Raw genomic sequence first — 72,089 nt, 5'->3', positions numbered from 1 at the left:
GATCAAACATGGCCTTAAGAGCTTCTACAAACCCATCGTAGTCATCCAGGAGGGCATCGCCAGCATTGACTAAAGGGGTGGCCCAGGATAAGGCATTGCCCATGAGATGAGATATCATGAAGCCGACCTTAGCTCGTGGAGTGGAAAAATAGTACGGTTTGAAGGTGAAGTGTACCAAACAGGAATCTAGGAAGGCCCGTAGAGTTTTGGATGATCCATCGAATTTATCAACTACACCGCCTAACAGAACGCTTTCCTTTGCAGCAGAATCCCTGGACAAAACCAGCTGCTTTAATGCAGCATTCTCTGCCTTTAGATTCTGAACTTCAGTGGTTAATTCTTGCATGCCTCGCATAAGGTCCTGTACAGCGGCTTCCATTTCTGTCTTTGTTTCAGGTGTTAGGCGTCTCAATCTGTCACAAGTTTCACCCCTTCTCACCTGTCTTTCATTCCTTGTGACGTTCTTGGAGGTAGGTTCTTTCTTCCTAACTGTCCGGGACTTGTACATGTCTGGACGCGGGTCTTCAGAGTCCAGCGTGAAGTTGCAGCCTTCCGACGGAAGGGTACCGCTTCCGAGCGAGGAACCAGGAAGCAGCCGAAGGACCGAAGGAACGGGTAAATTCCAGGAATAGTCCACGAATTTTGGGGTAAGAGGAGGGTGAGTTGGATACCAGGGAAGGAGGAGGAAAAAGGAATATCCGGCAGAGCGAAGCGAACTTCGGAACGCACGTTTAGCTACACCAAGCAGTAGCGTTGAGACGCGCGGCGCCACTTAGGCATGGCCTTTTTCTAGGAAGCCGAATGGAGCAAGAGAGGAATGGTGCGGCGCGCTTCAGAACCGTCGGACATGTTGGTAGGACCACGGAGTAGACACCGTGGCGCATCATGGACCACGAAGTCCAAAAGGGGCGAACACAGTGGTTCATGACACACAAAGGGTGGAGGCGAGCAGAAGTACAGATTACGTGCAGCGGAAATCTGTGTGTCAAAAAGAAGTCCAACCGAGGAGGAGACATATTCCCAGCTCAGAATACAATGCGTCAGTGAGAGAGAAGCCACAGAAGATCAACGGAGCTGCAAGAGCTCATGGAGACCAATGCGAAACTCACGGAAGGTACGCGAAAGCAGGAGAGAGGGCGGGCCGGAGACCGAAGACCTGCTGCAACACCTGACTGTGAGACGGAGCTGCAGAAGAAAGCTGGTGAGTTGGCTGGCTGTCAATCCTGACCTCATGGCACTACGCATAAGAAAGGCATTGAAGGTTAAGGATTTTGAATACTGAAAAGTTAATTAAAGAAAGCAGAAACCACAACATTTTTAATACTGAATAAATCATGAAAGAAAGCTGAATTCACGTAATTTTCAATACCGAACAATTAAATGAAAGAAAGCACAAACTTCATAACTGTAACTAGCACACAATTAAAGATGGGGAGCAGAATTGTATTGGCAAGAATATGGGTTCCCTCATATGGGACTACAATTGGGGAAAGCCTACTCACATAATTTTTCATACCGAATAATTCATGAAAGAAAGCTGAATTCACGTAATTTTGAATACCGAACAATTAAATGAAAGAAAGCAGAAACCACAGAATTTGTAATACCGAATAAATTATTAAAGAAAGCTGAATTCACGTAATTTTGATACCAAACAATTAAATGAAAGAAAGCACAAACTTCATAACTGTAAACAACACACAATTAAAGAACTGGAGCAGATTGGCTAGAATGTGGATTCCCTCATAGGGGACTACAATTGGGGAAAGTTTAGACCCAGCATTGCCAATAGCCAAGAGGCTGTGAGAAAATTTAAATAAACCAACTAAGGCATAAATCACCTTTTAGGAGCCACATATTGGAGAAAGCTTATATCCCACATTGACAACAACCAAGAGATTGTGAAACTATACAGAGGTGACAAAGGCGTAACTCTCTCTTTTTGGGATATCAACTGGGGGGAGCTTTTAGCCCCAACTGCCAACAGTCAAAAGGTTGTGAATAAGCATTTAAGAGACACTTTGAAAAAGACTCTTCTATATTAAGTTATCAGTTTATAGAAAACTGGAACACATATAAACAAGAGTCGAGTACATCTAAGAAAAGGCTGTTATTTTACAGCCCTCCTCCCAAGAGAGTATGTGGGGAGAATCCTAGAATCAATATTGCAAACAAAGTTGAAAGTAGTTGTAAGAGTTTTCTTTCTGGCAGGCGAGTATACCAGGAAAGGGATTATAGTAGTTAGTCTTGACAGGTGAGTATACCTGCAAACAAGAAGGTGGTTTGATGAAATATATCTGTGGTGAAAAGGTATGATGGAAAGACCTTTGTTGAAAGCAAAGAACCATTAAATTTATTATTTGTTTTACAAACTGCGCTATCCTGAGAAAAGTAGTTTATTTGAAGAAGGTGTGCCAAGAGAAGTTATTGTGCTATCCTGACAAAAGTGGTTCAATTGAATTGTGCCATCCTGAAAAACGTGATTCACTTGAAGAAGGTATAATCAGCTAACACTTGTTGAACATTTTGTAAAGAACAATTGCTTTGGCTTTTATCTAGTGTTATGGAAGGAAGACATTTACCTTTCAAAGAAGGATATTGTGGAAAACATCTGTAGGTTTGAATTCTGAACAAACATTTGTGGAAAAGACATTTGCTGTCTCGCAGGGAAAGACAAAGTGGTTGGATGAGACTTTTTGTGTTACCTTAAACATAAGTTTGTTAAAACGGAACTGTGCTCAAAGTACTCCTGAATTGATCCATGGGAAAGAAGTCCAACCCTGGTCACAAGGAGTGCTTTCAAGGACCTTTAAGTTTGCATTGATCAATTGTTTTGCTGAAGTAAAGTTAGCCATATTTTCCTTCTATGAATTTGTTGTGTGTATTAGTGTGAGGGTCAGAGACATTTTGGACATTAGATCATTATTCTTTAGGCTTCATTTGTTAGGCAGGGCCATTCATGTTAGGTTAGGGAAAGATAGGCGTTTATCTCACCCCTTTTTATTTAACGACTAGCAGTTGTACCTGTGCTTCTCACAGTGATTCCTACAAAAAGAAAATAGACAAAGGTGTATATATATATATATGTTACACTATTTATATTGTCTACACCATGGAACCTACCCACATTCCAAATCCCAGGTTTGTAGCATGTTGGGAAGTATGCTGCATATTTCAAACAGACACACACACAAATATTGAAGCATTGCAGGGCGCTTGAGAAAATGCTTGAAAAAACCAAAATCAGAAAAATTTGTGATATGTACTTTTTACATTGTGTACACAATTGAACCTACCCACATGCCAAATTTCAGGTGTGTGGCATGTTGGGAATTATGATTAACATTTCAAACAGACACATATCCAAGCACTGCAGACCACTTTAAAAAATGCATTGTCTACACCATGAAACCTACCCAAATGCCAATTTTTAGATTTGTAGGATTTTGGGAAGTATCCTGAACATTTCGAACAGGCACACACACATAGCCACAAATGTGCCTTTTATATAAGAAAATAAAAACTTTTGAGCAAACCATATGTTTGTGTCCGTCTCGCATTTCTGATCCCTTAGAGCATGCACATGTTTTCTTATAGTTTCAATACTGGCATAATGCACAAAGCCAACCTGAGTATGTTATGATATGGGAACGCTTGCAGATATTGTTGCAGCTAGCATAGAAATGTATGGGCACAACTAACATGAAAATGTGTTTTATACTGTGAAAGGGTGTGGAAGAAGGAGATCGACACACCGGTGGCATTGTTGTTGTTATAGAGTTTTATTTGGGTCAAAATAAAATAGGAAAACACTAACTGTCCCTAACACTAAGAGGGGTTTCCCTGCCTGTCTTGGTTGTATATCTTTAGTAGTCTGACAGTTTTAGTTTGTATGTGAATTATATGATTTTTATGAACTCCAGAAGATAATATTGCTACTAGGTTAAATCGTTTTAATTGTTTTAAAAAATATGTTGTGCTCCTTTAGAAATTAAGAATGACGGATTTTAGCCCTGAATTAATTCCTGCAAAGTGTGTAGCTCATCAATATCTAAATTGACATACTGCTCTGCACGAACGGTGTAGAGCCGCATTCTGTGCTCGTTCGACGTTTGAACAACAAATCCCTTCTGGACTGTAATTCCTGTTGTGCATTTATTTGCATAACAGGTGCAAGAGCGCTGTCGAGAGAGGGATAAGCCGGTCTGTGGTGGTCCCAGAAAAAGAAGCTTTTCTCTTCACTTGGCTTCTGTCTTGCTTGTATATCTTTAGTATTCTGACAGTGTTTAGTTTGTATGTGAATTAGATGATTTTTATGTGCTCCTGAAGATAATATTGCTGCTTGGTTCAATCGTTTTAATTGTTGAAAAAAAATATTTTGTGCTCCTTTAGAAATTATTAATTACTAATTTTAGCCCTGAATTAATTCCTGCAAAGTGTGTAGCTCATCAATATCTAAATTGACATACTGCTCTGCACGAACGGTGTAGAGCTGCATTCAGTAATTGTCCCGACGTTTGAACTACCAATCCCTTCAGGGCTGTAGTTCCTGCTGTAGCTGTGCATTTATTTGCATAACCGGCGCGAGAGCGCTGGCGCAAGAGTGACAAGCTGGTCTGTGGCGGTCCGTTGCGCTTTGGTGTGCTAGGGGTTTGCAGAAAGTTCTGAAGATGAGTGCATTGTATGTACTATCATTAATTGCAGATGCAAAAACAAAGTCAGACCTAAGGGCCACACTGTAGGACGTAATAGCCCATCGCACTCGCACTCGCGGGACCCGGTAAGCACGCATGGTTTTCCCAGGTGTGCTTACCGTGTCCCGTGAGGGGAACTCGTAATGCGGCGATACGGAGTGAACGGCGCCGGCACCTTTTACGGTGCCGTTCACGCCGTACCATCAGGGTCGTAATGAGGGCCATGGGGTCATGCAGCTGCAGGCCCTTCATTAGCTCTTGCCACTCCCCATGGCTACAATATCCTCTATCAGGATAGACTAGATGGAAAAGGGGGAGGAGTTGCAACTATTTTCAAAGCAATTCTTGACATCTGGAGAATTGATAACTCAGATCTCGATGGATGTGAAATGTTACATATCAAAATTAGAACAGATGTGGAATCCACATTTAATATGGTTCTTATATATAGGCCTCATCACCTATGACAGAGTTTGCAAATCAATTATGTAACTCTCTACTTTCATTCTTAAAAGCTAATACTAAAGCATTGGTCCTGGGGGACTTTAATTACTGGCTGGGTGATAGAAGTGACACACACGCTAAGTCTCTTGAGAATGCTCTAGGGGATTTGGGGTTTGAACAATTTGTGAAAACTACAACCCATAACAAAGGGAATATATTAGAATGGGTAGTTGCTCACAACATGACCCTTTCTAGTCAAGAGATCTCCCCTTCCCCTTGGTCAGACCATTATTTTATCCACTTTACATTTGTATGTGAAAATGTGGGTGCACAGAGGAAAGTACGTAAAGTCACCGTGGCATCTAGGAGCTGTAAGAATCACACACTGGATGCCTTACAACCTTGGCTTCTACCTTTAGCCCAGGAAGTGAATGATCCAGTCACAGTGGAGGATATTGTTGATAGGTACCAGAATACCCTTCAAGAGGCAACTAATGATATAGCGCCTTTAAGAAGATGCCTTGATGTGCCTTGACAAGATGCCTTGTGGCGGTAGTGCACTCTATATATCCTTATAACATAACAAGAATAAAAAAGGTCATCCAGAGGCAGGCTAACACTTGGTTCAACCCAGACATGCAAATCCTTAAGAATGCCAAGATTAAAAGTCTTTACAGATGGAAATCCGCTATGAATGAGTCGGATAAAGAGGGTTATAGTTGTGCGGCCAAACGATTCAAAGAAGCCATCATACTAGCAAAAAGTCCTCTCTTGACGCCAGAATTGACAAAGCGCAATCACAGTACAGAGAACTGTTTAAAATCCTTAAGGAATTAGAACACCTGGCCCACGGTAAACCAGAGACTATTGTTAGGGATAGTGATTGATGTACATCCATCCAGGAAGCCATTTTTGTCAAACTGAATACAATCAAATTTAATATTGAATCTGCCAAAATATCCATGGTGCCTTGTGCTGAGATAACTGACAATACTACCCATAAATTGTGGGGGCAAGATGAATAGTTCTACTTTAAACCAGTATCACATTCAGAACTGCCACCATTAATTGAACATTTTAAGCCAACATCCTGCAAGGGCAATGTGTGCCCTCCTATGATCATAGAAACATCTTCCCCCATGCTAATTAGTATCCTGTTTAAGTTTGTCAATTCCTCATTTAGTGAAAGCCATGCTCCGGTGGGCATTAAGAACACATGGATCACACCTCTGCTTAAGAAGGCAGGGCTATGCCCTCTAAATTCTCTGAACTATAGGCCAGTCTCTAATTCATCTTTCTTGTTGAAGATTCTAGATCCTGTAGCATACACACAAGTTATGATGCACCTCAAGAACAACAAGATCCTGAATAAATGTCAATCAGGATTCAGGGAAAACCATGGTACGGAGACTGCCATTCGGTATCTGAAGTCCAGACATCTCTGTATTATGGACAATGAACGGACAGCCCTGTTGATGTTGCTGGACCTCTCCACTGCCTTCGACCTGGGAGAGCACTCATTGCTGATCTCCAAGTTGAAGGAGGTGGTAGGGTTTTCGGGGTCAGATGCCCGCGGGTGTGAATCATTTCTAAGTAATCGATGGTGCAGAGTTAGAAGTGCATCTGCAGATGCAGAACCTATTCTGCTAACTCATAGGGTACCCCAACGGGCATCTATGTCTCCCTTATTTTACAACATTTTTACTGTCCCATTCCTCAACATTCTAGAAGAAAATAAGATTGATTTGATTAATTACACAGACGACACATAATTTGTTATTCCTTTGTCTGATAATTATGTCGAGGATAAGAAAACCATCAACTGCATCTATGGACTAATCCAATGGTGGATGAGCAACAATGAATTATCCCTGAACACTGGAAAAACAGAACTGATGATGGTGGGCACTGAGGCTAAAATCCGAAAGATGGAACGGAGTACTGTAACTTTTAAATTAATGGCCGTGACATAAAAACTAAAAATAAAGTGGAAACTCCAGTGGTCCTTTTGATTGTAATCTTAACATGAAGGCGCAGGTTGGCAGTTAGGTGTCCCCAGCTTCATACTATATCCAACTGCTGACGCAACTACGCCATTTTATATCTAGAGCAAACTGTGAGACATTAGTTTTTTTTTTTAAATATATTTTATTTTATATATATAAACCACACAACATCACAACTTGAACATAGATAAACACGTTTAACAACAAACAACACTGCAATCCCCATCCCTCCCCCCTATGAGCCTGTATGGTGTTCGCCATTGGTGTCCGCTGTGGGCGAGGGGGCGTCAGCACTCTCAGAGTCAATTGAAGCTGACCCCGTTCCAAACAGTTCAGCTATCAACAGTTTCCATGCCGCAAGAGAGCACATTTCCTCGTCCTCCCCTGCGATACTGGCATCTCGCCACACAGCCGTCTCGGCCTCCGCCCATTTTTGGAGATCCCTCCACCAGACCTCCGTTCGTGGTTTATGACACTCCTTCCAACCCATGGCAATCCTACGTTTAGCAAGCACATAAGCCAGATCTTTCAATTTATCGACATGTCTAAGTTTACGCGCTCTGGGATATCCCCCCAGTAAGCAGGCCCAAGCTGAATCCACTTTGAGTGTGACACCCTTTCCTGCCAGCTTCTGCGCCACTTCGCCCCAATAGCTTGCAATTACTGGGCACGCCCAAAACATGTGTATCATGTCTGCATTCTCCTCGTCGCACTTGGGGCACGCCTGGCGTCCAACACCCCGAAATTTGGATATTCTCAAAGGGGTCAGGTATGCTCTGTGTGTTATATAAAGCTGTATTTGCTTGAACCTGGCATTTCTCGATACTTTTTTATGATACCCAAGGGCTCGCTCCCACAACCCATCTGTCATCGGGGCCCCCATCTCCGTTTCCCATTCCAGTCTCAAGTGCCCTAAATCGCTCCCAGCCTTCATCATCAACATCTCATACAACCTAGAGACCTCGTGCCCGCCCTCCGATGTGTCATATAGTATCTCCGCCGGGGCATCCGGTTCATCGGCCAGGGTAGTTTCGGGCCACCTATTCCGGATCTCCTGCACTATCCTGTGATATGCCATATATTGACCCCTGTGCAGTCCCGACCCTGCCTCTAATTCTTCGAACTCCAAGATGGTCCCATCCTGCCAAATATCTCCCATGGTGACCAACCCCACTGACTCCCAGTATATCCGAATGGTTGCCCTGAGCTGCCCATCTCCCCTCGCCAGTGCGACCAATGGGAACTGCAATACACACGGCAGAGGGTTGCCCATCATCCGGCAGGCCCGTTTCCACATGTTCCGTCCCAAAGCTAGCATACTAGGCCGCTCCCTCATGCATGCATTAGCCACCCAGATCACCTCTCGCAAGTAAAAAGGGGAGCAATCCCTTCCAAACAGCCTGTGTTCAGGGGTCTCTTCATCAGAGAGCCACCTGGACACATATTGTAGCTGCGCTGCTACATAATATGCCTCAAAGTTCGGCAGCTTGATTCCGCCCTTCTCATAGAAGTTCTGCAGCTTCCACAGTGCGACTCTGTTGCGCATGCCGTGCCACAGGAATTCTCTGCAAACACTGTGTAGCCTCACAAAAAACTTCTTAGGAATCATGTAGGGGATGTTGTTAAAATAATGCAGAAGCCTGGGCAGCACCACCATTTTAAGCATGGCTCCTCGGCCCATCATCGCTAGTGGCAATCTTTCCCAGAACCTCATACATTTCTCGATCTTCCCCACAGCAAGTTCAGTGTTATACTTGTGCTCTTCCACGGTCGTATGATACACATCAATCCCCAAGTATCTAAAGGATCTCGTCGCCCACGGGATCTGCAACACTGGCAACCTCTCCACTGGAGTCCCCACATAGCCCCCCAGCGGAAATAGAGTGGATTTCTGAGGGTTTACCGCTATACCGGACAACCAGGCGTACCTCCCCATCACCTCTAAGACATACTGCAAATTTTCTTCTGGGTATCTTAGGTATAACAGCATATCATCCACATACAGGGATATAAGGTGACACTCTCCTCCCACCTCGATGCCGACCGGGTCATATTGCTGCCGGAGGTAAATCGCCAAGGGTTCTAGGGCCAGGATGTACAACATAGGGGACCAAGGACACCCTTGCCTAGTGCCTCTGCCCAACTGCCATCTCTCTGACACCACTGCGCCCGTACGGACCCTGGCCAGTGGTGCACTGTATAACATCTCGGCCCACCTAACATAACCTGGTCCCATCCCGTACCCTTTCTGAGCCGCTAGCAGCCAAGGCCATCGAACAGAGTCGAACGCCTTAACCGCGTCCAATGCTACTATCGCCATTTCGCCGTCCTCACCACCACCCCACTCGACCACCCTGTGGAGGCGCCTGTGGTTGTGAGTGATGTTCCTATTAGGAACATAGCCCGTCTGGTCAGGGTGGATCAACTTGCCGATCACTCTACGCATTCTAGTAGCCAGGACAGCTGTCAGGATCTTACTATCTTGGTTCAACATCGACAGGGGCCTGTAGGAGCCACAATCATGTCCCGGTTTATTTGGCTTGGGGAGCGGTATTATAATCGCCTCCCTAAGTGACTCCGGCAACCATCCCATCTCGTACGCTTCGTTGAGCATTTCCAACATGGGCGGGAGCACTTCCTCTGCATAAACTTTATAAAATTCACTGGGGAACCCATCTGCCCCTGGGGTCTTACTAGTGGGCAACTGTCTCACAATCTCCTTCAGCTCTTCCAGGGTGATCGGAGCATCCAGCTCCTCTCGCTCCTCGTCGCTGACCTTGGGCAAGCCTACATCTTCCAGCACTTCGTCTATCTCCTCCTGGCTGCCCCCCTCGCAATCTTCGTATAGGACCTTATAGTATTCCACGAATGCCCTGTTCACGCCTTCTTGGGTGTCTACCTCCTCCCCCTTTTCATTGGTTACCATTCTGATCGGGGATCGTGGGGTCTCACTCTTGTACAGCCAAGCTAAGAGTCGGCCCGTTTTATCTCCCCCCGCATGCAGTCTCTCAGTATACTTTCTATAATTCAAATTACAGAGCCTGTCCCAATGTTCCGCACACTCTTGTTGCAATTTAGAGACCGCCTCTGCATCTGTCCCACCACCTTTCAGCTCCTCCTCCAGCGCGGTCTCAGCTCTATGCAAATCCGCCAGGACTCCCCCCATCAATCCCTTAGACTTCGCAATGGCGATCCCCCGCATTACGACCTTAAAGGCCTCCCATAAGGTGCCAGCCGACTTAACGCTCCCTTTATTCACCTCAAAATAAGCAATTATCTCTTCCCTGATATCCTCTCTGAAGGCGGGGTCTTTGAGCGCCTCCGCCCTTAGGCGCCATGTTGGTATACGCGCTCGTGGGGGATACAGTTGCCATCGCATGACCAGGGGTGAGTGGTCAGAGAGGACCCTCGCCCTGTATTCTATATGGTCGCACTCCGCGACTATGTCTGGCGTGGTGAAAAAGTAGTCAAGCCTCGTGTGCAGTAGATGCGGAGCCGAATAGTGCGAGTATTGTCTCGCGCTCGGGTGTTTCGCTCTCCACACATCAACTAGGCCAAAATCCGCCAGCAGCGTCTGCAATACCCTAGCCGCCGGACCGGGCCCAGCCATCTTGTCATCCGACCTATCCTCCTTGGGGTTCAACACGCAATTAAAGTCACCACCCCATATCACCGTGCCCCCCATCCCAACGCTGAGCTTGGTGCACAGCGTCCTAAAATATGTCGCCGTTTCCTGGTTAGGCGCGTATGTATTTACAATGCACACTACTTTGTTCTCTACCAGCCCCCTCACCATAACCAACCTCCCATCCTCCTCCACAACCTCCTCAATTAGCTTGAATGGGACGTGTGGCGCCACCCACACCAGCACTCCTCTGGCATAGGCGGAGTACGTTGATCCTACCACTGTTCCCTTCCACTTCCTCCCTACCAGCTCCAGTTTCTCTCGCTTTAGATGTGTCTCCTGTAGCAGGGCTACGTCTATCTTCTGCCTCTTGAGATACAACATGACTTTATTTCGCTTGAGGTAACTGTTAAGCCCTCTAACGTTCCACGTTAGTATCCTGAGGTCTCCCATGGCCTATCAGTAGTTTCCTCCCCCCATCCAAGGCAATCCCTCCCCACTTTGCGAACACCCACTCCCGGTTCCACCCTCAGGCTCATACAAAAACTAAAACTCCCTCCCAAACCCCTACCCCCAACCACTGCCCAGCTCCATCCCTGGATCTCAGGCATCCCTGTGTTCGGTCCTCCTTGGAAACCCAAATAGAGAACCCGACAGGGTGTCACCCTACTAACAGTGACTAAACTAAACACAAAAAGGGGGTGTGAAGGGTGGCTTCAGGTGGCTCCACAACTTCTCAACCATGTCCGCGCAAGGACCACGTTTCATAACCCCTGACGCGCGCATGTTCTCAAGCGAGTTCAGTGACTATAATCTAGTCCCAATGTTCATGGCCCGACCGGGCCTACAGCGTTACTTATCTCGTCCTTTATTTTCCACCGGCCGTCTGAACATCTGACTCCTGAGGGCAGTTGTGTGCATCCAACCACTCCATAGCATCCTCCGGGGTGACAAAGAACAGTAGCTTGCTCTGCAGGGTGTAGTCGGGATAGGCCGTTATATTCGCCGCTCCTCGTTGTATTGTGCCTCCCTTGCGGAAGTGTTCAAGGATCCTTTCTCGGTCCCGGTAATTAAGGATCTTAGCTATCACTGGCCTGGGCGGGTTTCCCGGTGGTGGCTTCCTAGTTAAGGCCCTGTGCGCTCTCTCAACCGCAAAACCCTGCGACAGGGTGCCTCCCGTGATCTCCTGCAGTAGCATGTTTTCAATAAATTCCGTAGGATTGTGGCCCTCAGTTCCCTCCGGCAGGCCTACGATGCGAATGTTATTCCTCCGGGCGCGCCCTTCTGCCTCCTCCGCCCTACTCTCCAAGTTGCCCACGCGTTGCACCAGGGCATGGAGTTCACGCTTATGCACAGCGCAGTCCGCCGCGGTAGGGCCCAATTCTTTCTCCAAAGTCTCTGTACGCTCTGCCAGGGTACGCACGTCCTGCCTTAGGAGGTTCACGTCCTCCTGTACTGCCCCGACCTGGAGTTCCATTGCGGTCTTCAGTTCAGCCACAGCGAGCTGGAGCTTGGTCTCCCAGGTCGCTTTCAGGTCTGCGATCGCAGCGAGGACCTCGTGGTTCGCACCCCCGGCGGCCATTTCCTTGGCTTGCGTTTTGTCCTTGCTTTTGGCTCCGTCTGGGCCGGGAGGCGTTTTAGCGTATTCGTCGAGCGTGTGCTGTTTGGTCTTCGCTCTCAGGGGCTTGTTAGACATGTCTCACGTCCTTCAATCCCCGCTCGGATCTGGGGCAGAGTTTCACAGTGCGCCCTGCGGGTGCCCCGTTGTTATCACCACTTCTCTGACACTAAGTTCCTCTGTCCTCCGGCACCCCCGGCCATCTTGTCTGTTTACCTAGCTAGGCCAGGTCGCGTCTCACCCTCTGAGGTCCACTTTAGGCCACAAAGGGCCCGGGGCACAGTTCCCGGTCACACCACACGATCCGGGTATAAAGTATCTTCGATCAGGCCCTGCTCCCTTCCCAGGTCCACGCCGTCGGCCTCGCAGGACTGGGTGTCCTTAATGACCTCGATGCACCCGCGTCATGCACCTACACCATCACCATGCTCCAGTGCGACCGACAGGCGCCCAGATCAAGCACCCCTTTGTTCCTTCGTTCGGCGGCGGCGGCGGCCATTTTCTCGTTCAGCGCACTCTCGCCTCCAGATCTTCTTTTAACTTTTTGTTGCGCTCTCACGGTGCAGGCCCGTGTCGAAACATAACCTCACGTTCACCTGAGATTCATGCGCGCAGTCATATCGGTCTCAGCAAAATTGCATCGGTCCTTGCACTGTTTTCAGTCGGATAATGTGCGGATCTTCGGGATCCCCCGTACAGACACGTCCTTTCACATGGCTTCCTAGCCACGCCCCCCTGTGAGACATTAGTTAGGGCCATAATTGGTTCTAGGATCGACTATTGCAGCAGTCTGCTTGCGGCCCTATCTAAGTCTGACTCCGGTCGGCTTCAGGTCATGCAGAAGGATGCAGTAAGAGTTATTATGAATCTCAAAAGAAGGGATCATGTATCAGAGGCAAGAAGGAATCTGAATTGGCTCCCAATGGAAGCCAGCATTGACTTTCGCCTTCCCCTAATAAAACATAAGTGCCTGAAGGGATCATCCCCAGTATACCGGAGTGAAGTGCTGGAAATGAAATGGCGTGTATGAAATCTTAGATCCAATAACACCAATCAACTCAGAGTCCCAGCCTATAGGATGACCCAGATGAAGAAAGGAGCATTCTTTGTAGCAGCCCCCACCGTTTGGAACAGTATTCCACCAGACATCAGGGAAGAAAAAAAGACTTTTCTGTTCAAATAGTCACCCTGCGAATGACAACTGTATTGACCTATGACCAACCAGTCTATTGAAAGTGTATCTGTATCATCTCCGGATGTGTTGCTGTGTTCATTCTTTTCTGTTTGTCCATTGTGTTTTGCCCCTTAACCTTCCGGGTCAGTGGTGCATGGTACAAATATAATAAAAATAAAGTAAACTGAGGATTCAGTCAGGATGTCCCTCTAAAGCAAATAATCCACCGTCCTGTGTCAAAATGTATTTCCGTCCTTTACACTCTTAGCTAACTAAGGAAGGATCTTCTTAGTCCAGAAGAGTGACTCCATTCGTCTGGACTGGGACTTTGTGCTCACCTCCTGGTGATGATACGTGTTCTCCATACATACATACATACATAAACAAAATGTTCTAACAGTTCTCTTGGAGGATTTCTCCATCAATGGCAAGCTCAGAAAAGAAATTCTCTTCAAATGACTTATTCTATTCGCAATACCAGGGAGTGGAGCATTCTCTTCTGGCTCTTCTTGGACTCACTGGGACAACTCAACAAGTGATAAGGGAATATCTCCCTTCCCCGGGTAATTTCTTAGACTTTGTAGATAGTTCAACAAGCAGTGGGGGAATATCTCTCTCCCCCGGGTATTTCCAGACCTTTCAGCCAGTTCAACAAATGGTGGGGGAAGGTCTCTCTTCTTCTGGTCCTTCTAAGACTTTCAGGCAGTTCAGCAAATGGTGGGGGAGTCTCTCCCTTTACCTCTGGCTCCTTTGCATCTTCTCGTATCCCCAGGGGGAATTACTTCCCCTGGTTGGTTTCCAGCTTCTCTGCTATTTGCAAGGTAAACCTGGTACTATGATCGTTCAGATGATGGTCTCTTTAGTTAATATAGCAGGCCTGGTTCACTAGCCTGCCATGCAATGCTATTGTTTATTTAATGGGTGTAATAACTTCTCTGAATTTGGGGTTCCCAGACCCTTGTTTCATCTGTAATTATTGCTTCATACTCGTTCTTGTACTTAGGGTCCCGACTCCTACTTTATATGCAGTTGTTCCTTTAAAGTCTCTCTCACAGGCTTTTCTCCCAGCCTTGAACTCCAGGCTACTCTTACCATTCTTAAGGGGATGCCAGATTTGTCCACTGTTCCCAACAGCTAGTCCTGGAAAGCCCCTACCTTCGGGAAGCTTTCATTTGGGCTCTGGCCGGCGCCAGGTGTCGATCTCTTCTGCACCATGCTATCCGCATCATCCGCCCCAGCCATGGCATGTCAGTAGCTGCTGCTTTCTGCTACTCTGCTTTGCCGGTGTGCGCAGCGCAAGTACCTTCTCGTAAGCAGATCTCTGTGGTCTACTTCCAACAGGGTGAAGGGTCCTTCTTCCTCTGAGCCTTTTTGGAGGCTTCAGCTTCTTGCCTCATGTCTTGGTTCCCCTGATCTCCCTTCTCTGCTCCATCAACCTGCTTGTGGCTCCTCGAGGGAGGGTTTTTATACATTGGCAGGTTACTGATTGTGCACAATGACTAGACTGCTGGAGTTGGTCCCACTGTGCGCTCTCCATTACTCGGTGCCTCTTTTTCATCCCAGTGCTGATGTTATTCATCTCAACTGGGTTGCTTGGAAACTTCTTTGTCTCAGTACTTTTGCAGGATTGATACAGGGAGTCCCTACTCTTCCTCGTCTTAGTACTTTAGAAAAGGTTTGGATGCTCTACGTTACAAAGGTACATGGAAGAGTGTGTAATCGTGTTACCCTGTATAGGGTAGGGAGATGAGGGAGGGTTTGGGGTATACTGCATTCTTCCCGGATAATGGTCCCCAGACCCACAGGGGGCATTCCCTCTTCTGAGGTTGACCTGCTGAGTACCACCCCTGGGGGGACTATCTGGTAGCGGTCCCACCGCTTTGGCCTCATGGGAAGTGGTGCCCCATAGGGAAGCAGGGACGATGTCCTGGGATTCGTCACAACTGGCATATATTGTGTGAAAAGGCATCATGAAAATGCTTTGTAAATGCTTCATTGCACTGCATTGCTACATTCTAAGCTTTTTTCTTGAGTTATGCTACTAAACCTGAAGTCATTAATAGTATATCATACAAGAAACCAACACATACAAATTTCAACAGGAGCAAATTGGCCCTCGTGAAGTCCCCCTATTCTGACCAAACAATCACGATATGCCTGCCGATAAGGGGTGCGGCAGGGGGCGCTCTTGTGATCCAAAATACTAAAGACTATGAAAGGGAGTGCGACAGACAGAATATATATTTTAAGTTGTCTTCAGACCCTTCACGTATTATACAGAACAATTTAGATACAATCCTGAAAGAAGTGGAAGAAAGACTGGATTAATGACAAGACCAAGGGGTTTTGATATAGTAGGTTTCCTAGAATGCCACACTTCTATCTATTGCCCAAAACACACAAAGATCCTGTTAAACCAGCTGGAAAACCTATAGTATCAGTGGTAGATGGTGTCTTACAGCCACTTGGAAGATGCATTCATTTTTTTTTGTCAACCTCTTTTCAAAATACCTCTACTTACATCAAAAATACCACCCACTTTCTCAATAAACTCAAAGAAATCAAAATAAGTGACACTGACATTATTTTCATCATAGATGTCAAAAGCCTCTACACTTCCATACCTCACTACATTGAAGCCACCACATTATTGTTATTACAACAAGGAGAGATTGGAGCTTCTAAAGACTTTATAATGCTCCTAATTATGTTTATATCAGAGAATTCTTACTTCAGACGTAAGGACCAGTTCTATTTACACATGTCTGGTACATCCAGGGGAGCCAGCATGGCCCCTCATATGCCAATGGTTTCACGTATAAATTCGAAATGGACCACATTTTGACCCACCCAGTTTGGAATAAGTACAACCTCTTTTGGGGACGTTACATAGATGATGTCTTTGGCGTGTGAAGAGGCACCAAGGAAACACTTGAAGATTTATTTGGATACCTTAATCAATAGATGAACGTATCAATTTCGCCATTGTGATAGGTGACCATGGCATCCACTATTTAGACATTCATGTCATGCCTTGTCAGAACAGTTTTACAACTAATGTGTTCCGCAAACAAACGAATAGTAACAACGTATGGCATAATCTAAGCTTTCATTTCACTATTACATTGAAAAGTCTACCCTTCAATCAACTTCTCGGATTAAATTGCATAGTTAGCGATACTGAAAAGGGCAAGGATCAAATGGTCAAAATCCTGGACAGATTCTCTGCCAGGGTTTCCCTCAAAAGAACTCAAGGAAGCACTTACATGCACAATTTGAAAAGATAGAGACACCCTGCTAGAGACAACCACCAAAAGAACATCCCACCACTTGTATGTATCTCTAAATACTCCATACAGAGTAATAGAATGAAGAAGGCAGTATTTAATCACTGGGAAATAATTAGGAAGGATAATAAACTGGGGGAATGTTTTACAGAACATCCTGTGTTTACCTACCAATGCAGTCAGAACCTTAGAGACCGATTGGTAAGGAAAGATGCAGGGGAAATAGAAAACACCAAACCCGGGCATTAAACAGGCACTTTTCCATGTTTCAACATGTGTCAACTGCAACAATTTGATGAGCATTTTCCATCTCAGAATGGGCAAAAAGGTCTTTCGGAAACGTTTTTAACATGCCACTCTAAAAATGTAATATATAGCATAAAATGCTCTTGTGCGATCTACTTTGTTGGCTATACCACAAGAAAAGTCAAGATAAGATGGAACGAACATGGCTCTAATGTACACACCAACAACCAGAGGACATCAGTGGCAAAGCTCTTTAATGAAGCAGGGCACAGCATCAGCCACATTAGGTTTCAGGTTCTGCAGGCGATTGAAGAAAGAAAGAACATTGTTGACATTGAACGCATGCTAAAACAGAAAGAAACATGGTGGACAAATTGGTTGGACTCTTTATACCCTTCAGGCATGAATGAGGAACAAGACCTTTATTGTTTTATCTGATTTTCAAGACAGCTGGAATATGAACTATTGCCAGGGCACCTAATAATTGTTTTGCTTTACAAGATTGGCACACACTGTTACCTCGTACTCCTTCTCCTTTGGTTCTAATCAGCCCCAATGGATAGTAATTATATATATTTGTTAAGGTTCTCCTGAGCTCCTGTATGAGACCAGGTACATAGTGTCAGATTTCTTACAGTCAAGTCGTATGGTCCACTGAGATTTTTGTGTATTCTGCATGAGATTTTTGTATGGATTCTCACACTCTTTCCTCACACTTTTTGTTCTCTCTTACTGGCAGACTACATTTATTTTTGTTTTTATGGTAATTTCAAATTACCTTGTTTACATTTTAAATGTGTGTGCCTGGCACGGCATTCGCCGCATGTGACGTCAACATGCTCCCGTGATTACGTCGCAGTATTACATGTCATCCGCACATGACTTCATATGGACGTGACACAGTCAATCCTGGGATTGCAACGGCGAACTTGCTACTCCGTCAGTTCACAAGTAAGTCTTTATGTGCCTTATGCAATACTGTAGCAATAAGACCCGAGGCGGCGGGCCAATACTGCCCCAGGTAATGCCCCCGGGCCGTAGTTACAGGCCCGTGGGCGGTATTGGCCCACCGCGGGTCTTATTGCCATTAGTACTCCGGCCTGTTAGACTGGGATACTAATGGAATTTTTTTTCTGTTTTGCGCGTTTTGAAACAGAAAAAAAAAAATATATGAAAAATAATGGCCACCGGGAAAGGGAAAACGTAGTCCGTTTTCCCTTTCCATGGCGGCCATCAGGAGCGGACGCGCTGGGAACAGAAGTGTTTCCAGAGCATTCGCTCCCCCAAGAAAAGAAGAAAAAAGAAGGTAAGTGGGGTTGGTTGGGCGGAAGGGAGGGGAATGAGAAGGAAGAAAAAAAAAACGTACCGCGGCCTCCGGCGGGGGACGATGGAAGCCTCCAGCCGTGTGGAGGCTTGGAGCGGGGATGGCCCCGCTCGGAGTCTCCACACGGCTGGAGGTTTCCATCGTCCCCCGCCGGAGACCGCGGGATAGAAGGTAAGTGGGGTGGGGTGGGAGGAGGGAGGAAAGGGGGAAAAAAAAAGTCTTACCTGAGTCCCCGGCGGGGGACGAAGGAAGCCTCCAGCCATGGGGAGGCTCGGAGTGGGGATTGAGGGGCTGCCACGCCCCTCGCCGGGAACAGAGTACCCGACACGGACGGCATACAAGGGAATACCGTGTGGTATGTCTTGCAAATGAGCCAATCACCATGCTGTATTCCCGTTGCGACACATTAGTACGTGGGTACTAATGTGTTTTATTTTTTTGAGATTAAGAACGTAACAACTTTGTCAGTGTGGTTGTTACTTCATTAGCTCCAAATTAAGACTTCATTCGCGATTGGAGCAGTTATTTATTACAGGTAGTGACATGGCCACACGTGCATACCTGCCTCTCAGCTTTTGCCGGTGGTGGTTATCTATATACAGTAATCTATCGCAGACTGCTCACGCGGGGAGCCCCATAGCTGTGCAATGATCGTGAATCTTTTTGGCACATCTTTTTCGAGATTAATTTTTTCACTATTGTGTATACTACTTTTTCACTATTGCATTTCTACTACTTTGTACATAAGATCTGTTCCCATTATGTTTATACATTTCTCTGAACAGAGATGGATGTTCTTCTCCCCATTTCTGCAATTTACGATTAAGAAAAAAATGGGTAATGTACCTCCTTTTGTTTTGCCTATACCTAGATTTGACTGCATTCATTGATGTAGCATCCTAATTTATTCTTTTTCTTTTTGTTTCCTTCTCCTTTATCTTATACTTTGGGTAAAAATTATGTTGTCTACAGATGTAGTCCCTGGAGAGGGACCTTTGTTCCGAAATGCATTGGACATCTCACTTTTCGTCTCTTTCTTAATATATATATATATATTTTACATAGACAGAATGTTGTAGACATTGGTTTTCTGTGAATAGAAGTATTGAACTAACCTAACTGAATGATTCATAAGTGACAACATTATTTGCAAGGGATCAGACGGCACCGAAGGGTTTTGGCCCTAGGTCTTCTTGCATTTATTTACCCCTCAGTGTCTGCAACAGCCGTTAACCTTGTGCTCTAAATACTGTAAACATATTATTGCATTGAAGAAACTCTGAGTTTGAGGTGTTGCCCGATTCCATTGGATTTTTTATTAAGAGCAATGAAAACTTAAGTGTTATTACATGGCAAGACTTTGATATAGTGCTCTTACTGTGACATGGCATGTTTAAATGAGCATAAAGGGTTAAGCAAGCACGATAAGTGTTATTACGTGGATATACTGGCCTACTTCGGTAGTATCATTCTGGCCATATGCTCTCATGGTGGCGTGGCATTTGTTACTCAGATTCAAGTGTAAAGCAACCATGATAAGTGTTAGCAACACTTATCATGGTTGCTTTACACTTTACTACATTGCTAGACTGGCCCACCTTGGTGACACCAGTCTGAAAAAAATGATGATGTTGAATTGCATTTTTTACTGGCATTAAGGGTGGAGCCAGTATGATGAGTGTTCGAATGTGGATAGACTGACCTATATTGGTTCCGCCAGTCTAAACCTGTTTTCTTTTTGTGGCATTGCATTTTTGCTGAGAAAGCCAAAAGACATATGTTCTTACGTGGGGGTGCTGGCCTATATTGGCAGAGCCATCATGGACATGTTTTCTTATAGTGTGTGTGTATGAATGAAAGAATCCAAGTGAGGGTGTGTATGTACTTATGTGAATGTGAACAAGAGTGCAGTGTACATGTTGTGTTTGAGTGGGCATGTGGATGAAAGGGAAGTGTGAATGTTTTGTGGGTGGATGTGTTTGTGAATGGGAATGCATGTATGCATGTGCGTGTGTGTGTGTTGTGTGTGTGTGTGTTCTTACATGGGCATAATGATATACATTGGTGCCCTGGCACAGTCAGCATGAAAATGATTTTATATGCTGGCATATATTGCTGGCAAACAAATTATGAAAATGTTTCTGTTCACTGTTGGTGGACTGTCTTTCATTGTATTTTTTCATGCTCCGCCCTACAAACCTGATTGTAAACTGTGGGGCTTTCAACGACATTTTTCTATGAAAATGTGCTTTAAAAAGAATTAATTATAAAAGACATGGGGCCTCATTACGAGTCACCCGGTATGGAAATAACGGTGGCGTTAAACCCGTCGCCACTGTTGTTTCCATTCCGAGTGATCTCGAGTAATGCAGACAGAGGTGTCATTCCCGCCAGGTCTGACCTGGCGGGTTTAACACCGCCCGCCTGCAGGGCGAGATGGTGCCGGTGTTTCCATGGTCCTCATTCTCATTGAGTCCTGCGGGACTCAATGGGAATGGGGTTTTACTGAATTCCGCCTCCAGAATTCCCGGGTCACCAGGGTTGTAATGCCCCGGTAAATCCGGGAATCACAGAGGTACAATCGTAATATGAGTCCGGCGGTAACCGAGCCGGAAAAACCGGCAGGTTACCACCGGACTCGTAATGAGGCCCAAGATCTCACTGGAGAACTAAAATACATTCCCCTATACCTGAAGCTGCAATCAGCAGCACTGAGACAACTCGATGCAATTCGAACTGACCCGGCATGGGTCATTCGTAGGCGCATAATCACTAGATTGACGGGATGAGTCAGGCTCATTTGCGAGTCCTCGCACATATTATTCAATGGTCTGCTTGATTGCGTACTTCAGTGCTGGTCCAGTCTGCTCAGCTCTTCCAGGCCACACCACTGACTGTTAAGCATTTACAATTGCCACACAACATAACTCTCCTCCTCCTATGGAAGCATATTCATTTGTATTTTTAAAATCTAATTCTGCCTGTGAGTTTTAGTGTTTTGAATTGTTCTAAAGTCTACCCTCCAAATCCCCATTGCCCTCTACTTCTTGCAAAGTGACCATTATGTAGCAAATGTATATGTGCTGTGTTCACGTTTTAATACAGCGCCACCTGTGTTGTTAAAGGATTTGTGAAGGGTTTCCTCAGACTCTGGTCTGGATTCCCCTGGTGGGGGCGCAATTCATCAACCCCCCCCCCCCCCAGACAAGCCTCGGGAGACATCTCCAGTGACACCTGGCGCGGTATAAAAGACGACTAAATGACATTACATGTCCAAATTAGATGCGTTTAGACATCGTCTGCTCGACTATGTACATTTAATTTTTACCTGCGTGGCCAAAAAACGGAGCTAAAACAGGATGCAAGACGCAAAACAGATTGTTAAGTGGGGAATAATTATGCTCTCCACAATTTTCCATTAAGAGCTTCATGAGTCAAGCATTTCGAACTGTTCTCATCACAACATCACAGTCACCACAGCGAGGGGGCTGTAAGTGGCAGATGCATTACGGGCTCATCATAAAGGATGCGTGCAGTGAACAGAATATAAATGCTCTCTGGTTAAGCACACAGATACGCCTCGATTCTAACACCCAGGGCTGGCTCATATCATTAAGCAATGTAGGCAACCCAGTAGAGGGGCTGGGGGGCCAAATGTAGGAATGCCGAATGTGGCAGAGAGCCTGGCCCCAGCATTGCTCACATCTCTGTCCCTCAGACTCTCCGTCAATAAGGACAGGGGTTGCAGTCATACTGAGGGAAGCTTTCACCCTCAGAGGCCAAAGGAACCCTGTTTCCAAATCTCAATTGTATTGTAATTGGACAGTTTATTTAATTGTCCAAAAGGAAACATAAACTAATTATTAAACCAGGATGTTACTTAGAGGTACACACATTAAACACTCTTTTGATTCATTTAAAAGGAAAATAACTTTGGTTAAAGGGATGTTATGGGTGCAGGAAATGCCCATTGGGCACACTGTACCGGGGCCTTGGCCTTAAGCCATTGTCTTGGCTTCTCCAAGAGAAGAAATGCAGCCATTAGCCGTGTCCTGAGGCCATGACCACTCGACCCTTTCGATAGGGCATGGACTTTTCTGTGCCCAGGCACCCAGAAGCCATGCAGTGTGGACACTGGGCATATGTCGTGGTCGTGGGTGGCCATTCACCACTTTGACAGGGGCACCCCCAAGCTACCCCTAGCAACCAATGGGCATAGACTGAAGCCACGTGGAGTGGCCACTTTAATCGGGGCATGCATTTGGGTATGCCCCATGCACCCCAAGACAGCCAGAGGGACCATAGGCCATGGCCAGAGCCCTCCCAGGCCACCCACAATCGCCATGGATATCAAGCCCAGTCTTGGAGTATAACCGGGGCGCAGGGAAGGTTGGCAGAGGCAAAGTTATGGTTACTTTAGGATAACAATTGCCGAGCTTCGGAGCTCTAACACCAACTGACACAAGCAAACCCCCGGACAACTTATTATGCACATATTCGGATTCACAGTAAGCAGAAGGGGTCAGAACACTTCCGCAAAGATCAAGATGGGATCTCCACAATGTTTGGCTATAAGAATGATGCTGAAAATATTTGCTGTTATATAGCTGATGCATCCCCAGGAGAATAAGCTCCTGGAACGCATCCCAGTCTGAACACAGCATGAGGTAGCTAAACACACAGGACTCCATCTATTGGAGGACGCTCCAATTGTTTCCAGTCCTGATGAAGGCCGACATAGTGAAAGATAGTTCACATGAGTAGCTCGGGCCGAAAAACTGCGTGTCGACATCTTGCTTTTGCAATGTGAAATAATATATCGTAAAATAGGTAATTTACTGTGTGAAGATTCAGGGTACACTCCTAAGGGTAGGATGCTGAAAGGGAGATGACAATGATACAATCATCCTTTAATTATTTAAGCGTATATATGTGAAAGAAGAATCACTTGATTGCTTTTGTTTAGAATGCCAAGTGCAACTCTTGTTATGACTCAGACCTCGTCACCCTTAAACGCAAGTGCAGGGTGGCTCAATGGATGTGGCTGGCATCTTGTGCATCCTCTGACAAACTTGTCTGCCATCTGCTCCAAAGGCAATGCCGACTCTCTGTCCTCAATAAGAAGAGAGCTCACATCCAAGCCAGCGTCTCTGTGGCATCTAAAAGCTTAAGTGAACTCTTTAAAATCTGAAGGGAGCTAGCCAAGCCTGCTGCAGTCCCTACCTCTCCTTTCCCCCAGCAGACTCTCTGCATGGCCTTGGCTTCACAGTTCATCTCTAAAACCCAGGACATCCTGTCCACCCTTTCGTCCTCTCCCCCTCCTCCCTCTACTTTCTCCTCTACCTCTGTCCTCCCTGCGGCCACTTCTCCTCCTTCCTTCTCTGCCTTTCCTCTGTTCACCCCTGACGAGTTTTCTAAACAAGTCTGATCTATGAAAGTCTCATAAAAACAGGTTTTCCCTGTTCATCCAAAACCATCAAGGACTACATTGACACCCTCGCTCCAGCCTTGGTGGACTTCTGCAATCACTACTTTGCCACTGGAATCGTCCCCTCTCTCCTGAAGCACTCTCTTGTGCACCCTCTTCTTAAGAACCCTCAGCCGATCCCTCCTGTCTGGCTAACTATCTCTTGATCTCCATTACGTCTTTCCTGGGCAAACACCTGGAAAGGGTGGCCCTCTCCCTGCCTAATCTCCATACTGAATCTGTTAGTTGTCTCCACGACCATCAGTCTGGCTGCAAAGCAGCCAGAAGCATGGGAACTGCTCTCCTGAACATCCGTGAAGACCTACTCTCTAATCTCGATGCCAATTACCCCTCTGTTCTCATCTTACTCAATCTCTCTTCTGCTTTTGACATGGTCAACCATGCCATCCTACTCAACCGGCTCTGTGATAACCTGGGTATCACTGATCAGGCTCTGGCCTTACTGACCTCTTTCCTCTCTGACTGACACTCCCAGGTCTACCTTGAGTCCTTCCTCTCCCCTATCTGACTCTCTACCTGTGGTGTTCCCCGGGGGTATAACCTTTCTCCGAGCTGTTCAACCAATACCTGGCACCTCTCGCCCACTGCATTGCTGCACTCAGCTCCAACTTTTAGTGCTATCCGGATGGCACTCAGCTCACTTTCCGGCTCCCCTCAGCTGCCTCTTCTCCCTCCCTCATCCCAAATTGTCTGTCTGCAATCCAGGAGTGGTGTGGAGCTAATGATGTCTGCCTTAATGTCAGTAAGATGGGGATCCTCCTCATTGCACACCTGCATCCTCCTTTCCTGTCACTCTCTGGACGACCACTCTGGGCCCTCTTCCTGCTCCCATTTGTGAGGCTAAGAACCTTGGGTCATCTTCGACTCCACACTCTCCTCACATCTCTGACATCTCTAAGAAGTCAAACTACCAGCTGCACCTCCTCAGAGGTATTCTTCCTTTCCTCACCTTCCCCCAGAAGCTCAATGTCTCCAGAGCTCTGGTTCTCTATAGGCTGGACTACTGCAACAGCATCTTTCTAAATCTGCCTGCCTCTACTCTCTGTCTTCTACAACTCATCCATAAAAGGACTGCAAGACTTGTCCTTGGACTCAAGCCCAGGGATCGTATCTCTCCAGCCCTGAAATATCTACATTGGCTCCCAGTGGCAGCAAGGATCAAGTTCAAGGCCCTCTGCATTGACCACAAGTTCTTCTGGGGCCTGGGACCACAATACCTCCTACTCTCTCTTCGGAAATATCTTCTGACTCAAGCTCTTCGCTCCTCCACCTCCAACTCCTTGAGGGTCAGTCGCTTCTCCAAGCAACGAGTTGGGGACAGATCTCTTTCTTTGGCTGGCACCTCCCTCTAGAACACCCTCACTGCCTCTCTGAAATTGAGCAGAAACATCTACATTTCCGGAAGCACCTCAAGACCTTCATCTTTAATTCTGCCTCGTCTCTTCCTCTCCCCTTCTGATCTCTTCTCTGTTACTGCACTGGTCAACTGGTCACCCTTTGAACTGATTCCAGGTCGCTGCCTGCCCAGTTGCACTCCCCCACTGCCTCCTTGCACCCCCTGCACTTGTGGTCTGTATCTGCAACCCTACAGTCTCCTTGCCTGCACTTATTGACTCCTGATGTCTACACCTTAACTCTCGCACTTGCCACCTGTTGGCTGCACTACTTATTTGTAATCCCATGTACAGCACTTGCCCATCCCCCGCCCCAGCACCTCCCCCCTCTCTCCTTCACTTGCGCAATCTCAATGTCACTAGGCCTAGTAAGATTGTTGTTTTTGACCTCCCTCTGTATCCCTTCCCTTGCCTTGTTGTGCCTTGAAACACTTCTGTATAGGTGTGTTTTAAATGCCATATCATATCATAGCAATGTACTGTGTTCATTTTTATGCTAGTCATTTCAGATTACTGTTTTTCATTTGTTGAGGTTTTAGCATTTATGTCAACTGTGTATGTGTTGAGTTGTCCAGGTTCTTCTACATGTATATTTGTTCACAAATTCATGTTATAGACAGTTGTCGATAGTATGAGGATTTTAATAAGACTATGATCAACTAATAAAATGTTTTTGATAGAAAATGTAAAGTAAAGGCATGTGATTGTATGGTCTAGACAGAAAATTGACCCTGATCATTGGTGTATATTGTTGAGATCACCTGGGAAGTCAGTAGCAGTCCAGTACCTGGACGACTTGCTTATTTGGTCACCTTCTTATGAAGCCTGTAAACAAGATACTCAGGCTTTGCTGACATCCCTGGGTGAGAAAATGACACAAGGCCTCTAAACAGAAAATGCAAATGTGGACACAGAGAGTACATTATATTGGATATGACATAATGGAAGGCTAATGGTTGATATCCTCATCTAGGAAAGATCCCTAAAACCACAGACTGTTACACAAATCAGAGTATTGTTAGGGCTAGTCGGTTACTGCCTACAGTCAACTCGAGTCAATGCGATGGATCCCTTGCAATGGACTCCTGAATCTAAGGAAGCTTTCACCAAGTTCAAATCATGCTTAACTAAGGCACCTGCTTTAGTGCTACCGGATTACATGAATGATTTACTTTATACTGTCATGAGATGTATGGGTTCGTCCCAGCTGTGCCTACACTTGGTATTCATTATAGACCTATTGCATATTACAGTAAAGAGCTTCTGGAATGCTGCCTTGATTGAGATCTGTGGCTGCAGCTGTGTTAGCAGTGGAGTAAAGTTAAAATATTGTGTTAGGGTCTCCCTCGCAAGTAGCAGTACCTCGTGCTGTTGTTTCTATGGTATTGAAAATAGAGACATAACACATGTCTGTATTGAGGGCAAGCACATATGAGATCCTTCTTCTGAATTCCTCCAATATCACTCTGAACAGATGCCTAGTGTTACATCCAGCTTTCCTGTTTCCTTCTGCCCAGAATTGGGAGCTAGATGATAGTACCCCATATGAGTACGTAGCTATCACTGATGGTTTTCTAATGCCGTGCACTAACCATACTGATGTACCTTTGTCTGAACCAGATCTGGTATACTTTGTTGACAGATTGTGTTATAGGGATCAAAATGTGAAATTGGTTATGGGTTAAGCAATGTGTGCCCCAAGATAGGGAGTAGAGAGTAGAAGGCTACCTCGGGTAAGCTCTGCTCAAGTGGCAGAATTGGTAGCTCATACCTGAGCTTGTCGTCTAGCCACACAGCAGTTGATCAATTTCTATACCGATTTGCGGTATGCCTTTGGTGTAGCCCACAACTTTGGTCAACTGTGAAAGCAACATGGCTTCTTGATATCAACAGGAACCCCTACAAAAAGGGGCAATATGTAAAGGCATTGCTAGTGTCATGGCCACTGGTCAAGGGCCACTACCAATACACTCCAAAGGGTCCAAATGGACCCAGTCCTGGTAACGTCTGCGCCAGGCTCATAGGAAAGTGTGCTCTGCACACTTTATGGCTAAGGCACATGCTTCCAGGCCAGGCGTGGTCATTGGAAAGCATTGGAAGGCACATGCAGAGGTCTGTGGGAGTGGCAAGGTGGAGCTACAAGGCGGGGCTAAAGGGGAGTGGCTGGGGCCAGGCTATTTAAGCCAGCCCCACCCGCATGCAGGCGCTTCGCGTTAGTCTGTTGTGTTCAGTGTAACGCTTACAGCCGTCTGAAGCGCTTACCTGTTTCCAGCTCAGCACACTCCTCATCAGGTTCTGGAACATCATCTTCAGCGCGCATCTTACCTGACTCCAGCCATACCATTCCTCAAAGTGCAGCTTACCTGATTCCAACTCAGCATCTTCAGCACACATCTTACCTGACTCCAGTGACACCATCGCTCAAAGCGCAGCTTACCTGATTCTAACTCTGCATCTCCAGCACGCATCTTACCTGACTCTAGCCATACCATTTCTCGAGTGCAGCTTACCTGATACCAACTCTGCATCTTCAGCGCGCACCTTACCTGACTCTGCAAACCCATCGCCTGCAGCTTGTAGCTTCTTACCCGATTCCCGGAACCATCGGAGTCAGGCCGCATCCTCACTTGTTCCAGCATCCTCACGGATCCATCAATCTTGCACCCGCCAACAGGTGTTCGGATCACCGCTCTCCATCAGACGCCGCCAGGTCATCCCTGCAAGAGAAAATGCACTATCAGGTTAGAAACTGCATAAACATCTTACGCTTGGCCGCGCAACACGTAAGCCTTGCGTGAAACCATAAAACCCTACTTACCTTTGAGTAGGGACCACTCAATTCTTCTCTGGCACCATTTGGACTTGCTTCCAACATCGCAACACTGAGTGGCCATCTTTACACCTATTGGGGAGAGAAAAGACATTACAAGAATTACGGACAATAATCATTGGGAAAAGACATTGCAAAGGATACGGACAATAATCATAGTTACAAACACTTACCTACAAAGTGGATTGGTCACAGCCGGACTGGGCCGCCACGCACACGGTCCAGTGAAGCAACTAAGTCCTCAATGGCGCCCCTGCTGATGAGATGCAGGACGGAGAGCTCATCCTTACAAAACAACAGGTGAGACCATATGGGAAAAAGCATGCTCATCTCACTCTGGAACAAAGGGTCCGAGGGGGATCGCAATTCACCCACAGCATTCTCACTGCCTCTTACTTTCTCCCAAGGGCATTGCCAGCAACCAGAGCAGTCCACACTACAGCAGCTGGGGCTAAAGGCTGATCCAGGGGAGCCAAGTCCAGGGAGGGCTCCAACCGTGCCCCAACGTCCCCGCAGAGATGAGGTGAGCGTAACAGCTAGACGCTATAATGTTGTCTGAGAAAATAGACATCATCAAATGTCCTGCCTATTAGTCAACACAATCATTGTGGCAATGATTTTGCAGACCGAAATACTACGTTGACTGCCACATTAGACACCTCAGATGCCTATGTTCTGTCTGTTAAAGCTAGCCCTTACGATTCCACTTATACGATTCTGGAAGAGTTGGCCTCGATACAAGGGTATGCCCCCTCTAGTGAGAAATATAATTGGGTACGAAAGGAGTGTAGATTGGATGACGACTCTTTGTGGAGAGATGGCAAAGGTCAACTAGTGGCTCCCAAAATATTTGCATTTCATCTTGTTAGACTGTGGCATTCTCATGTAAATGTTGAACAAGATGGAATTTGAACCATTTATGGTTTGCTCTTGATTTTTCCAGCATAGCTCAAGAATGTTGTCAATGATGGATTATTTGTTTACTGAATAACGTGGGCAAGACTGTACCTTCAACCCACTGAGCACATCCACCAACTTATGGCCCCATTGTGGGTCTTCAAATTGATTTCCTACAGCTTCTGTGCTGTAATAATTGGCAGCATATTCTTGTCATTTTGGATGTGTTCTCGAGATGGGTGGAGACTTGACCATGTAGGATAGCAGATGCAATCACAGCCATGAAGCCACTCAGTCCAAACCCTCGGAGTCTATCTGGACTCTAACCTGTCCATGAATAGACAAGTCAGTGCCATCTCCTCCTCTGCAGCCTACCATGCCAAACTAATTAACGCAGCCAGGCCATTTCTCGCAAAAAGAAAACTGCACCAACATAGCCAGAGCCATCACCGGCTCAAGGCTAGACTTCTACAATGTACTCTTCCTTGGAACCTCCACAAAAATCCTGGATAGACTACAAGTCATCCAGAACAACGCACTCCGCACAGCCCAAGGCATCTCCAAAAGACAGCACTTTACGGCCGCCAGGAAAAACAGCCCACTGGCTCCCAATAAAAGAGAGGATCATGTTCAAAACCTTGACACTGACCCACAAGTGCATCCACCTCTCCGCACCTGATTACCTTTACAAAGGATCTACCCTTCCACATCTGCAAGACCAACCAGAACACCCTACACCAACATGCTTTTTGTGCCCATAGTAAGGAGATCCAAAGCAGGTAGTGCCAGTTTCCCCTACCTCGCACCCTTCCACTGGAATGCCCTACCTCCCACCCTCCGAGGCGAGACATCTCTCATGGCATTCCGTAAAGCCATGAAAACAGTGCTCTTCACTTGACATACGCAATGACCACCAGCTAACCGATAAACCTCACAAATGTACCATGTATGTGTGCACACTAATGTATAATTGTATGCAAATATGTACCCTAATGTATAACTGTACAACTTGTAACCACCCCTCTCTGCTGCTCCCACCCTGTAACTAAGATCCTTACAAGTAACAGCGCCTCGATGCCCAAGGGCTGATGTGCGCTATACAAATGTAATAAATAAATAAATAAATAATGAAGGTTTTAGTGAAAGATTTTGTACCGAAGTTTGGAGTGCCCCTTAGTATAAACAGTGATCAGGGCACCCACGTCATGAATAGTGTTATAAAGTCACTCTCATCCATTCTAAAAGTTCATCTCAATTTGCACTGTCCTCCAGACGCGTAGACAGGGTAGGGCCTGAGCAGGCAAGGACCACCCAAAATCTATAAATGCCCACTCCGCAGTGCTGTGTGGGCGCTTCTAGATGCTAATGTCCTGGCGATCGGCCCAACTACATTAGTTTCAGGCCGGCCCCACTTGTCAGACAATCCTGGCTACTCCTCTGCTGTCCTCACCACCATCAATCAGCAGGAGCAGTTGAGAGTAGAAATGGGATACTGAAAAATAAGTTAGGCAAATTGTGTCAGAAATCGGTTTTGAAAGTGCATGAAGCACTACAACTGGTGTTGTTCATTATGATAAGTACTCTGAGCAGAAAAAGAGGACTCAGTCCTTATATAGTCTATAAAGACGCCCAATCCGATTCCCTGTATCGCCTACTGTAAAATCGGCATCTAATGATTTGTACTTGGCTGATGATACACTGTTAGAGTATCTAAAGTCCTTCATTTTCTCTGTCATTCTCACCAATGATCAGGTTAAAGCGACTTTGCCAAGAGAACGACTTATCCCCAGCCATTCCTTACAACCTAGAGGCCCCAAACTCATGAAGGTGCCTCAGTGAAAGTCTGCCCTGACCTCCAGGTGAAAGGAGCCCTGGTGCTCTTGACTTTGAACTCTGCTGTCGAATTACAGGGAAACCTGACATGAGTTCATGTTTCCAATTGTATAAGCGTGGTAGCCCAGGCAGACTGAAGTATCAAATATTTGCATTCTGTCTCCTTGTCTTGGTTTATTGTATTTTGGCTTCCTCTGTGTCCAACGCTTCTACTGTAGAGCCTGCAAAAAGATACAATCTTACTAACATAGTGAGGGTTGGCCTTGGTACTGGAAGTGGTGCAGTATCCACTGGCAGGGTGGTAACTATGCATACTCAGGAGTTTGAAAATGTGGAGTTGAGCTATTGCTGGGGATCATGCCACAATCTGTTGTGTGCCCCTATGGGGTTGTCCCTTATCCCTTTGAAGCTCCCCACACTGGATGAGTGATGAGAACTACCTCTAAGCTCTAAATACAGAATATCAGACCTCAGCAATAGCTTCTTTGCCTAACACTGTTGCTAAAACTGAAACAGTATCTGTCAAATCCACCAAACCTCTGAAAGGTCTGCATTGTACTCAGAGCCCTCCCACGTGTTTGATCTGATCAACTACTGTCCTTTTTAATAGGAAACAGAACCGAGTGAACTCCAAGACCATTTACTGGTATTTACAAATATCTGCCACTACGGCTGTGACTACAACAAAAACACGAGCAGGTAATGGGAGTGAGACTATAGATGCAACGAACGTGCCCCTCAGCGTGCACAGAGTTGTGGTTCCAGGACAATGTAAGATATAAGGCCCTAGTGCGTTGACAAGAAGGAGTTCTGGGCACTATTATTATGTAGTTAGTCCAAGGTACTAGTATTTTTAGTAAATTCATTTTGCTGGGATATTGTCACTGCCTCCAAATTAAGTCTGGAAACAAACTGTAGAGTATCAAACAATGTTTTTATTATTTTTTATTTGCATTTTTAAAGCGCTCACACAGCCCAGGGGGAATTGAGGCGCTGTTACAGCAATATTTCTCTTAGTTACGTATTTATAACATGCTTAATACCCGGAGGCTTCTAAGCACGGACCTGGGGATTGAACCTGTGTTGCTTCCTGTCGTCAGCTATCCTCCTGGGACTGTTGTTGTTGTATGATGTTCTGTCGATGTCTCAAAATTCATAAACTCTGCTATCTTGCATCAATTTATGATAGTGTTTTTGGATTCATACTCTGAACAAGAGCCTCAAGATCACATACAGAAAATGTTTGAGTGTTTACGTAAGAACTTTTTCTTTGCAAAACCAGACAAACGTACGCCTAAAGGGGAAAAAGTGATAAATTGCGGGTTCATATTTTATTCTGTGAGCCTTTTATCTGACCCTAAAAGGGCATCAGTAGTTCTGATCTGACCGTCTCCCTGCTGGTTAAAGAAATACAGTTCTTTGGCAGGTTTTCAAAATGTCAAAGTGAGTTTATCCAGAACTCTTGACAAATGCTGCTGAGATTAATGTTAATCCCTTTAAGATTGATTTTTTGATTAAAGGATTTCCTTGACAGAAGAAAGCTGGAGAGGCCTCTATGCACCTGTTCAAGTATTTAGTTATATCACGGCTTTGTATCCTTGAGATACTTTATGGCCATTTAATATCGAACAGGATGCTTCTGATAGAGCTCTTGGAGGTGTTGTGTTGCAAGTTCAGGGTGATGATCAGGAAGAACATCCCTGTTCGTGTTTGTCTCACTCATGCAGCTCTGTTCCTTTCTGGAGCATATCTTGCTGGCAACGTCAGCTGCCTCTTCTGAATGCAGACATTTAGTGTTGGGGTAATGTTTGCTTTTGTAATTAATAGTTATAGGAATTTTCAGGTTCTGTAGCACATGAGGTATCAGAATAGCTACTAAGATTAGTAGGTGCATGACATTGCTCGATATGATTTTCTGTTATGGCCTTTTGTCTAGATTCAAGTTATTTTAACAGAGATGCCTTATCCAGTAAGTACCTTGGATGGCCTGGTAAGGAGGTTCTAGTCACTGCTCTATTTTCTCTGGGGCATGTTGTAAGTTTGGGGTAAGGTCCTGTTCATAATTGTGGAATTACCAATTTTTTGAGTTCCAGAATATTGGTTAATAACAACTATTATTACAGCACTAAGGGGAGGGAGTAATCCAGAATAAGGTTATGTATATAAATGTGATGTTGTGTGTTATCTGAGGGCTATTCGTTAATAATGGCTATGAGGCAGTACCTTATCGAAAATTACACACTTCTGTGTTTGCAGCACTTGTTTTAGGCCATGAAGTTAATCCGGATTTCTGGTTTTCTCTTATGGTCTTGCCAAAAAGATCATTTCTGATAGTGTTGCCCAGTATTTTTCTAGGTTTTGGGGATAGGTCAGTATAACCGTGGGTGTTGAAATTTCTATCAGCATTGAATAATTCCCTGGTGGAGAGGTGTGTTTAGAAATTGGAGGAATGAGTAGGCACTGTGGACCGGCTGAGGAAGATGGGCGCTTAGCTACAAAGCTCTGCCATGAGGCACGAAAACCTCTGCTGCGGTAACCATTAATATGACTGGGACCACTTGAAAATGAGTGCTGCCAGTGTGTAGCACGACGCAGCAGTAAATATTAAACTTCTGGAACCCTGACAGGTCTGTGGACGAGATGAGCTGATCACTGAAGGCTGGGCCGTGGTTTGCCTGAGGCAAGGCCTGAGATCCTGCTTTGACGCGGCAGTGTGACAGAGCCAGCTTCGGGGAGATGGAGCAGTGCTGCCCTGCGGCGCCGCTGCTGTGGCTGAGTGTTATGAACTAAGGTGGCCACACCCTAATACCACCTGCTGAGTCGTCTTGGCAGCGTTTGGTGCTCTCCACCAGGTGCCTTTTTATGCATGAAGAAGAGTGCCGTGCTGCGTGCGTCGTAGTGGCACCGAGTAAGACTGTGCCCCCCCCAGAATGGGGGAGAATGGGTGAGTGACGATCGATCCCACGAACAGACCCATGGCGGTGGTGGTGGTGATTGCTCCAGGACCATAGAATTAGTGTGGAGCAGTGTACAGCTGTGGAGTGTACCAGTGCGCATAGTGAGGAGGGGGAGGATCAAGCCCTGGGGAATGGGATCTGTGCTACTGCTGATCCGCATACATTGAACTCCTAGTCAAATGGGGCCAGAAAGCATGCTGAGGTGGCCTGTTGATCCTGCTACTACCCCATAATTAGTGCTTTGGATCTGAGCGCTGCAGAGTTCACTTCACTGGGGTGACATACTTCTTCAGGGCCATTCCTCTTTGGATCCCAGAGTGGTTTGTTTCCTGTGGGTAGAAGCTCCTGGGACTGTAATACTTGCCCGGTGGCCTGTGTGGAATAATTGTGGTTTGGAAACCCGGGAGGTGCAGTGGGGGACTCGGGAAAGTGGGGCTGCTCAACGTTGGGGAGATAGTGCACATAAGTGCTGCCTCCTCACTAAAGGCAGTCAGCTGTGCAAAATGAACAGGGGTGCAAGTGGCAACAAAAAAGCTGGCACAATGGACAAGTTCACCAAGGCAGCCCCCCGGTCGGAGGATGATGCGTTGACCCAGGCCGCAGCTGCTCCAGAACCAGTGGAGAGCGGCCCCTGGGCCCTCAGAGTTGCAACAAATGCTGGTCACCATGAAGAAGGGATTTGCAGCAGTAAACAAAAAACTGGATGATATTAAACTGAATGTCACCACTGGTTTATAGTTAATATGTGGAATGACATTATTTATCTAATTTTTTTAATGGGGGGGTCCCCGCACACCCCCATTTTTTTTAATTTACAATATATTTTTATTAGCTAAACCCAGAAAAAACATATAAATAAAAAAAACACATTTGAAAAGTTTTTTTTCGGCATTATTTTTTTTTACATTTTTGCATTCGACATTTTTTGGGGACATTTTAACTGGATACCGTCACCACTATGCAGCAGCAATTAGAGAAAGAAGTCCAGCAAATTAATGAGGCGGAGGAAAGGATTGGGGTCATGGAAGATACTGTGCAACACCTACAATCCGCAGTGCAAACCCTGACTAAAAACATGCGGTACGTTGAAGCCCAATGTGATGACCTAGAATCCCGCTCCTGGAGAAACAACGTAAGAATAGTTGGGTTCCCGGAGCATGCCCTCACGGGTCCCATGGAATGGGCGGTGGAGCGGCTGTTCAGAGAGCTGTTAGGAGATCCTTAATTTTCAACCTTCTTTGCTGTGTGTGGAAAGGGCGCATAGGGCATTCATTATAAAGCCTAAACCGTATGACTTTCCCAGGCCTATAATCACTCGAATGCTAAGCTACCATGACCAGGAATTACTCTTGAAACTGGCAAGGGACAAGAAAGAACTCTGACTGGTCTCTCAAATCATTTGGATCTTCCCGGACTTCTCAGCAGTTGTTCAACAGGAGCGCCAGCATTTTCTGGGGGTCAAGAAACTACTACGAAAGCGCAACATCCCATATTTATTGCTGTTCCAGGCCCATCTGGTGTTCCGATAACAGGACAAACTGTATTTATTTATTGTCCCAGATGAAGCAGTGAACCCTTAATGGTCCTTAAATTCGGTAACACATCATGCAGGGATGGGGATGCAGAATACCTCTTACACCAAATGATAAGACCGACTCAGGAAATTTGCAAAATGTCTCATCGGACTGCTTTATTTTCAATTGTCTAAAACAGGAAATAACAACGGACATCAACGGATGTCACTCAGTATATCTCTCAACGCATTTCATAAAAAAATTACACTTTTATAGTAAAAACTTGTCATACCTGACATCATACTACATGGCATACTAAGAAAAACCTATGGGGTGTTGTGGTGGGCGTAAGGGGAACATCTAAGTATAAGGGTTGGGATTGGGATTGGATCTCCACAATCAGGTGGACAATTTATGCCCACCCCTAGTGCAAGTCATCTTCAACAATATTAGGTACACGGTATATGATTGGCTCTCAACCCATAAGGCTTTCGTTATATGGCCTTCTACAATTGGTTGGCACGCTCATGTCATTCTGGAACATTCGACTCACTAGCAGTACAGAAAGTGGTAACCCAGGTGTCAGTGGGTGGACCTGAGCACATCTCCCCACCCAATTAGCCTGACATCTATCATCACTCATGCCTTCTGCCATTCAGATTGTCTTTGTACTTGGCCTTGCAATGTATCCCAGCTCCTGAGAATACACGGGAGTGTGGGCACGTTCTTATCTTAAGTCTGGTGGTGCATGCCCAGTTTCTATTTCCATCTAACCCATGTGACAGGAGACCGTGTTTCGACTCTATTTCTTGTATTTAGTAGTATTAAATTAATAAAACTTGGCACTCATGGTGTCTATTCCTTGTACCTTAATAAGGGATGGTTATGCTTTTCATGTTCACTGTTCTTCAAGGATAGATAACGAGTTCTTGGCAGCTCCAGCCTTTGACACCAGGCCAGACAGCCTTCTCTGTCTTTCCTCAATCTTCAGCTGCGTTTTGCTGTGACACACTCATACCTTCTTTCGCCGTGGGTTTGAGCTTACTAAAAGTGTGACATTGAACGTCCAGATTCGATATAATGGCGGCACCGCCTGCAGTCTATTCACTACATATAGCTAGCCTTTAAGATTACTTAGTCTACTTGTGTTGCTGCATCTGTACAGTTATTGAATGGCTTACATTTTCTGCAGTGCTCTTCATCCTGCATATGAAATTTTACTCAATTCTTTTTTTCATCTTCAGATTCTAAATAGACTATACATCCTCTCCTCCAGCCACTCTTCTCAGTGTGTCACGCTTGCTTCTTGTGACGTCACTAATCTTCTCTTTCATTAATGTTCATATTTCTTCTGGGATTTCTTCCAGGAGATTGTCATTTTCTACGGGGGAACATCAGATAGGGTCTTCTTAATGGATACCTTGTCTCAAAGAATCTTTGTGGAATAGGCACCATCACTGGTGTTGTGCATATCACAATCTCTGGTTTCCAACATATAGGGAGGATGGGGGCGGGACTTCCTGCAGAGGCATTCAGCTGCTCCCCTACACTCCCCCCTCTGGTTTTATCTCTTGAAGAAATGTTTCTTCGGAGTCCAGATCTTTATTACTCCTTTCAAGGATCCTGCTGATTTTACACCTTCATCTACACTCCAGGTCATGTGTCTGCATTGTCCACTTCAATTACAGTAGATCCATCGTCCCACATACTTCTTATGATCTCTTGGATGCAGGAACTTTGTTACCTCAGATGCTATGATACTGGCCCCTACGTATTTTCTGATCTCTTCATCCGTCACCTCCTTGGTTCCAAACCCTGATTCGACATCCATCATGATCTTAATTCCTACTGCATTCTTTGCTGTCTTCTTGCACTGTGTGATAATTATCTTTATTGCACAAAATCCAAACACGATCATCACCAATATTGCTCCAAGGAACTTGAAAATATTCACCATTGAGTCTGCAATTCATGAGAAGATTGTTGCAAACCAGCTGTCATCTGCAACATCTTCTACTTCATCTTCCATCTTGCTATGCAGGTTTGTCAGTAATGTTATGGCCTCTGTCAAGGTCCCATTCCCGTGATCATGAGAAGGTGAGAATGTGCAACAGGAAAGCCCGATTGTGGCGCAAACGCCTCCATCCATTGCTGTGATCATATCAAGGACACACCTATTCTGTAGCGTCATTAGTCGTATGGCCCTCAATTCTTCCTTGATAGCATTGAATCCCTTTCTGGTAGTGTTGATAGTCTGCAGGAGCTCCAAGTGAGTGATTTGCAATGACTTTGCATTGGCCATCGTCTGGATCCATGGCATAAAGATAGTCATGAATATTGCTGAAGTCTGGCTAAACAACCTGTGCTCATAGGGAATAGAATGAAAGGCTTCCATTGATTTAGCTGAGAAATAATTCTCCCTCTTTGTCCAATTGAGATTTTGAGAGATCTTCTCCTTCTCAAATGGGTATCTGCTTTTGGAAATTCCCCAATGTTCAGGTCACTTTTAGGAATCACTAATGCCGGAACATGGATAAGTGCTAAGGAACATGTCCCTCCCCAGTACTTGGGTAGCTTCATGTAGGCCCTGGAGCCACAAGCCCAATATCAATCCATCAGGATGGCTGCCCCTGCTCCCATTCTAATAAAGTCAACTGTAGCCTTTATTTTTACACACATAATTCTTTCCTTTTCTGTGAAAGCATAATGTCGCATTTATCAATGGATCCACCATCATCGGGCCTGATTCATCTTCTACCTATGTAAACAGTCTGGCATGGTTAGCCCACAACTTTAAGCATGCATCATTCACTCTCTGTACTTCTGGCAGATATTCTGACTGAAATAGATGAGCTGTGCAAGACATCAGGCCTTCTTCCCATCCTTTCATAGATTTCACTTGTCCATAAACTAAGACTTGTGTTCATTCCCAACATTCAGGCCATCCAGCTACTTCCTTTTTATCAGGGCAATTCAATTTTTTCATTTCTGCAACTACTACCTCTTCATGTCCCTTCTCAGGATAGGTAAACATCTTGCTTTTCCACGCAGGTTCCTTTTCCATCTGTGTAGTCTTGACATAATTGTCCTGAAACGGAAATTACCATTTCGCAAAGTGGCCCAACTTCCTTGAAATTGGCCTCTTGTCATGCATGCTGCAAGATGAATGAGGCATCTGGCATGGTGCTCCGGGATTTCTCTGGAAATGAAAGTTTGTGTTGCATCCATGGCATAAGGTATGAGAGCACAGACATAGCAAATCTCCTTAGACATTATTTCTCCCACCTTGTTCATGTGCAGATATCACATGTTATTACCCAGGTGTGCTGTACTATCTAGATATGTGTTTATCCATTTGTCATCTTCCTCTGCATTTCTCTTACTTCTTATTACTACTAAATCAGTGCTTGCAAAATGATCATGAAGTATCTCAAGAAGAGTTCTCTGCTTGGAAAGAACTACAGGAGTGTATCCCTTCATGGAAGTAAACAAATCGAAAACAGTAATTTTATTAGTAGGCATCATAGTAGTTTCTATCTTAACAGGAACATCAATATAATAGGGAATGCTAAACAGAAGAAACAGAAAGACACAAAGTATGGTGGCACATACATATATCATGAACCAACATATCAATCCCCACCATTTGTGCCATTCTGGAATTGGTTGGGCTTGCTCACTCTCTGAAATAGTACCACCTTCAATATTATACACTTTTACTACCTTTTAAGGAAGGAAACACATTTCATTCCGACAACTCTAGTTGATTGGGCAACTGTAGTGACTCCTCCACTATTGCTACAAGCAACCTTCTGATCATTGGGCCATTCTTAGGATCCTGTAAAAAAGTGTGGATGTCCACATCTCTTCTAATAAGGGCAGGATAAGCTTGAAGGATAAAAACAAAAATAGCAAGCACAAGGCGATACACATCACTCTCTGGGAGTACCATAGAGTTAGTTAAATAAATGCTCAGTAAAAAATGAATCAGGGTATTGCTCACGTTTCCAATTCTTAATCAAATGTTGCTGGTTAAACATAATTGTGATACATCAGCATTTCTAAAGTCCAATTTTCAAAACTTTCTTTGACTCAAGCAAAGAGTTGCATGCCTGCTATAGTACCTATAAGGAGTGTCCAGGGGGAGCCGCAGTCCAAATTCAAATTTCCATTTACTTAATCAGTAACCTTATCGTCTTTCTTTGTCATCGATCGAGTCTGCACATGCTGAAATCTTTCTTGTCATGCTTCTGGATCGATCGTTGGGGGTGTGACGGCCTCACTGGTGTATAGCTTCATGTCACTCAGTTGTATCCACGCTCGTCTGTCTTGGAACTTTCTCCAATGAATGGGCCCTCAAACCTTGGGTTGTGCCACTTCCTAGTGAAGTTTCTAATTAACACAGCGTCATTAACCAAATTGTCTGGGTACTGAGAATAATTCTGAAAATCTGTTTGCTGGATGGTTTTCATTGGTGTTCTGAGACCGACACCCATGCCGCTTGAGTTGATCTGAAATGAGAGAGATGCTAGAGGTCATACATGACAAGTAATCATGTAACACATTTCCTAACAGTTTTGCTGTACTCTGCGCATCACTTCGACTCCTCGATGGAGGAGTCAGAGGCGTTCTCATTCACCTTCCTGTTACTAGTTCATGGGGTGTGAGGTGGTGGTCCGAACAAGGCTGATTCCTTAGGGCATATACAGCTAATGGCAGGCAGTGTAGCCATCCCTTTTTCAAAGTCAATTTAAGTTTGACAATCCTTTCTTTAAGGAGCCCGTTGATTCTCTCTCATATTCTGTTCACTTACAGGTGATAAGCAGAAAACAAAGTTCTGCTTAATGCTCAACAATCGCCCTATCTGTTCAAACACTTCATTAACAAAATGTGGCCCATTATTGGATCTCAGCACTTCACACACTCCCCATCTTGGAAAGACTTCACATTATTAAAAACCTTGCTGCTCACGTGGCATCAGGGTGTGTAGTGTATGCCCAGCGGTAAACTTTTGACATACAATGCAGTTTACTACATAAAATGCAACGTGTTCTAACACATTTGGATCAAACCAGTCTTCCACAATAGTTGCAGCAAGACTTTACCTAGTTACATGCGCACGGTAGTGCAGCTGTTCAAGCGCTACCGTTAACAATGCTACTGCATTCTTTTATCCCTTAATTTCTACCCTTCCTCCTCTCCCCTCTTCCTTTTTTGCCTGTCCCGTTCTTCCATTGTTCTCTGCCTGTTGTCATACTTTCTTTGCTCCTCTGCCCTTTCTTCTTTCTGTTGTTGCTCCTCCTGATACATCTGTTTTCATAGAAGTCAGCTATTTCTTTTATGCTCATCTTCCTTCAATCTTTTTTCTCATTCCCTGTCTGTTCTATCCTGTTCGTCCTGATCTTCCTTACTACCTTGATGCTTTCCCTATCTAGCTTGAGTAATATCTGTCCTCACATCCATTCATTCTGTACGAGTGCTACCTGGTCAGCTTTATCCTTCTCTTCTTTCCATCCCTTAATCTCTTGTTCTATTTCTGTTAATATATTTGATCGCTCACTTTTCTCTTCCTTTTTTTGCAAGATCTTAAAGATCTCCTCTTTTCTCTTAGTCTCCTCTGAGCTATTGTCACTGCTATAAGCAGGAGGTTCGTATATCGGGTTACTATACCCCGTCGCCACTTTCAGTTCCTTAAACGGATACAATCCTACATCTTCCGTAGTATTGCCTTTTACTTCGGGTGAGGTAAGGGGAGCAGAAGGCTCGGAACCTTCCTCCATGCACTGGTTAAGCATCCACTCTTCAGGTGGCGATCCTCTCTCTCTTCCTGGTACATCTTCCAAAGCTCTAAAAAAGCTAACCTTTTCTCTAACCTCTTTCCCGTGTATGCAGCGTGAAAGTATGTGGTCATGTGTTGCAATACCACTTTTGACAATGATCCCCCTTGTGGCTATGGCATGAACATCTTATCTGCTGTGCCTTTCATCCACTCTGCACTGTATTGTTTGAGCTTGGGCATGTGCTTTGGCAATGTCTTACATAAATGCATCAGAGGAGTGATATCTCCTATTGTGATGAGACTCAATTGACTGTTAATACTTACCAGACTTTATAAAATACTTTCACCAAAAACAACAAATATAAGTGTGCTCCACTCAATCGCCGCTCAAAACCTCTACTTCTCAATATTCTCAGTCTACTTCTGGGTCGGTACCAACCATTTCCCTAAGTAGATAATACTACATCTTGACTTTGTCTCAATTCTCACACAACTGTTTCTGTCGCTCCTCAACACTTTAATTCAACACAAATACATAAACAGACAGACTAGTTGACTCTTTACTTAAAAACCTCAGTGATCACCCTTCTTTTCTTGCCCCTAATCAATACCCTGATCACAGAGTTAAGGTTGTCTTCTTACATGGAACTGTTCATAGGTAGCCTAGTGACTGTGATTGGAGTATAAGACAACCTCTTCTGGAACGCCCCTGGGTCAGGAATCTCAGGCAGTAGCTTGCTCTCTTCATACACTTATTCTCTTTATTTCTACACTGTATTTTTGGTTACTCCTGCTATTCTCATTACTCTCATTACTCTCGTTACTTTGAAATTACCACAACAACATACTCTTAGTTTGCCATTCCCCTCACTCCACTCACCATTCGTCATTTAGCTCGAAGCTCTCAGTATCGTATCCTCCTTCAATCAACCACTTTCACCTTCTGTCCACAAAGTGCCTGTGGAAACCAGGTAGGGATTTCGTTAAAGAGGGACCTTGCCCACCGTCTTGGTTTTCCTGCAAGATTTCTATTCAGCCGCTCTTCACAGGAAGCCCGTGATGTTCTGGCTAGATGGCAGAGGATATCCAATCATCCGAAGCTCTGGAGTTAACAAGCCGATGGGTCTTCATCAATCATCCGACATGCTACCATGTGAACCCTTAATACGTATTCAATTCGGTAACGCATGCAGGGATGGGAATGCAGAATAACTCTTACACCAAATGATAAGACCGACCCAGGAAGTTGTCAAAATGTCTCATCTGACTGTTTTATTTCAATGGCCTAAAACAGGGAGTTACAACGGACATCAACGGGCATCGCACAGCATATCTCTCAATGCATTTCATAAAAAATGTAACTTTTATAGTAACAACTCGTCATACGTGATGACATATTGCGTGGCAAACTAAGAAAACCTACGGGGTGCTGTGGTTGGCTTTAGAGGAACATCTGAGTAAACTTTCTATAAGAGTTGGGATTGTGATTGGCTCTCCACAGTCAACTTATGCCCACCCCTAGTGCAAGTCGTCTTCAACAGTATTAGGTACACAGTATATGATTGGCTCTCAAACTATGAGGCCCTTCATTATATGGCCTTCTATAATTGGTTGGAATGCTCATGCCCTTCTGGAACATTCGGCTCACTTTGCAGCACATAAGCTGCTACCCCAGGTATCAGTGGGTGGACCTGACCACATCTCCTCACCCAATTAGCCGGAAATAACTCATGTCTTCCGCCATTCAGATTGTCTTTGTACTTGGCCTTGTGAAGTATCCTTGCTCCTGAGAATACACGGGAGTGTGAACATGTTCTTATCTTAAGTCTGGTGCTGCAATACCAGTTTCTATTTCCATTCAACCTATGTATCGGGAGACAGTGCTTCATCTCCTTTTCTCGCATTTAATAGTATTAAATGAATAAACCTTGGCACTCAAGGTGTCTCTTCATTGCACCTTAATAAGGGATGGTTTTGCTTCTCATGTTCACTGTTCTTCAAGGATAGATAACCAGTTCTTGGCTGCTCCAGCATTTGACACCAGGACAGACAGCCTTCTCGGGTTTTCCTCAATCTTCAGCTGCTTTCTTGCTGTGACACACTCATAGCTATTAATCCTTCTTTCTCTGTGAGTTTGAGCTTACTAAAATGGTGACATCAAACATCCATATTCTATATAATGGCGGTAACGCCTGCAGTATATTTACTATGTAGAGGAGGAAGCAAATGCCTCTACCTGAAGTCCCACCCCTATCTTGCCTATATGTTGGGAACCGAAAATAGTGACAAGCACGGCACCTGTAATGATGCCCATAACCCGAAAAGCATTCGAGACAAGGTATCCATTGAGAAAAACATTCTTCATGTACCGGCGAAGAGCTGACCGTCTCTTGGGAGAGTTCCCTGAAGAACATGTAAAGACGGATGGAAGAGGAGATTGGTGACATCACATAAAGCAAAGACTACGCGCCGAGAAGAGATGCCAAAAGAGAAGGTGAATAAACCAGATAGAATCTCATGACGAAGTAGAGGATCGAGTGACCCTTTACATGAGGAATGAAGATTGCACGTGCAAAGAGCACTGAAGAAAATGCAAGCCGTTTTATAATTGTACAGATGCAGTAACTCAAGTAGACTAAGTATTCATGAAGGCTGGCTATACGTAGTAAATAGACTGTAGGCGGTGCTGCCATTATATAGAATCTGGATGTTCCATGTCGTATTTTAGCAAACTAGGTCCCCATGAACAGAAGTGCTGAAAGTGTGGTGCAGGAGAAAAAGGACAGCTGACAATGGTGAAGTATTGAGATGGTTTGTCTGGTCCATTGTCAAGGGTTGAGGCAGCCAAGAACCTGGTGAACTATCATTGAAAGATACAATGAAGGTGATAGGTGAGACAAGCTTATGTTAAGGTGTGAGAGAAAGACAATGAGTGCCAAGTTTTATTCATTTTAATATTATTAAATGCGAAGAAGGAGCTCAAAACACGATCTCCTATCACATGGTCTAGATGTAAATAGACTTTGGGCAAGCTACACCGAGACTTGAAGATAAGGGTATGCTCACACTCCCTTCTATTCCCAGGAGCAGTGATACTTTTCAAGGCCAAGTTCAAAGACTATGCGAATGGCAGATGGCTGAGTGATGATGGAAGATGGGCTATTTGGGTGGGGAGGCATGGTCATGTCCAACCCACCAGCACCTGGGGTACAAGCCTGCATGCTACTAGCGAGTGGAATATTCCAGAAGGGTACAAGCGTGCCAAGCAATTGTAGAGGGGCACGTAGCAAAGAGCCCTATGGTTTAAGACCCAATGAAATGTCATGTATTTTATGACACTGAAGATGACTTGCATTAGGGGTGTGCATAATTGTCCACCTGACTGTAGAGGCCCAATCATAATCCTATCACCCATAGAAAGTATACCTAGATATTCCCCGTAGACCAGCCACAATCCCAAGTAGGTTTTCTTACTTTGCCACATAGTATGACGTCAATGATGATGAGTTTTTACTATAAAACTGTGTTTTTTATGTAATTCGTTGAGTGATATGCTGTGAGACCTCCGTTGATGTCTGTTGTACTCCCTGTTTTAGGTCATTGTTAATAAAACAGCTAAATTTGTCAACTTCCTGAGTCGGTCTTATTTTTGATGTATGAGTAACTTCTGCGTCCCCATCCATCCCATTTGGCACTACCTCGTTTAAAGGGCCTACGGGTTCACGTGGTAGCAGAGGGAGGATGGTTCTATAAAAGACCCATCAATTAGTAGGTTATCCAGATGTTCGGATAATGGGACACCCTGCGGCATCTAGCCGGAAGATCGCAAGGTTTCCTGTGGAGAGCGGCCGATATAGAATACTTACAACAAAATCGAACCAGGTGCTGAACGGACGGAATGTGAAAGTGCTCGATTTAAGGAGTGAATGGTGAGTAGACTAAGGGGAATGGAAAAGTGTGGGGATGGGAAAAGTAATGGGGGTTGTATAGTATATAACGAGGATCATTAGAGATATATAACTAGGAGTGTTAGCGATATAAAACGAGGAGCGTTTAAAGAGTCCAGTTTCCTAGCTCAAGGAGCTTTAGAAGGAGTCATTTCAAAACGCAAGTGGGTAGAACAAGGTTTATGATAGGGAATGACTCAAACTCCAATCAGAGTATTTTGGGGGCTAAGTGAAAAAAGGAGTACCATGGTGTATATGTGGAAAGTCGACTAGTCTGTCTGTTTGTGTATTTTGTGTATTGAAAAAGATAAGTGTCGAAGAGCGGCAAAGACAGACTGTGTAAAGTAAAAATTAAAATGTACTATATATCTTGGGTCATTGTCGGCGCCGACCGCAAGGTAGATTGAGATAAATTGAGAAATAGAGGCTTTGAGCGGCGAAGGTTGGAGCATGCTCATATTTGTTGTTTTTAAAAAAAAACATATTCTGTGTAACCACTGGTAAGTGTTGAAAGTCAATTGCAGCTCGTCATAATGTGAGAAGTTACTCCAATGATGCACCTGTGCAAAACACAGCCAAAAATATATGCCTAAGCTCAAACAATACAGTGCAGAATGGGTAAAGGGCACAGCAGACAAAATGTTCTTGCCATGGCCGCAAGGGGGATCACTGTCAAAAGCAGTATTGCAACACATGGCCACATACTTGCACACTGCGTACACAGGAAAGAAATTGGACAAAAGGTTAGCTATTTTAGAGCTTTGGAAAATGTACCAGGAGGAGCCGGAGGATCCGCCTCCTGAGGAATGAATGCTTAGCCAGTGCAGGGAGGAAGGTGTGGAGCCTTCTGCTTCCCTTACCTCGCCGGAAGTAAATGGCGATAGTACAGAAGATGTAGGACTGTATCCGTTAAAGGAACTGAAAGCGGCAACAGGGTATAGTATCCCGATATCCTGCTTACAGCAGTGACGATAGTCCAGAAGAGACTAGAAGAAAGGAAGAGATCTTTAAGGTCTTACCGAACAAGGAGGAGAAAAGCAAACAATCAAATGTGACCACTGACGTAGAACAAGAGATTAAGAGATGGAAAGGGGAAAAGGATAACGTTGATGAAGTAACGCTCGTACAGACAGAATGGATGGGTGGACATATATTGCTCAAACTCAATGGGGAAAGTATTGAGGAAGTCAGGCAAAGGGAAGATCAAGATGAACAGGATAGAAAAGACAGGGAACGAGAAAAGAGATTGAAGGAGGATGAAAGCAAAAGAAAGAGCAGACAGCGGCGAGAACAGAAGTATCAGGAGGAACAACAAAAGAAGGGAGAAATGGGAGAGGAGCAGAGAAAGTATGACAACAGGCAGAGGGCTATCAAAGAATGAGATAGGCAGGAAAGGAAGAGGGAAGAGGAGGAAGCACAGAAATTAAGAGATAAAAGGATGCAGAGACGAAGGGAAGAAGAAGAGCGAATGGTGAACGAAAGAAGGGAGGAGAAAAGACAAGAAGAGGAAAGAGTTAGATGGGACACGAGAAAGCGAAGGGAATTAGACGAAGAGCTGGAGCAAAAATGGAGACAAAGGGAGCGCAATATTGATCGCATACAGAAAGAGTTAATGGAACCAAATCCAGTATTACAATGGGGTGATATAGAGGAGCTTGCTCTGTTAAAGGAGGCACCGCCCGGGCCATCTAGTGCAGCCCTGGAAGAAAATGTTGACATAGGGAGCATCCCATAGCATATCCAGAGCGTTCTAAACGAGGATGGCATAGTGAGAAGGGAGATTTGCCACCATATGTGAGCAGGCTAAGGTCATTGCCAGGTAGAAGAGGATCAGGAACCATTGTCCCCACTATTGTTAGGCAGACTATAGGAGCCGATTGCAGATTTGGGTTCATGCAGTTCCCTTTATTGGAGAAAGGAGGAGCAAGACTGCAGTATATCCCATAGCCACAGATGGATAAGGATAATTTAAGATGTAAACTTCCTAGTCTAACAGCGGATGTGGGAAAATTGATTCATTACCTAAAGAAAATGACAGGGGGAAATACGTTAGCAATGGGGGACATGAAGGGTCTTCTAGCAGCCATTCTTGGGGAAAGGGTTGATGACATTTGGACATGAGCAGACTACTCAAGTGTCACGGCACAGAAAACAGCACATGATGGAATGCCATTTAATAATTGTAGAGAAGACGTATGGAGAGCTCTCAGGGTACAATATACTGAGACGCCATATATGGGTGCAATTATGGCATGCAAGATGCAAGAAGATGAGGATCCACTTGCTTACATTCAAAGCATTCAGGAACGGTGGACCCTTGAAACGAAGGAAACATGGGGAAAGAAAGTGGCAGTATTTTATCACATTTTATGTCAGGGATTGCCAGAACAAGTGCACAGACAGCTCAAGAAATTAGTGGGAATGGAGGTGAGGCCCTGGGTCTAAATACAGTTGACCATAGTGCATCACTGTCAGCTGTTGCAAGAGAAAAATAGGAAGAGGTAAGAGGCTAGAAAACTTAAGGAAGTAGTTCAGAGGAAATTATCAAAATATGTTATAGTAGGGGTGGTATTGACAAGCGGAGAGGGACTGGGAATCCAACAAGCGGTGGGTACATTGCAGGCGAATAATCCATGCATGCCAGATGGACCAAGGAGGGAATGGGTTCATGCCACGAGGCAGAGGAATGGGCTACCGAGGAAGCGGTGGTTTTCAAAATAATCAAGGTGGTTTTCAGAATATGCAGAATGATTCAGCAAAACCGCACACGATGAAGCAAATGCAGCAATTTCTGGCATTATGCAACTACGTGAGAGTGTGGGTGCTTGATTATAGTTCATACACAAGACCCCTTTTGCATGCTCTAAAGAAGGCACAAGTGAATAAGGAAAAAGAATGGGAAATGGAGAAATCACACACAAATGGGACAGTCATGACAGCATTGCTTACACAGAGGACTACACTAGGGTACAAACCTGTGGCATATTACAGTGTGATTTTAGATCCAGTTATGAGAGGACACTTCCTTGTGAACAATCGCTGGCAGCAGCCGTGTTCGCCATTGAGAAATCTACCAGCATTGTGATGGGGTGTTCTATGATGTTGTTTGTTGAACATGCTTTCTTTGCTATTTTGGAAAAACCAATGGTTACATTGACATCTCAGAGTGTGTCTGCATATGAAGTAGTTATATCAAATCCAGCAATCAGGATAGTCAAGTGTAATATAGTGAACAGTGCCACATGTGTAGCCAAGCCCCTGGTAGAGGGTGATCATGTGAATGACTGCTTTAGCTATGAGGTGTTCTATGATGACATACTGCATGTAAAGGAAAATGTGCTGTCTGGAGGGGAGATTCTCTTATTGACGGGTCATCAAAAATGTATCAAACTGATGGGGAAAGGCATTCTGCTGCAGCTCTAGTAAGACACAGAGAAAATCGGGACATTGAAGTAGTGTTATTCCTAAAACAATTCCTACTATGGTCTAGCCCCGTGTGGGCGACCATGTATCAGTCTTAGACAACCTTAGACAATCTCCTAGGGGGGTGTGGATCACTATGCCCCCCTGCTTTTGTAACTCAGGGCCTATGTGCACTGTGTTACTCCTAGATTACCTACTATGGACACAATATCACACGACACAAAGAAAACACATGAATCAATTCAATTATAAGAATAGAATACATGTATTCATGCACATCAAGGCATGATGCAAACAGTAATGTAATGCAAATATCGAATTTGCACATTTTATACTTGTGCTGCAAAGCTACCATGCAGTGTAATGACTATAAGCCTTACAAGCCTGTGATTAGCTGGATCTATCAGGTCTAATGCAATATACATATAGCAAGTGCCAGCATTCAGCATTCCTCTCCATTCTCACCATACTTCACTCTCTCTACGACAATCCCTGTCTGATTTCCCCTTCTCCAAACCCAAAGCTCTGTGTGAGTGTCTGTTCTAATTCCCCATGCACATGTCTTATCAATACTACCCTCTTGCTCTGTGCAAGCTCTCCACTCTGCAACCAGCCAGTCAGTGTCAGGGCCAGACCTCCCTCTCAAGATCTGGTCACTCGAACTGTCTCAATGCCTCTGCCAAGCTCTGCCAAGCTCTCGATCTCTCCTCTCGTCGGAATTCTTCCCCAAGCTTCCGAACTCCCAAAACCATCGGATTCTGCTGCACCAGAAACACCTCTCCCTCACTCTCAGAGTCATCCAATGTCTCTCTCTCTCTCTATCTCTCAGAGAGCAGCTCCATCCAAAACTCCAACTCCGACTGTCATGATCCCTGCTTCCAAGGGGTCAGGACTTGCCCCACGACCTTGGAAGCAGGCCCATGACTCTGATCCCAGGAACCAGCCAGTCCCTATAGGGACCATCTGGACCTTGTCCTGGCGCCAGTGGCGCCAGGCTCATGATGGTGACTGGTCCCGGCACAGGAAGCGCCGGGCTCATATTAGATAAGAGTGCTTGGTGGACCTACCTGTAGCAGACCATGCTGCTTACTTACCAGCTAACTGGTCTCCTGATCCTTCTCTGCCTGGAACTACTTTTTCTGTCTGGGTGGAGCAGGAGCCACTCCCTGGAAGCAGAACACAGGAACTCTTCTAGAAATCTGGAACTCTTTTCTTACATGGGTGGGGCCGTGGAAGGAGACGCCTAAGCACTACAGAAGGCTATTTAAACCACACCCGATTGGTTTCACGTGCTTCGCGTTATTCTGCATCTGCAGCAGGACGCTCACCGTGTCAGCTCCAGGAAACCTCCAGCTCCAGATCCTGTGAACACGAAATAACCTGCTGGAATCCAATCTTCAGTCTTCTTCAGTCTTCTGCAGCTCCTGCAAAACAAAGGCACAGGTTAGGCTAAAGTAAAGGCAGCGAATCTACCTACCTAATCCAACGGCAGCATCCAAGGCGCCTTTTTCTGCCTTTCTCTTCCGGCATCCGACATCTGCAAAGAGAGAGAACATCGGTCAGTAATATTCAACTACAAGTTCTGCTTACCTGTGTTACGCCCGTTCCAACTCAGCTCGCGCTGCATTCCGGCACCTGCAAGGCAAGATACATCGGTTAGTAACGCTTAGTTACAAGACTGCTTACCCGTCGCTTTCAATCTGTTCGCGCTGCACCTCAGCACCTGCAAAGACAAAAGAGACATTACGGAGCATTCTCCAGCGCTAGTGCAGTCTTTCTACTTACGTGCCATTAGAAGGATAATCTTCATCGTCACAGCATCTGAAAAAGGAAAGACATAGACTTTACAGACTTAAGACTTTTGAAGGAGAAGAGAACAATGCAAAAGGAACTTTAATACTTACAAGGCACGCTCGTGCATTAACGGCGTCTTCGCTCTCAGCAAATCCTCTGCTATCAAGAGGCAGAGCTCGCATCCAGTGAAGCAACTGGATCCAGCGCCCCTGCACAAGACGCAGGATGGAGAGCCCAGCATTTACCTATATAAGGTAAGCGCAATATCAACCCAGTTCCACGGGGAAAGAAAGGGCGAGAGGGGCTAGGAACTTTCCGAATCTTCCAAACACTAATACCTTGGTTTACCCTTGCAGACATCTCACTCTTCAGCTTAAACTGTCGGTGGGAAGGGGGCCCAGTCCGGGAGCAAAACGAACCCTGCGCCTAACACTGAAGGCAGTATCCTCGCCAGATCAAGACCTGCGCCTCCGGGGGAACCAGGTGAGCGTTACACCGACAACCATAAACTCCTAAAGCCTCCTCTCTGGTTATACTGTGCAATGACGTATACAAATCCTTATGGTTACATTCGTTCTCTAAGCTAAAATGCCTCTTTCTGTTCTGTCAGCGTTTCTAAATATGAGCAATGTCTGAAAGTCTGTGTTTGCTTGTACTTTCACTTCGTGTTCTGGTCAATCACTGCATGCTCTGTGTCAATGCAACATTGCCATCATATCTACTAGCATGGCCTTCTTCTGTCTGCATTCTTCTGTCTGCCTGCAATACACCATTTTACCATCTATTCCTCCATTCACTATCCATTCACTCCATTGAAATCCCTCTCTCCTCAGAGAGCAAACCATCTCTCCTCTCCTCTCCTCTCCATGCAAAAACACTCCCTGCTGCCCATGGCCCCTACCTTCTCTATCTGCGAACACCAGCCCAAGGATGATTAGGCCGCATCCCTCTCTACTCAGACAAGGTTCATCTGTTTACATTCCTTTCTTTCACAGTGTACCATAACAACTTTGCACAGAACCAAATGGCGCTTCTGTGTGTCTCCATTCAGAAATGGCTTTATAATGGCATAGGCCTCATGCTTTCTAGCGTTTACTCTTTCTCTCACAAACCCAAGCGCTATCTGTAATGCCAACTTCATGCATATTGTAAGTGCACACTCATACGTGTCTCTCTACATTCATACATAATTCATAACAGTCTCTACATGTGTCCTGTGTCTCTACATGGCTCTACATGTCTCTGCGAATATACCAGGCCTCATTCATTCTCTATAGTGCCTAGCACGTTTCTCTCAGCCTAAGCGCTACATAAATGGCATAATACATAATTCTAAAAGCATCTCTTTCAACATATATGGCAATAACATAACTAAGCAAACCCTTTATATAACAGGGCCTATTTCTCTCTTCAAATGCATGGTCCAAGTGGCAGAATAATGTGGATAGTGTAATGTTACTATTGCATGTACTCCTAATCAGTACTAATCAGATGATGGATAACTAAACAGGATGAATGGATAACTGGATTCCTAAAGGGGTAATGATGGATAATGGTTCTGTAATGATAACACACTAGGCCTCTCCATTCTATCAAGTTCTACAGTAGTAGCAAGTGCAAGACTACAGTCTCATTTTTTAGCGCGAGCAGCAGAATTGGTAGCACCTATTGTTGCGCTTGAAAATCATGCAGAAAGGGAAGTGACAGTGTACAGTGACTCCGCCTATGTGACGTCAACAGTTCACGCAGGTCTAGCATGTTGGAAAAGGAGGGGCTACCTCAGAGCAGACGGCACTCCATTGTGACACGCTGCACTATTGGACCGGCTTATTAAGGCACTACAACTCCCAGTAGCCATTGCAATAGTTAAATGCACAGCACACACTAAGAGAACAGATTTTATTTCTCGCGGGAATGACGCCGCAGATGTAGAGGCCAAAAGGATTGCATATTCACCAGATATTTCTAGTTTTGATACTGCAGATGTGAAAGAGAGGTTAGTCACGCTTCTGATAGTGAATGAAGGGTTTAATCATTTATTGAGAACACAGTTGATGGAAGTTCAAGTCAGTGTACCGCATGAAGTGTAAGTATTGTGGAAATGAAGTGGGTGCTCCTTATCCCCCTCAGAAGCATTGAGGCGTCAAGAAAGCCAGTGATGCCAGCAGCATTATGAAGGGTAGCGCTTTAACAGCTGCACTACCCTGCGCACGTTTTTAAGGAAAGCCTTGCAGCAGCTTTTCTAAAGGACTGGTTCGTGCCGAACCTGTTAGAACACGTTGCATTTTATGTAGTAAATTGCATCATATGTCAAAAGTTTACCATTGGGCATACACTGTGAACAATCAGAGGAGTGATTATTCGACCAAATGTTCCTTTTCAGCATTTCCATATTGACTATGTTGATATGCTGCAAGTATGTAGTGGATACAGTTATATAATAGTGGTGGTGTGTCCCTTTTCGAGATGGATCGAAACAGTTCCATGTACCTGCTGCCATGATGCCACTTGTGCAGCGAAGTTTCTAGCATGAGAAGTCTTTCCAAGATGGGTAGTATGTGAGGTGCTGAGATACGACAATGGCCCCCATTTTGTTAATGAAGTATTTGAACAGTTTAGTCTATTATTGAACATTAAGCAGACATTTTCTTCTGCTTATCACCTGCAAGCGAACAGGATATGTGAGAGACTCAATAGCCTCCTTAAAGAAAGGATTGCCAAACTGAAATTGTCACTGAAGAAGGGATGGCACTATTGCCTGCCCCTAGCATTATATGCATTAAGGAATCAGCCTTCATCGGGCCACCACCACACACCCCATGAGCTAGTGACAGGGAGGCGAATGAGAACACCCTTGTCTCGTCGATCAAGGAGCAGAAGGGATACCCAGTAGACTGAATAAATGTTAGGAAATTAGTTATGTGCTTACTAAACGTGTATGACCGCTAGTATCTCTGTCAATTCAGATCAATTCAAGCACCAGTGGGGTCGGTCTCAGAACACAGATGAAGACCATTCAGCAACCGGACTTTCAACATTATTACCTGTACCTAGACAATTCTCTTGAGATGCGGTTCTAATATGCAATTTCACAAGGAAGTGGCATGAGCCGCCATTCTCAGGCCCATTTGTAATGAAGAATATTTCTCCATCTGCAGTAAAAGTCCAAGGGGGACGCGCATGGATACACCTCAGTGACGTGAAACCTTATACTGGCCAGGCCGACGCACTCCCGACTATCGATTCGGAAGCAAGACAAGAAGAAGAAGTTCAGCACATGCAGACTCGATCAATGACGAGGAATAAGGATGCTAAGGCTGCTGATTAAATATATGCAAGTGTGCATTTGGACTGTGGCTCTCATCTGACACTCTTTATAGATATTATAGCATCAGTGCAAACTGAAATGGACTTTAGAAAATGTTGACATACTGCATAATATGCCAAATTTGGAGTTTGAATTCGATGACTGGAAACGTGAGCAGTTCCTCACTGAGTTTCTGTTTCATTACACTAATGGCCCTATCTGATGTCGATGTCCATAGGCTCCTCCTCAATGTATTCATTTTTATTTTGGGTGCTTATCCTACTCTTGTTGGGCGCAGTACTAATATTCAGGTTTTTCTGTACAATCCTAAAAATGGCCCAGCAATCAGGAGGCTGCTTGTGGCAATAGTTGAACAACTCCTGCAGTTACCTGACCATCTAACAGAGTTGCCTGATTAAAAAAGTTGTTTCCTTCCTTAAAGCAGTACACAGGCACAATGAGGAACGTCGAGAATGTCACCGTTTTGGAAAGTGAGCAAATTCAACAACGTGTGAAGAATCGTAAATGATGGGGATTGATGTATTGGTGTATTATATATGCCTGCACAACATTTATTGTTTTCCTGATTCTTTTGGTCCACACTGTTTACTTTATTGGACCAAAGAAGGCAGAAGTCCCCTTGATTCTCCGACTCCAGTGACTCTCGCTGAATTGTCTGTTACCGAAAGACCAAGGCCATTTGTGATTTTTTCAATGCCACCAGTTCATATAGGGTTGCCTATTCCTAAGACAAGTGTTCCTATGATTTCCCCTACAGGAAGGACCATTCCTGATATACTTCTTGAATACTATGCAAGTACTCACTTCATGAAAGGGAGACACAGGAGAAGCACAAAGGAAGATGATTATGAATTAAATAATTATTTAGACAGTACAGCGCATTTGGGAAACAACATGTGGTATCAGCACATGAAAAAGGTAGACGAGCGAACATCCAAAGAGAGTTGCTATGTTTGTGCTCTCATACCTTATACTATGGGAAACTCCAGGATATTCATAGATATAGAAGTAGCAGTCTAGAAAGCTCATTGCCTGACGCACCTTGTACTCTGCCATACGAGAGGTCAGTTCCAGGGTCGAACAGCATCCTTGGTATGGGTGACCGAGAAGATGGCCTCAGGAGAAGATGACTATATGCAAGATTTAAAGACAAGAGAGAGACCACATACCAGAGATCATGTGATAAGATATGAACAGCCTGGAATGAATGGAGCAGGAATCAGATGGGAAGTAAACAAAAAGTTCAATTGTCAAGGAAAGAATTATGAAGAAATGCAAAGATGCAAGGAGAGAGGTCAGCTGTAAATCAAGGGAACAGTGCTAACTCCAGAGGGATTGGCCGAAGGCCTGATCATATGTAGGGCATTAGCACTCACAAGATATTATGACCCAGTCATAAATATGGCAGAGAATGAATGCAAGCATCACTGGCCGAAAATTGCAAAGTTGCTGACGTGGGTCGATGATAAAGGGGGACCTCTGCAGATAGTGCCTCTAGCCAGTGCAGAGCGGTGTTTCTGAAACAATGGCATGAGAAAAGTCGGAATTAATCCTCAGTGTGGTCGAATTTCTGATGTACCAGAAATGTACCAGAAATGAAGAATAGGACAATAGTGATAATGGAACACTACTGGGCCTGTGGATCCAGAGTTTATATGTAGTTGTCCAAGGACTGGGTAGGGCTGTGTTCTATAGTGATCGTTTATGTTCCAGCATTGGTGATTCCAAAAAGTGACCTGAAAATTCAAGAGTTTCCAAAAGCAGATGGAAGAGGAGATCACTTGGATTTCTCAATCAAACAAAGATGAAGAATTACTTTTCTGCTAAATCGATAGAAACTTTCAATGCAATTCCATATGAACACAGGTTATTCAGTCAGACTTCAGCAGTATTTTTGACTATCTTCATGCCAGGGATCCAGATGATGGCAAATGCAAAGTGAATCACTCACTGGGAGCTCTGGCAGACAATCAACCCTACCATAAAGGGATTCAACGCTATCAAAGAAGAGCTCCTTGGAGCATTATTGGTGATGATCATGTTTGGATTCTGTGTGATCAGGATACTAATCACACAGTGCAAGAAGACAGCAAAGAAGGCAGTAGGAATGAAGATCATGATCGATGTTGAATAAGGATTTGGACCCAAGGAGCTGACTGATGAAGAGATCCGAAAGTATATAGAAGTAAGCATCCATGTACCTGAGGGAATAAAGTTCCTGTATCCGAGAAACCACAAGAAGTATTTGGGAAGATGGGTTTACTGTAGCCCAAATAGACAATGTAGCCACATGACCTGGAGTATTGATGACCATGTAAATTCAGCAGGATCTTTGAAAGGTATGGTGAAAATATAGACTCCAAAGAAGCACTTTTTCAAGAAAGGATGTCTAGATGTGATGACTGATGAGAGAGTGGTCGATGAATCAACCACACGGGGGAGTGTAGAGGAGGAGCCAAATGCCTCTACCGGAAGTCCCGCCCCTATCTTGCCTATCTGTTGGGAACCGGAAATAGTGACAAGCACGACAACTGTAACAATGCCCATAACCCAAAAAGCCTTTGAGACAAGGTATCCATTGAGAAAACCATTCTTCATGTATCCGCAAAGAGCTGACCGTCTCTTTGGAGAGATCCCTGAAGAACATGTAAAGATGGATGAAAGAGGAGATTGGTGACGTCACATGAAGAAAAGATGACGCGCCAAGAAGAGATGCCAAGAGAGAAGGTGAATAAACCAGATAGAATCTGATGACGTAGTAGAGGATCGAGTGACCCTTTACGTGCAGAATGAATATTGCATGTGCAAAGAGCACTGAAGAAAATGCAAGACATTTTTTAATTGTACAGATGCAGTAACGCAAGTAGACCAAGTATTCATAAAGTCTGGCTATATGTAGTGAATAGACTGCAGGCGATGCCACCATTATAGAAAATCTGGATGTTCCACGTTGTATTTTATCAAACTAGGACCCCATGAACAGAAGGGGTGAAAGTGTGGCACAGTAGAATAAGGACAGCTGACGATGGAGGAAGAATCGAGAGGGCTTGTCTGGCCCAGTGTCAAGGGTTGCGGCAGCCAAGAACCTGGTTATCTATCATGGAAAGATACAATGAATGTGAGAGGTGAGATGAGATCCTGTTAAGGAGCGACAGAAAGAGAATGAGTGCCTAGTTTTATTCATTTTAATAGTATTAAATGTGAAGTAGGAGCACAAAACACGGTCTCCTGTCACATGGTCTAGATGGAAAAAGACTGGGCAAGCTACGCCAAGACTTGAAGATAAGGGTGCTCACACTCCCTTTTATTTCCAGGTGCAGTGATACTTTGCAAGGCCAAGTTCAAAGACTATGTGAATGGCAGACAGCTTGAGTGATGATGGGTGATGGGCTAATTGGGTGGGGAGGCATGGTCACGTCCAACCCACCAGCACCTGGGGTACCAGCTTGCGTGCTGCTCCTGAGTGGAATATTCCAGAAGGGTACAAGCGTGCCAATCAATTGTAGAGGGCCACGTAGCAAAAAGCCCTATAGTTTAAGACCCAATGAAACATTGTGTATTTTATAAAACAGAAGATGACTTGCACTAGGGTTGGGCATAATTGTCCACCTGACTGTAGAGACCGAATCATAATCACCCATAGAAAGTATACCTAGATATTCCCCGTAGACCAAACACCATCCCAAGTAGGTTTTTTTACTTTGCCACGTAGTATGATGTCCATGATGATGAGTTTTTACTATATAACTGTGTTTTTTATATAATTTGCTGAGAGATATGCTGTGAGACATCAGTTAATGTCTGTTGTACTCCCTGTTTTAGATAATTGTTAATAAAACAGCTAAATTTGACAACTTCCTGAGTCGATCTTAATATTGATGCATGAGTAACTTCTGCAGCCCTCTCCACCCCATATAGCACTACCTCACTTAAAGGGCATACGGGTTCAACTACGTATAGCGAGCCTTTAAGATTACTTAGTCTATTTGCGTTGCTGCATCTGAACAGTTATTTTATGTCTTGCATTTTCTGCAGTGCTCTTCACACGTGCAATCTTCATCCCGCACATGAAAGTTTACTCATTTCTTTATTTCATCATCAGATTCTATGTAGACTATACATCCTCTCCTCCAGCCACTCTTCTCAGTGTGTCACGCTTGCTTCTTGTGACATCACTAATCTTCTCTTTCATTCATCTTCATATTTCTTCTGGGATTTCTTCCAGGAGATTGTCATTTCTACGGGGGAACATCAGATAGGGTCTTCTTAATGGATACCTTGTCTCAAAGAATCTTTGTGGAATAAGCACCATCACTGGTGTCGTGCATGTCGCGATTTCTCGTTTCCAACATATAGGGAGGATGGGGGCGGGACTTCCTGTAGAGGCATTCAGCTGCTCATCTACAGTTTTCTATCCCATATTCCCTCCCTGTTGCCCTGTGGGTACTTTGAAATGCAATTTACTTTTAACAAATGCACGATAAATAAATAAATAAATCTGTTTACCTACGGGTTAATTTGTGGGGGAAAAGAATGCTGCCAGCCCATTAGAGCTCTCCCAAGAATCCCCCACCATACCGATGGCATGTGGGGCTTCCAGTTACCTTTCAGAATAAAGGATTCTTCAACTTTCAGAGTTGTACCACAAAAAGATGTTTACCTTGCTTGGAAGGAAATGGAAGAAGACCCTCTTTGGTACCCTATCCACTGGCCAATGGGTGCAAAATACCCACCTAGATGGTGACAGTTATAGTCTTGTTGGGCCCAATGTAGATCTGTTTATACAAAGGGAGGCAAACATGTCCATGTCCGCTATATATTCCTACCAGGCACACAACAGAAGAGTCCACCATCACTGCTGTGATATCTCATTGGCGCAGGTGGTCTGTGTGGCGCTCTTGGAGGCACTTGGCTGTGCTACATTTTATTCCTCCCAAGATGGTGCCGCCATCTGTGAACAGCATTGCAGGCATCTGCCAGGAACCTACAGTCGTAGCTCTGCCCCCGGCTTCTCTCAGGGTACTTCAGGAATCCCAGCCAGAGCAGCGTTGCGTTACTACTCTCTCTGTGGCTGCGCTCCGTGAGTTCGCTATCCATATAGCTTCTTACTACCTTCATGTGGATCAACGTCTGAGCTTACTTTCAACCTTGTTCATTCATTTCCCACATTCTGCAGTGCCGTTGCTTTCCCGCAACCTCTCTGTCACCTGCTTCGGTCCTACCTACCTCGCGTTCTCATCGGGAACCTTTCAATCACTGGTACGTTCTGCTCTTCCCTCCCCTGTTTCTCTGTGAACCGCTTGTCTCACACTCACCATCTCCCTCTTCTTTAGAAGCCGTCATCCGGTCTTTATTGTCAGCAATCACGAACGTCCAGGACTACATTTCCCAGAGTTTGCTGCTTTACTCTCTGTCCTCCACAGCAGCCTCGCCTCTCACATTTCCAGCCTTTCACACACGGTTGGAGTATGTCCCTAGATTCACATACCTGCTAACCTTCCTTCCGTTTACTTACTTGGATTCTCTGTTATTTCGCGTAGCTTTTGCAGTTTCCATTCCCTCCGGTTTCTTAGAAATCTCCCGCAGCCGATCACGTGGAGCCTCCAGACATCTATCAAGGAGTAATTCTTTCTATTGGCAAACTTAGGGGTACAAATCCATTCTTGGTTGATACTTACATGTTCCCTTACCTTTCAGTGTCCTCCATGTAAACCACACGGCAGCGCTACATCCTGAGGTCAGCTCCAAGTCCTGCACTTCGAGACTACAATCAGCAAGAACAGGGTTTTCTTCCCCACAAGGGTTTCCCTGGAAGCTCTACTCTGCCCCTGCATTCTGATCAAAGGTAGAGTAGTGTCGGGGGGAAATTCTGCCGGGGTCGGCCGGGCCGTCCGCAGACCTCCGGACAGGGAGGCCCCAACTCCTCCCGTATATCCCAAAAGAGATAGAGTATGAGACACACACAAGAAGCAAGGTGACTCTGCTGTTTATTAGACAAAAACGGCAGGGATGGGTCAAGGAGCGTACGCGTCCGTCCTGACACACACACAATCGTAGGGCTCGCAGGCCCTTTTTACCTTATTATGACGCGCTACTTGCGTCACCTTGGAAAGTTAGCAAAAACCTATTGCCACTCTTAATTGGTTGCTCGAGTGGTAGGGTTAGTATAGCACACGTATAGAGAACAATGTTAGTGGACAAGGGTTAGTCAGGTGATATATCTGGGTTGTCCCTACAATTAGATACATGAGAATTGTTACATGAAGACCCCTGATGATTGGTTGAAGTTAATGGCGTCAGTGATAGGAGCCCCATGTTCTGATTGGTGCGCCCGCGAGCTTCCCAGCCTGGGACCATCGCTGTTCCCAGCTCTCGGTGTACCTGTCATTTGCAACAATGTTTCACTATGGGTACGTGCAGACAATGTGAGGACTTATTCATAGCTGGAAGGCCGACTACTCCCACTGTCGCAGATGTCCATTGAGCCTTTTAATTGTATCTGCCTATGTCTTGTAATGAGGGATCAAGACGCTTTCTTCCTCCTGGGCTTGGCATCCTGTCAGGTTCGGCTTGGTCACGTGAGGTGGGACCGTGTTTGAGGCAGAATTCTGCACAATTAATATTGTTTTTCCACTGTGTGCCTGGTTTAATTTGCAGGTGTGACTTTAACGTTGGTGTGCGGCGTGCAAGGTTGTAACACCGTGCCCTTGATGGTTTGCTCTCGGAATGTAGGTTGGCAACATTGCGACCTTGGCTGGTTGCTTCGCCGGGCTCATTCTGCAGGATCAGCAATCTGACTCTTGTTCTCTTAACGTCCATGGAAGCTCTTGCTTGCGGCCTACTTAGGCCTGGTGTATAAGTGGAGCCGCTTGGTGCACAGGCGCTTTAGGTTACAGTACCATATTGTCTTATGACCAGTATCGTGTCTTCATTAAATTTCTCATTGTGGCAACTGGTTTTAGGAGAAGCGTGAGCAAGCTCTTTTAGATGAATTCATGATGCGTCTTGCGTTTCTGTATTTTGAAAACCTATGTGGAAAATAATAAAGATGCACGTCCGTGAGTATATCTGTCGCCTACGTCATAGCACTGAGTATATTCTTCGTGTAGATTGGTGCGGGAGTGTCCAGTGTGTATATTTGTACAGGTGTGCTGACCGTTGGCTAGGTTGTCATGGCATCTCTAACGACGTGTAGGTTTTAGTCTAGTTGATCCGTGCCGCAGGTGTCGGCATGGCCAGTGCGGCCTGCTGGGCAGGCAGATGGACACATCCGTATGTTCCTGTACCAGGGTATTTGGTCGTCTGGTAGATGGGCAAACTCTTCTCGTGGCGGGTGTCTGGGTCGTGACCCTTTAGGCCAAGCGCGAGAGGTGAAGGACGGGAGCCTGGCCTTCCATTCTCCCACTTCAGTCCCCCCTCTGGTCGACTTGTCGACCACAAACATATCCTTTTCGTTGTCTCCTCTTACTCTCCATATCTTAGTTATTCCTCCTAAATGTCCATAGTGGTTCACATGATCTTCAAATGACCAATACATATATTCACAGGTTCCTCCAGGAGTACAGTATACCCATTTCCCTATGTAGCTCCTGGGGTTTCTTGGGTTCTCGATCTTCACCGATGGTGGGTCCAGATGGTTGGTGATGATCTGGTTGCGCAACTTCTCCCTCTCTTGTATTATTATGCCTGTGTGATGGCCGTCATCTGCTGGCATCAAGGGGTGCATACCGACCATTTCAAGCAACTCGTCAGTGGTGCGTGCCTTCCGGGCCTTCCAAAATCTTATTATGATCAGTGTAGCTCCAGCCAAAAAAGTACAACCAACTATAATTTTTAGTCCATCTGACAGCCAAGATGGCATCCATGACCATAATAGTGAAAACCAGCTCTTATCCTTGTTTACACCGTTACTTTCATCCATCATTTTGGAGTGCATCTGGGCCAATTGTGAAACTGCTTCTGTCAGTGTACCATTGTCAGCATCGTTGGCAGGAATGAACGTGCAGCATGATTGTCCTATCTTTGCACAAACTCCTCCTTCCATGGCTGTGAGGAGGTCCAATACATATCTGTTCTGGAGTGCTACCATCCTTATAGCTCGCAGCTCCTCTTTTATTGCGTTGAATCCATTTACTGTAGAATTGATGGTCATCATTAGTTCCCATCTAGTTATCTGGAGCCATTTTGCGTTTGCGTAGGCCTGCAGTCTATCAATCAATGTATGATTGAGGAGAAAAACATTGCTGCTCTGCTGAATAGTCTGTGTTCTGGCGGGATTGAAGTGAGTGCCGTTTCCGACCTTCCCCACAGGTAATTTCCTGTCAAAGGTTCTCCTTGTCTTTTCCTTCTGTTTAGGACAGTATCATTGCTGTTGGTCCTATTCCCTTGCTCCTCCTGAGGTGGTGCAGATCTCTTCCTTCTTTTGTCCCCTTCATCCATTTTGGTTAAGTTCGCCACATTCACATGCTTCTGGGGTACCACTAGTGATGGTACATTGACGTGCACCATTGTGCACACACCATTCCACAGGGGAGGCAGTGTATGGTATGCCTTTTCTCCACAAGCCCAATAATGGTCCATTATTACTGCTGTTCCTGCTCCCCCCTCAGGTAACTCCATCACGCTTGCACAGTTGGTGTTGTATCCTACGTCCACCTCTCCTTTATGCTGGTAACATACCTTGGGCGCAGTCAGCGGCAGTATTGTTATTGGGTCTTCATCTGTCTCCACCCACGTGAGCATTGGTACGTACTTGATCCACGTCGTCCAACATCTGTGGTTGTGTGCCTCGATAGTTGAGATAGTTTCTTTTGTTACCATGTTGCTGCCAATCACTCCTATCTCCCAATTGTTGTCCAGGTACACCTTCCCTGTTATCGTCACCAGTGGCCTTTCCCAACATCCTGGTTTACCAGGAACTTCAGTGGCGTACCAATCACATGGTAGATACTGCAGTGTTACTTTCTTTGTTTCCCCTTTTGCAGGACCACTTGTTATGTATTTGACTGCTTCAGCATGTAGACTGCTCTTGTGGTAACTCAAATAAGTCTTGAGGAAGTTGTTTTCATATGGGTATGAGTCTCGTGTTTTCCACACCATATGCACCACTGTCCCTTGGAATCTTCCCTTCGTTTGGAACAGTGCCAAGTATATGATGCATCGTGCTGTCTTTTCATCTATTTCTGTGGCAACAAATGTTCGAGAAGCGCTCATGGCGTATGGTATTAATGAGCAAACGTAGCAGCTGTCCTCTGTTGTCTGTTTACCAATGCGGGTCATGTGTTGGTACCATATGTTGTTTGAGACGTGTGCTGAATCTTGTATATAATTATCAATACCTTTATTATCTGAGTATGTGCTGCGTTTAACTCTATTTTGCTTGTGTGCAATTTTACTAGTATCACCTGACGTAACACCTGTTGCAGCAGGGGATGGGGGTGTATTAGGTTTGGGTGCAGCAATAAAATTAATAGCATAGCTGTACTGCCATACAGAGGCAGCCAGGAACCCGGTGATCATCAAAATCCCTATTAGTTTTATTACATATGCTAATTTCACCGGCATTTTGCTCTTACCTTGCTGCAGTCCTGGCAGCGTATTCTTGCGACGTTAAAGTTGCCCGCCTGAAAATTCTCAAAATGCTGGGTATTAAATGTTAGTTATTGTTTTTCTTTAAGCTCTCCCTATCAAATAGTCATTCAGTGCCCAGGCGAAGAGCTGTTCCCACGCTACTCTAAGTGATCTATCTCTTAGGACAGGCAAGTATGGGTGGAGGTGGGGCATTGAATATTCTATGGCCAAGAGGAATGCTGTGTAGTAGACACGTACCCTTCTCCTTTTCAGGTACGTTGGCCTTTTTATTTCATATACAAATTGGTGTGACAATTCTTCCGGGTAGTTATCGTCTGGGGGTACCATCTACTCCTGGGCAGTGAATTTGTTAGTTATCTATTTTCTTAGCAATACAATAATATGCAGTTCCTGCATGTGCGAGAGAAGAGAAAAGAGAGCATTCACGTGTTTACATGTGTACGTGTGCAAGGCAATGTCCTTCAGTTTGGTTATTACTGTATTGGGGGTAGGGGTCAATGGGCAGGGGGTTTGGGCTCAGCTGGCGGAAGTATTTTTACTCTTTGAGCGTGTGACCATGGGGTGGGCAGTATGGGGATCACCCCTTTCTTCGTCAGTTATTGTCTCTGGGGGATCTGGGGAGTGACAGGGTATTGGAACAATTGGGTCGTTGGCTGTGGTAGAACTCTCTTCCTCCGTTGGTGATGTTGTTGTTGTTCTCCCAATGGACCTGTCGGTGGCGCTGGGGCGGGTCTGCAGTTTGTAGATCTTTACATCATGTAGGTGGTTCCAGGCACGCTTGTCCTGTAGCTTTACTGCTCTTGTTGATACTTCCTCTACCAGATGGGGGCCAGTAAAACGTGCATTATTCCACTTCCTGTTGAAATTGCGAAGTAGCACGTGGTCACCTTTAGCAATTTTACACAGGTTTTCCTTTTCCAATTCTTTATCCGCATCTTCTTGTTGATTGCTGTTAGACCCGCCCCGTGTGCGCTCGAGCTGTTGAGACACAAACACTACACTAGTAATCAAAGAAGACACATATTGGTACATTTCATCACCAAGAACACTCGCTGTGCTTTCGTGGTCGGTAAATGCTCTTGATGTTGGCGTTAGGGGAAGGCGCATTTGACGTCCGGTAACCACCTCGTGTGGGGTGAGGTGGTGGTCGGACCCTGGTCTATTCCTTAGTTCAAATAGGGCTAATGGAAGGCAATATAACCAGCTTTTCTTTGTTGTTTGCTGTATCTTTGCAATTGCCTCCTTTAATAGGCCATTCAGGCGTTCACATATACCGTTGGCCTGTGGGTGGTAGGCACATGCAAATTTATGTTTTATGTTCAGCAAGGATGTGATATGCTGGAACATTTCGTTTGCGAAATGTGGGCCATTGTCTGACCTTAACACCTCGCACACTCCCCACCTGGGGAAGACCTCCCTCACTAGGAATTTAGCTGCTCTAAATGCATCTGGGTGTAAACAGGGCCCTGCTTCAATCCACCTAGAGAATGGGCATACTACTACAATCATATACCTATTACCTTGACATATGTTGATCATATCAACATAGTCAATATGGAGATGCCGAAAAGGTCCCTCTGGCCGGGGTATAGTACCTCTTATTACTTTTAGGGTATGGCCGGCCGTAAACTGTTGACATGTGAGACAATTGCTGATAAAATTTGACACATGAGAATTTAACTCGGGGCAGAACCAATCTTCTCTAATTCGTGCTGCAATTACTTCCTTGCCTGTGTGGGCTGGGTGATGTAGTTGGCTCAGGGCGGTGTTCAAAAGTGCCAATGGTATTACAACCTTTCCAGTGCCACCCTGGCGCCATAGTGCGTCGGTTGGTGACATTGTGCATCCTCTTTTTACCCATATTTCTTTTTCGGCCATTGGTGCAGCCGCTTGTAGCTCCATAATCTGCGTGGCTGGGAGATGGGTGTACCCTTCTCTTATCAACATCTCCTTAGCCATTCCCCTCCCTCTCCCTCTCTGTGATTCTGGGGGGTTCCATATCTCACCAAAGTATGCAGCATACTTCGCATGTGCGTCTGCTGCTGCATTCCCCTTTGAGACGTGGTCTTCACCATTGGTGTGTGCGGTGCATTTTACTAGGGCTAATTCTTGGGGGTCATTTATTACTTCAATTAGTTCAGCCAATAAGAGGGCATGTTGCACTGGAGTGCCATCAGCTCTCCTAAACCCTCTTCTTCTCCATTTCGACAGCCCTGAGTGGACAGTGGATGTAACATATGCACTGTCGGAGTATATGGTTACTCGTTTGTCAAAGCTTTCCTTCAATGCCAAGATTAGCGCAACCAGTTCCGCTGCTTGAGCGGAGTAATGCTGTGGTAATTGTACACATTTCATAGCCACACACACCGGTACCTTCATCATTTTTACCACTGCTGCCCCAGTTCTCCTTATCCCATCTCTTTGATCAATAGTTGATGACCCATCAATAAACAAAAGCTCACCTCCCTCTAGTGCGTTTTCTTCAACCTTTCTAGTACATGAGTACATTTCAGTTATTTGCGTACAGTCATGGGCATAATCTCCCTCCTCAATTACTTCTGCTAGGAACCGTGCTACATCTAACAATTGATAGTTCAGCTCTAGATAAAATGATCTCATAACCTGATGCCCTCTGCGTGGTTAGGGTGGACTTAGGTTTATTCAATATTGCAAATAGTGCATGTTCCACAAACAGTGTAGTTGGGCACCCCATGGTGATTGCTGATGCTTTTTCCACTGCAAAAGCAGCTGCAGCGAGACTTTGTTCGCAAGGGAAGTGACCTAACATCACAGGATCCAAGTGACCGCTGTAAAATGCTACTGGTTTGTAGCCCATGCTTGTTTTTTGAGCCAACACTGCTTTCATTACTGCTGAATCGCAATGTGAAAATATAAAAAATTGTCGCTCATAGTCTGGGGATGCCAGTACTGGAGCAGTTGATATCGTATCTTTCAATTCATCAAAAGCCTCTTTCATTTCCATAGTCCACCCCAACTTTTTCTCCCCTTTATTAGCTTCCCTTAAAGCCTCAAGCAGGGGTCCTATGTATGAGCTGTAATCAAATACCCATGCTCTACAGTAGTTGCACAGCCCCAGGAATTGCTGCAGTTCCCTCACAGTTTGTGGCATTGGAGTGCGTGAAATGGCCTGTGCTCTTTGTGGTGCAATATTTCTTCCATGTTGGGATATAAGTTGACCAATGTAAAGTACCTGTTCTTGACAGTATTGTATCTTTTCCATGTCTACCTTGTACCCTTTTTCAGCCAATATTGTCAACATCTTTAAGGAGTCCTCTCTGCATTTACTTTCGTTTGTACTGCAAATTATTATGTCATCCACATACTGCAACACTGTGCTTTCCACTTCAATGTTACCCAAATCCATCTGTATTACTCTATTGAAAATTGAGGGTGATTCGCAATACCCCTGTGGCAATCTGGTATGTTTCCACTTTGTATTTCGGTAAGTGAAGCTTGTCAGATCTTGTGAGTCTGGGTGCAATGATATTGAGAAAAAAGCATTTTTAAGGTCGATCACTGTAAATCGTGATGCTTCTGCTGGAATGCCACACAATATTGTGGCCGGGTTTGCTGCTACGGGATATTCTGCTTCTACTATGTTGTTCAAGGGCCTGAGATCCTGTATGAAGCGCCAAGACCCCCCTTTAGCCTTGTGCACTGGGTACACAGCCGTGTTGCATGGTGATTCTGAGGGGACCAATATGCCATTGTTTATAAGGGCCGTTATGGTTTCATATATGCCCTCATCTGCCTCTTTTGACAGTGGGTACTGTTTCACTCTGGGGAGTATTGCACCTTTTTTCAATTTTATCCTTACTCCCCCTATGCTTTTTATGCACCCCACGTCATAAGGGCTAGTAGTCCACAATGATTTGGGTACCTTTGACATATCCTCCTTAAAGAAGGGGACTGGGGTGCGTGCGGGTGCCTCAAGTGCCATCGCAATTTTCTGTGCTACTTGTTTGTGAGCCACTCTTAGCCATATTTCTACACTCATCATGAACACCATTTCACCTTCCTCCTTTTCTTCTGAGAACAGCTCCTCATCTGACACCTGGGTTAGCCTTCATCCTTCTGCTAGTGCTATCACTGCCCTCCATGCTCTTCCTTCCTTGTCTTGGGCATGCACAGCAATATAATCAGCTGTTGCAATAATGCTCTCAATGTCCATTAGAACCACCTTTCCTTCTGGTTCATTAACAGGTGTTTCTGGTCTGAACAGATAGGCTGCTGGCCTCCTCCATATTTTCCCTTCTATCCCTGGCATCCATGCAAATGCCATATCTGTTCCATACTGGAATAGTTCGCCATCTACTGGCTCCGCCCTAATCGCTACCTGTCCGCAGTATGCTTGTATAATCTGTCGTGCTGTGAGCATGTTAATCCCTGGAGTAGAGCAAATTATGCCGTCCTCTGTAAAGGAGATCGTCATATTCAACCTGTTCATTATGTCTCTCCCCAGTATATTTACTGGTGAGGCACTATAATATAAAAGTGGAACTGACAGATCATAATCTCCAATAGATAAGGGAATGTTATCAGTAAAGGGAACCAACCCTCTAGCCCCAGAGAATCCTTGGGTGTTCATGGCTTCGCCTGACATCTTAAATTTACCTTCCCTTATGCAAGACCGGGTCGCCCCGGTGTCAACAAGGAATGATAATTTTTTGTCACCTATCGTTACCTCTATGCGTGGCTCCTCCGCACTATTAGGTGTTACTGACAGGATGGGACACACGAAGGCCGTCTGTGGGCTGTCCTATTGAGGGTACAATGATTGGCCATTTCCTGTGTAAGGGTTGTGTCCCAAGACCGTCACCCTACCCAATTGTGTTTGTTGTGTTTGGGGTTGTTGTGTCATCGCTACCTGTTGTTGTGGCAGTGAATATGTCTGTGGCTGTTGTTGTGTTATTTGTTGTTGTTGTTCATTTCCCTGTTGCAACGTCTGCTGTTGTTGTAGGCCCTGCTGTTCTTGTGAGGGCCTTGGTTGTCCCTGTTCACTCCAGGATGGTGTTCCTGGCCTAACTCTACACGTGCGTGACATGTGTCCTAATAATCCACAACTCCAACACACTGGTGGTTCCCTACTTTGCCATGGGAAGCTCCCTGTGTTGTTCTGTTATACTGGTTGCCCTGTGGGGTAGGAATTTCTAAGTCCTCCCACCTGCTGTTGGGTGTTATATCCGTATCCTCTCCCTCTCATAAATCCTCCTCTCCCCCTGTTATAATTATAATACCCAGCTCCTTGCATTGGGTACCCTCCTCCCATGTTGGTTGTGTATGGTTGCAGTGGCGGCGCCTGTTGTGTTATAGTCTGTGAAGGTGGTATTTGGGCAGAATCTTGTGCAGCCACTACTTGTGTGGGGCTTTGGGCCATTGTTGTGGGCGTAGTTATTAGTGCCCCTTCCATTGTGTATTTAGTAAGTTTTTTCTGTACTAGTTTAGCCTCTTCCGTTTTCCTGTCCTCTTCCTTTTGTTTCATTTTTCCTTGCCATGTCCTGCAGTGATGTACTATAGTCAGTTGTATTTCTGGCCATGGTTTTGCTTCCATTCCCACTACTTTCTTTAGTTGTTTCTGAACTCCTTCTGGGAGCCCTTGTACTAGTATATGATAGAATATTGCTGGTGTTTCCATGCGCCACTTCTCTTGGATCTCCTGGATATAATCAACAGGATCTTCATTCTCACGCATCTTACGGGAGGTAATTGCTCCTATGTCTGATGTGTCTGGGTACTGTACCCTCAGTGCCTGCCATAGTGCATGTCTGCAGTTTGCGAATGGTGCCCCATCATGCGATGTGTTTGTTATTGTTACCCCGTGGAATCCTGCTCTCTTCCAAATGTCATCCGCTCTATCCCCTAATATTGATATTAAAAGGCCCTTTACATCTCCTACTGCCAGTTTCTGTCCTGCGGTGTGTTTTTCCATTTCATATATCCACTTACCCGCACCTCCACTTAATGATGGAAGCCTGCATTTTATATTTTCTTTATCTGTATGCTTCCAAGGGACATACTGTGGTCTAACCCCTCCTCTCTCCAAAAGTGGCATTAAGTTGTGTCCCGTTTCACCCTTTATGTTCCATAATATCGAATCCTCACACCCTTCCTCCTCTTCCCTTTCTTCTACATCTTCAATTTCGTCCTTATTACCCCTGCTCGTAACTCTTTCTTCTCCATCTTTTCCCCTCCTTCCATCATTTCCTGTATTTAATGTGGGCATGTGTATTCGTCTGTCCTGCCTGCGACTAGGGAGGTCTCCAAGCCGACATGCATAGGGTGTCAGTTCGTCTGTGAAGGGCGCGAGTTTTATTTTGCGCAACGAGCGTGAGGTGGTTGAGCATGTAGGGTGCGATGGGGGAGGGCGTGATGGGGTTGGGGGTGGTGTGGCTTCATGTGTCGGTCTTTCCGCTAGTTCTTGCTCTCCCTCTTCACTTCTCTCCAGCTCATCCTTTCTCCTACTGATCCATGGCGAGTCTATGTTGGTTCGGGTGAGGTATAGTTTGTCTAAGCTTTCCCTTTCACTTTTTCTTCCTTCCCTCTCCACTCCTTCTTCCTCACTACAAAAGTCAGTCATAAACGGCACCCCCCACTCTGTCTTTTTCCCTTTTATTGTTACTGTTTGTAAGTCTATTAGGTCCAATTCTCCTTTTTCTCCTTTACCAACTGCTCCCCCTTGTGCTGATGTTGTCGCTACTTCTGTGCTTCTATATACATCCCCCCATCTTTCACTCTCCCTACTCCTATCTTCTCTTTCTCCTACACTTCTCTCCTCCATCTCCCTACTATTTTCCTCCCTTTTCCTTTTTAATTCCTCCATCACTTCACTGCTCATCTGTTCCAATATTCTTTCATCCTCTTTCTTCCTTTCCCATTTCACCCTTTCTCTTTCTACTATACTCTCTATTACCTTCCCTTCTTCATATTTCTTAGTTGTTTCTGATAGTAACCTCCTCTTCCACATTGCCATTTCTTTTTCTTTTTCTTCTTCTTCCCTCTTCTTCTCTCGCAGCACTACTCTTGATACCCTTTCTGCTGCTGCTTTTACCCTTTCAGCTTCTCTCCTTTGCTCCTCATTCCGTTCCCTTATTTTTTCCAATTCGTTCTTACCTTCTTTCCTTTTCCTCGCTCTCTCTCTCTCTCCTCCCTCTCGAGCTGTTTGATCAATTCATTCTGCTCATCCCTTAGCTTTGCTAGTCGTTCCTCCAAAATCTCTTCCTTTTGCCGTAATAGCTCTTCCCCCCTCATTTCACTCTCCCTGGCACTATCCTCGTCTGTTTTCTTTACTACCTCCTTCTCTTCTCCAGTTAGTGAACCTTGTAATTTTAATAGTATCTGTGCAGCTACCCACTCATCATTTCCTATCTCCACAGTCTGCTCTTCTCCAGTCCTCCCCTCCCCCACTGGCATCTTCCTATGAGCCACATATGTTGGAGGGCTGTATGCCGGGTTCGAGTATCCCTCAGCCGCCCTTAACTGTCCTCTTTCTATTTCTCCTAATTCTCTTAAAGGGTACAGGCCCCCTCCCTCTGTTTTCACTTCCTGTGTTATGGGTATCTCGTTGCTCGGTTCCTTTTTTATGTCATCTAATTTATTATTCTTTTCTCCTCCTTCTCCTCCGTTCCCCCTGTTCTTTCTGCTTTCACTCCCCTTTTTCCCATCCTCTCCTTCCTCCTTAATCTCTTTTTCTTCTGGTTTTTCCCCCATAGTGAACATTCCATTTGGTCCTGGTCGGGACCCCTGGAACATCCTCCATAAGTTAAACACCTCCACATGGTTTGCCAACTTCTTCCCCTTGTATGTATTGTGCAGATGGTTTAGCAGTGAATGTTGGGCATATGGATCGAAGCTACCATTAGGCGGCCATGGTGTTAGCATTTTGTTATCCGTCCCCTGGGTCCATTCTATGCTGTACTTAATTAGTTTCTCCCTATGGGGTGGCAGTGTTGTGCATATGTGTTGTAGTGGGGTAGTGAGGGTGTTCCCCCACTCTCCCGACCCTGTCCCGTATGACATAGTAGCGCTCCACTTGTTACCCTTCCCCTATCTGGTAGCAGTTTGTCTCACTAGCAGTTTACAATATACAACCTTATATTGTTTACCTGGCCCCGTAAGTTTGGGGACTTACGACAATCCGCTAATGAAATTTATAAAAAATATGGTATTTTACATTGGTATATTTCCTTCTGTATTTCTTTCTTTATACAACACCCTTACGGCCCCCTGTGGCCGAGGCGCACGTAGCCCCCTTGCGGCTGCGTACCCCTTATGACGCTCTTATACAGTCGTCCTATTTTCACGTGCTCCTCCCCCTTTTTACACTTACCGTGGCCGGCGTTCTCCGTGCGCAGCCACGCCCCCCTTTCTCCTTTCCCTGATCAACTCATTTACCGTTTATCTCTGTTTCCACTCCCTTACCACATTTCTCTTCCCCCCCACTCTTAAAACGAAGATGCCTTGTGCTCGCGATATCCTATGAAAGCCCTACTGGTGACGTCACCGATCTCTTCGAGCTACTGGTAAGCTCTTCGTATATTCTTTAAGTTCAAAATACACTTGCAATCTACCCCCGTTAACCCTACAGCTGTCTTCCTGTCACTCCTGGAACAAGGTAATCAAATCAATAATATAATCGGACTGCGCACACTGCGTCACCTCGCGTGTGATACGCCCCTCAACAGGAGGGCTTAACCAGCCAATTATCTTCCGTATTGGGCAACTAACTAGCTACCGCCTACAGGGAAACGTCATCTACCTATCGAGTTTCTTGCTCGAACAATAGGGATCCTCATCTACTCATTGATCAATAAATGCCAAATCGTAGGAAACCACACACACCCACCCTTACACGTAGTCGCAACCTAGGCCAATCAGT

The sequence above is a fragment of the Ambystoma mexicanum genome, chromosome 3q (assembly GCF_040938575.1).
Source record: "Ambystoma mexicanum isolate Mex_15411 chromosome 3q, UKY_AmexF1_1, whole genome shotgun sequence".
In the NCBI taxonomy this organism is placed as follows: Eukaryota; Metazoa; Chordata; class Amphibia; order Caudata; family Ambystomatidae; genus Ambystoma; species Ambystoma mexicanum.
Note: the sequence above shows the minus strand (reverse complement) of the source record.